At 48.0% G+C, this 68,932-nt stretch overlaps 1 protein-coding gene across 1 annotated transcript; it reads left to right on the top strand.

Annotated features, from left to right (window-relative positions):
- The first annotated feature begins 9,059 nt into the window (after positions 1-9,059).
- Positions 9,060-51,074, top strand: LRRC74A (leucine rich repeat containing 74A). The gene is given in 14 exon segments (XM_023184605.1): positions 9,060-9,156; positions 11,018-11,164; positions 14,249-14,421; positions 19,258-19,365; positions 20,927-21,023; positions 27,397-27,446; positions 27,787-27,868; positions 34,825-34,910; positions 35,684-35,878; positions 39,970-40,065; positions 42,207-42,353; positions 47,291-47,398; positions 48,368-48,450; positions 51,050-51,074. Coding segments are annotated over 14 exon segments (1,494 nt in total).
- The last annotated feature ends 17,858 nt before the right edge of the window (positions 51,075-68,932 follow it).

The following is a 68,932-nucleotide window of genomic DNA, read 5'->3' as shown; positions in this document are numbered from 1 at the left end:
AGCTTTCTCTCAGTCATCATTTCTTTCTCTGTCCAACATGGAATTTCCATGACCCCTCTTTTAAATCACTCTCCCCAATATCATCAACTCTCCTGCCCATTGTTCTTGGATTATATCTGCGTAGGTCAGTAAAACTATTCTTCTTGTCTCTTCCATCTGGGCTGCTGAGCACCGATGAATAAAATTACCACCTCCATAGATTGAGGCCATTAGTGTACTAGTCTCCAACCTCTCTTCTGCCCTCAACCCTCCCCAGCAATTCTATGCTCTTTAATTAGCTTTCTCTCCCATTCTCACAATGATCATTCTTTTCAAACTTGCTGCCTTATTGCCTTCCTTCTTGCTCTCAGGAGATTATCTCCCCATCAACTTTAGAGAAAAAATAGAGCCACCAAGTGTAAATTCTCTAATCCCTGTTGCTACAACAATGCATTGACCAGCATCTCTAACCACCTTTTCCTCTTCTCCCAACACAGCAGTTGGAACTTCCACCATGCTCCGGACCCCCTCCTGCCTGCCTCCTCTAAGATGATGCTCCTTCTACTACCCCTCTCCTTTCCTTCACTGACCGCTTCTCATCAACATTTAAGACATGCTCAAATCACTCCTGTCAAGAAGCCCTTCTTCAGTGCCAGGTCCCCTCCAGCTAGCCCCTGCGTTCCCACCTCTCACAGCCAATCTTCTTGCAAGCGTTGTCTGCAGCTGCTGTCTACAATTCCTCACTCTTATTCATGCTCATTCCACTATGATATAGCTTCCACCACCATCATGCCACCAAAACTCCCTCCTCACTGTTCCTGATGCTTTCCTTGTTGAGGATAGTAGGGTCCTGCAGAAAGAACACGCCCTAAGCATTATTATTTCCTGAATATTCTGTAATTTTGCATAACTTCCCCCTTCTTGTAAGATTCTCTTCCCTTGGTTTCCGTGACATTCTTGTTTTCTGCTTGTCTTGGTGGATGTCCTATCCTTGTGTCCTTCACTTCTGTTCCTCTCACCACCATCCTTTCCCTGATGATGTTCCTAGGATTTCTCCTTTGGCCTCTTCCGTCCTCTTACTCCACCGTCCCTTCTTGAGAAAGTCTCACCACTCCAATGGCTTCAAATACCATCCATATGCTGAAAACTCACACATCTACATTTTTAACCCAAATCCTTTTCCTGGGCCACAGACCCATAAATGTTTTTGCCTGTGGACCTCTCCCAACGGACACCCCAGCAGCAACTCAAAGACAACCCAGGCAAAGCTGTACCCATCACCTCCCCACCACCATCCTCCAAAAGACTTCTGCCCCAGCTCCTTTGTTCTCTCCTTTAGGAGTGGCACAACCATGTACTGAGCTATCCTGGCCCCCGCTTTTTTCTTCTCTTCTTTCTCTTTTATATCTGATTGATTCCCAAATCCCAGTGGTTTGGCCTTCTTTGTATTTATTCAGTGGATCCACTTCCTCCAGCCACTCCTGACTAGTGTTGATTCTCCTTTGCCTGGATCCATTTTCCACACTGCAGCCAGAGCAATCTTTCACTGTGTGAATCATATCAGGTCACTGCTGCCTAAAACCTTTTACTGCAAACTCCCACTGTCCTCAAAAATGTAAGCCAAGCTCCTTGGATTAACTGTACAGTCAATTCACCTCCCACCCCTAAGTGCTTTCAGACCCACCTCTCAGTACCATGAAGGCTTACCTCACAAACCGGTAGTTCAAAAGCACAACAGTTTAATCAGAGGGTACAGCACATGCTAGTTATGTGGTTTCTGAAATACTAGCCCCACAACAAAATGGAAAAGATACAAATTCAGCTGATATTCAACAATGGTGAAAAGACAATTAAATGACAAAAGAATAGTCTTTCAATAAATGGCGATGGAACAATTGAACGTCCACATGTGAAACAAATGAATCTCAACCTATAACTTCACACCTTATACAAAAACTAACTCAAAATGGGTCACAGGAAAAGTTCTGGAAATAGATGGTGGTGATGGTTGCACAACATTGTACGTATACGTAATCTCACTGAATTGTACACTTTAAAATGTTAAATTTAATGGTTAAATGACAAATTTTATCATGCATATTTCACTGCAATAAAAAAAAATTAAATGGGTCATAAACCTAAATGCAAAAGCCAAAACTATAAAACTTCTAGAACAAAACAGGAGAAAATCCGCATGACCTTGGGTTAGGCAAATAATTTTTAGATATGACACCAAAAATGTGATCCATAATAGAAAAAAAACTATTTGTATAATTTTGACAAAATTTGGCTTTGTTAAAATTAAAACTTTTACTCTATGAAAGACATTGTTAAGAGAATGAGAAGACAATCCACAAACTGAGAGAAAATATTTGCAAATCACATTTCTGACAAAAGACTTATTTCCAGAATATATCAAGAATTTGCCAAACTCAGCAATAAGAAAATAAATAACCCTTAGACCCGGCGCGGTGGCTCAAGCCTGTAATCCCAGCACTTTGGGAGGCCGAGATGGGCGGATCATGAGGTCAGGAGATCGAGACCGTCCTGGCTGGCACGGTGAAACTCCGTCTTTACTAAAAACACAAAAAATTAGCCAGGCGTGGTGGCAGACGCCTGTAGTCCCAGCTACTCGGGTGGCTGAGGCAGAAGAATGGCGTGAACCCGGGAGGCAGAGCTTGCAGTGAGCTGAGATCCGGCCACTGCACTCCAGCCTGGGCGACAGAGGGAGACTCCGTCTCAAAAAATAAATAAATAAGTAAATAAATAAATAAATAAATAAATAAATAAATAAATAAATAACCCAACTTAAAATGAACAAAAGGGCTGGGCGCAGTGGCTCACGCCAGTAATCCCAGAACTTTAGGAGGCCGAGGCGGGCAGATCACCTGAGGTCGGGAGTTTGAGATCAGCCTGACCAACATGCAGAAACCCCATCTCTACTAAAAATACAAAATTAGCCAGGCGTGGTGGTGCATGCCTGTAATCCCAGCTACTGGGGAGGCTGAGGCAGGAGAATCACTTGAACCCAGGAGGTGGAGGTTGTGGTGAGCCAAGATCATGCCATTGCACTCCAGCCTGGGCAACAAGAGCGAAACTCCATCTCAAAATAAATAAATTAATTAATTAAAATTAAAATTAAATAAGCAAAAGATCTGAACAAAGGAGAAATATAAATGGCAAATAAGCATACAAAAGGATGCTCAACATCATTAATCATTGAGGAAATGCAAATTAAAACAACCATGAAATACCACTACACATTTACTAGAATGGAAGAACAAAACCAAAAACTGGAAATGGTAAACATTGGCAAGGATGTGGAGCAACTGATGCTGTCATACATTCTTGGTGGGAATTCAAAATGGGCATACACATTCGGGCGCGGTGGTTCACTCCTGCAATCCCAGCACTTTGGGAGGTTGAGGCGGGTGGATCACCTGAGGTCAGGGGTTCAAGACCAGCCTGGCCAAAATGGTGAAACCCTGTGTCTAATAAAAATACAAAAATTAGCCAGGCATGGTGGCACACTCCTGTAATCCCAGCTACTCAGGAGGCTGAGGCAGGAGAACTCAAGAGAGAAAAAAGCTCATTTTCACACAAAAACTTGCACATGAATGTTTATAGCCATTTTATTCATAATCACCAAAAAAGAGGAAAATAAGAAGGTGTCTTTCAGCAGGTGAATGCATAAGCAAAGTGTGGTACATCTCTGTAACAGACTATTACTCTACCATAAAAAGGAACTCTGCAGCAATGTGGATGACTCTTAAATGCATTTTGTTAAATGAAAGAAGCTAGTTCAAAAAACGACACATTGTGCCGGGCGCGGTGGCTCACGCCTGTAATCCCAGCACTTTGGGAGGCCGAGGCAGGTGGATCATGAGGTCAGGAGATCAAGACCATCCTGGCTAACATGGTGAAACCCTGTCTCTACTAAAAATACAAAAAATTAGCCGGGCGTGGTGGCGGGCGCCTGTAGTCCCAGCTACTCGGGAGGCTGAGGCAGGAGAATGGCGTGCACCCGGGAGGCAGAGCTTGCAGTGAGCTGAGATCCGGCCACTGCACTCCAGCCTGGGCGACAGAGCGAGACTCCGTCTCAAAAAAAAACCGACACATTGTATGGTTTCATTAATGTAACTTAGAAAAGGCAAAACTATTAGGATAGAAAAGAGAAGAGTGGCTGCCAGGAGATAGGGAGGGAGGAGGGGTAAAAGAGGCGGCATGAGGGGCTGTTGAGGGTAATGGAACTCTTTTGAATGGGACTGTGGTGGTGGATATATTATTTCATGAATTTGTCAAAACATATAGAAATCTACACCACAAAGAATGAATTCTGCCATATATCAGCCATAATAAAATCAACCAGGATGTGTGAGGAAAGATGAAATGCAGACTCTGACAAATGAATCTAACTGTATTATACGTGAATTAAATAACCCACTGAAGGGGGTGAGAAGAAAGAGTTGACCTAAGTAACTGGGGAAAAATGTATTTTGATTGGATACCATAAGGGTAAACAACCACAACCTTATATACTAACAGACACCATGCTCTAGTTAGTAAATTTGTTTCTAGGACTATGGCTTAGCAATTCTGAAACTAATTATGTATATATATTAGAGATGAACACATAAGCAGATATATGGTAGAAAACAAGAGCCAGGTTTATGGCCAGGAGAAAGAAATGACAAATACGAAAAAGGAGATGGCATGAATGAGTCACGTAGTGCTGGACTGGGGATCGAGGCATAAGTATAGACTCGTGGTTTTTGTTCAGTGTACATATATAGATGGACTGGTATGGAAATAAATATAAATGTATGTTATGGGTGGGTTAGTTTACATGCACACACATATATTTCCTAGCTCTGTTCACCAAAAAGTCCAGAAGTAGTGATACCCACATAGTGATGAGTGCACAACCTCCCAGATCTAGGTTTCCAAATACAATTCTCCTTGGAAAAATAATTTCTTCTGTTTTTTTTTTTTTTTAGACAGAGTCTCACTCTCGCCTAGGCTGGAGTGCAGTGGAGAGATCTCTGCTCATTGCAACCTTCGCCTCCCAGGTTCAAGTGATTCTTGTGCCTCAGCCTCCTGAGTAGCTGGGACTACAAGCATGTGCCACCACACCTAGCTAAGATAGGGTTTCACCATGTTGGCCAGGCTGGTCTCGAACTCCTGACTTCAGGTGATCCTCCTGCCTCAGCCTCCCAAAGTGCAGGGATTACAGGCATGCACCACTGCGCTCGCCCAGAAAAGTAATTTCTGTGACTCCAGAGAGTAAGGAAGTGCTCAGAAAAAGGGGGAGAAGGATGTCAAAAGGGCACAGGAACCCACCTGAATGAACTCCCAGTGGCCAAAGTTGGAAATTGAACAGTAAAATAAATGATAGTATTGTATTGTAACCCAAGGAATAAAATAAACCTGAGTCCCTATAGATACAAAAAACTGAATAAACAAGTGGTAGAGAGGGGCAACTCCTATAGAAAAACTCCAGTTGATAAATGTAGGATTGCGAATACAGAAAATCACCAGGAGAACACCATAGTAATTGTTGAGGCATGATCCATTGATAGATGCTAATATTAGTGGGCAAAAATTTGAGCAGAAAGAGGATGTTTGCAGAGTCTTAAAGTATCTAAGTCTGTATTCTGTATAAAAGGAAAAACAGCAACTTTACTGTAGCAAAAGCTGGCAGATACCTCCTTGACCAAGTGATCAATATAATACATCTTGACATAATGTACTGCTGACACACACCAAGAAAGGTACATCAACTATGTGGCACCCTTCCCAATAACCATGACAAAAACATCAGCCAGACCAAAACGGGGGACATTCTAAATATCTGACCAGTACTCCTTGAAAGTGTCAAGGTCATAAAAGACAAAAGAAACACTAAGGAAATGTCACAGTTTGGAGGAGATCAACAGAGCCACAATAACGAATGTAATATGGCATCCTGGCACCAAAAGAGGACATTAATGGGAAAACTAGTAAAATACAAATATAGTCTGTAGTTTAATTAATAGCATTGTACTGATATTAACTTAGTTTTGATCTTTTTTTATGGTTATATAGATGTTAACATAAAGTGAAGCTGAGTAAAGAATAAATGGGACCTCTCTGTTATATCTGTAATTCTGTTATCTAAAATTATTTCAAAATAAAAAGATTAATTTTAAAAATGTGACTGGAGCCGGGCATGGTGGCTCACACCTATAACCCCAGCACTTTGGGAGGCTGAGGCGAGCATATCACCTGAGGTCGGGAGTTCGAGACCAGCCTGACCAACATGGAGAAACCCCAACTCTGCTAAAAATACAAAATTAGCCGGATATGGTGGCACATGCCTGTAATCCCAGCTACTCAGGAGGCTGAGGCAGGAGAATCGCTTGAACCCGGGAGGCAGAGGTTGCAGTGAGCCAAGATGATGCCATTGCACTCCTGCATGGGCAACAAAGCAAAAGTCCGTCTCAAAAAAAAAAAAAATTTTTTTTTTTTTAATGTGGCTGGGCATGGTGGCTCACGCCTGTAATCCTAGCACTTTGGAAGATCGAGGCTGGCAGATCATTTGAGGTCAAGAGTTTGAGACCAGCCTGGCCAATATGGTGAAACCCTGTCTTTACTAAAAATATGAAAAATTAGCCAGGCATGGTGGTGCGCACCTGTAATTCCAGCTACTTGGGAGGCTGAGGCAGAAGAATTGCTTGAACCCAGGAGGCGGAGGTTGCAGTGAGCTGAGATTGTGCCACTGCACTCCAGCATGGGCAATAGACAGAGCACGACTCCATCTCAAAAAAAAAAAAAAAAAGATGCCCTTGGTCGGCACAGTGGCTCATGCCTATAATCCCAACATTTTGGGTGGCCGGGGTGGGTGGATCATTTGTGGTCAGGAGTTTGAGACCAGCCTGGCCAACATGGTGAAACTCCCATCTCTACTAAAAATACAAAATTAGCTGGATGTGGTGTCTCATGCCTGTAGTCCCAGCTACTCGGGAGGCTGAGGCAGGAGAATCACTTGAACCAGGGAGTGGAGGTTGCAGTGAGCTGAGATCGCTCCACTGCACTCCAGCCTGGGCGACAGAGCAAGACACGATCTAAAAAAAAAAAAAGAAACCCCTTTAATAATACAGAAATTTTGAAAAAAAAAATCACACAGAAATTTTGAAAAATAGTAAGTTATAAAAATAAGTTACAGGTATTACATTTCAGAGTTTTTAAAAGGTACACATTTTTTAAAATTATGGTCCTTAGACATTTTTATTTTTTCCAGAAATAACTATTATGCAAAGAATATTGCTGTCTACCATTCTAAAGAAAATCTCTGATGATGTCACTCTCCTGTTCAAAACTCTTCATTCGGATCTCTCCCTGAAGCTGGTCTGGCCCTGGTGGCCTCCCGTTCCGCTACTCTTCTTCACAGCCTGCACTCCTACCTGGAGATCTGCTGCCTTCCTTCATCCTGACCTCCTGGAAATGCCTTTTCCCCAGACTCTACTTGTCCAGAGCCCAAGAAAGTTCCCCAATGTGAAGAAGCCTCACCCTCCCTGAACTCCCAGCACATTTCCCCAAAGACCCTTCTCAGTTTCCCTGCTGCTGTGAGACCCAGGCTGATGGTGCCTCTGTCCAGTGGCTTAGTTGGAGCACCTACCTCTAGCTTTTCTCACTCACCCTTCAGTACCTAAGACCAGATGGTGCCCTCCAAGTAGAGCACCCAGAGCCCTAGACCAGGACACACATGCCCTCTGATCCCTCTTTCTCCCAGTTAATGCTTCCTTATCCTCTGCAATAGTGTGGGTCAGCCAGATGCCCTGAGGATCACCGGTGGACTCATGTCTACCTGATCATCCTAGGAACTGATCATCCCCCTGGCCTATTTGGTATTTCTTTAGAAGGACCACATGAGATTAAGCCACCAAAATGGCGCTGACATGCTGACTTAAGGTGACTCAAATTGTTTATATGAGCAAGAACTCTGCCAAAAGTATTTGCCTAGTACCCTCACCCTAGTGTGGCCTTGTCAATTTCTATCATGCATTACACATTCCTTAAAAGGGTCCTGTCTTCATCATGTCTGCATCCCTTCCCCACAGTGGTGCCTATTTTAGCGCCCGTGCATAATAGAGACTCAATAAGCATTTCTCAGCGTGAATGCTCGAAGGAATAAGTAACATCTCAGGCATACATATTTATTTTGATCCACAGTTCTAATCATGTTTTCCTTGCACAAGTTTCTAGATCTTCCTCATTCTGAGTAGCAAAAAAAAAAAAAAAAAAAGGAAAGAGAAAGGAATTTTCACATCCTCAAGCCCTCCAGCCACTGACCTGACCGTTGATGTCCTGAAAACTTATCAAGAACAAATGCGCCTCCAGATTCTCCTGACACCAAACTGCAACTGGACTTCAACTCCAACACACGTGAGAATGGCCGAGTGTGGGAATGCTGGTTGAACGGTCTCAAGGTAGGCAGCCCCGTAGTTTGGATTTAACAATGCTTTGGCTGCAACAAACTATAGTGATAGGACATATGTTCATTGCGCTTTGCTTTTGATCTTCAGCTCCGAGGTTGAGATGCTCTCCCACGGGAAAAAGAAAAAAGGAAGAAGAGCTGGGCAGAAGAAAACCGACTTCACCCACCACTGAAATACTTCCTACCTGAAGCACAGCTCTCTTGCGAGAAGAACATGATGGCGGCTCTTCACAGTCCCCTAATTAAGGGGCTTAGGTTGGGTCCTGACTCAGAGGGAAATACAACACCACTGAGAGGCCCCCCACACAGCACCTGAGCACTCACAGCCAAGCCTGGGCTTGGCCCCAGTGGACATATGAGAACAGGTGCCTGCCAGAACCACCCAGAGGGCGGGAGGCCTGCTGTTGCCAGGTCCACCATGTGAATCACAATGACTGCATGAGGTCACGGAATGTTGAAGATGAAATGAAAGTGGCTCCTGAGTCACAAAGTCACAGAGGGGTGGGCATCCTTTTGACAGGGCTCCCAGCAATAGAGCAGTCCCACTCTCCCGAATGAGCTGGAGAAGTAGCTACCTCTCCCAGACAGAGTTGGGGTCAAATTCATGCACATCCAATTCCCATGAAAGCCCACTCTTCCCAGGGCTTGCTGGGAGGGAAGGATAACTGCAGGCTCCCCTGGGATGCCCCATCATGAGAGAAGTTCACAAAGTTTGAGACAGAGGCGAATGGACTGGTGTGCTCCTTAGGGAAGCAGTCAAGAGGTGGCAAGAAGTTGGCAGCTGCCCTCAAGAGGGTCCTGGCACCATGGACAATGACAAGCCTCTTCAGCCTGAGACAGAAGGTGAAAGGGCATCCCATCTCTCACCACTCAGGCCCATCCCCGCTGCCTCAGTACAACACCTAGTGATCACAGGACCCTGAAGCCCACTTCTTTCCTCACCTGGGACCCTCTAGAAGTGGGATGATGTGTTATACTGACTTGGGTTCAGGGCTTGGCAAACAGGAAGAGTTGGCTACAGTGCTATGCTAGAACTATATCATACTGGCTCCAGCCAGCTTTAATTTGTATTGTGTGGGCTGGTTGATACCATATTTATAGTTTGAAATCAACCACATTGGGAAAATTTACACCACATGAATTGGCTAACACTATAAATCAGGATGTTTTTGGTGTTTTTTTTTTTTTTTTTTTTTCCTGGAGAATCAATTGTTAAATATTTACCAGCATCCTACTGGTTGTATGGAATTCTAAATTGTTTGACAAGGAAATTAAGACTTAGAAATTCATCACTTTTCTAAGGCACTCAGCAGTCTGGCAGCCAAGCTGCTGTCTGTCTTCTAACTACCAGGCTACTGCTACCTGCACTGTGTATCCCAGACAGGCTGGGAGATAAATGTTGGAACCTGGGTCTATGGACAAGGATTAAGAAAGAACATGGACTCATTAGGAACCCCACCATCCTAGAATCTGGGTGGTCAAAAGTTGCGACCCCTGCCACAAACGCTCAGCCCACCCAGTGAGTAGGTTGGCTAAATTCTGACAGGTCATTCAGAGGCATAGTGTGGCTTCTTGAAACTACTGAGTCCTGCTGATGCCCAAGGATTGAGCTCTGGATTTTATGTGTGGCTTCCACAAGCCTATGGCTTATCCCAGGTCAATGGCCCAGAGGTGGTAAAACCACATCTAGCAAGCGCAGAGGACTGGTATGAGGGAAGCTTTGTTCCCAGTAATGAATACGATTAATTCATCACTATGAATTAATCATAGTAATTCATTTCAGCCCAAGGGAGATTTTCAAGCCCCTCCTTCTTCCTGATCACAAATCAATGTTAGATTGGAAGGAAGAGAAGGTAAGTCAAATTCTTACCCATGCCTGGGTATCGGGACTGGCTGAGTTGAAACAAAGACTCTGTTAATACAAACAACACCTTCACCCTCTCCCTCCTCCCAGTTTCCCCAAGAAGGGAAGCATCAAAAGAGAACACTTGTGAAGCAAGGGGAGAATGACACTGGTTCCATCTGACAGGGCCAGCCTCAAACTTCCCAGGCCAAGGCTAGTCCAGTCACCCTTCCTTCTCTTGCTCTCTGGAACTGCTCCTGGTCCATTTTATTTTCTATTTGACCTAAGTTGCCATCTGCCCTGCCCTGCCCTGCCCCTTATACTCCCTGGCACCATTTGTGCCTGACAATAAGGAAGCCTGTGTATCGGGACCCAACCTTTCACCTGAAAGAGTACCAGCACACCTCAAAACCCACCCAAACACATAAGAAGGGGAAAGTGTGAGCAAGGAGCTGATCTCCAAGGCAGGCCTCAGACAGGGAAGGGGGCAGGAGCAGCCAGTCTCCAGGGAGCAGAAGGGAGTTGGTTTCACAAGCCCCCATGGACCCAGCAGTCAGAGGCAGTGCTATTGGGGAAGGCAGGTTTGTAGAGTGGACTTGCCCTGGCAGGGTTTGGCACCTTGACGACCTGGGACTCAGAGGAAGGGAGCAGAGACAGAGGGGCGGTAGCGGCAGGCTTTACCGGAGAGGCCAGCAGGTTTTATTCCTGGCATCAAGGAGATGAGTTTTTTCTTCCAGATGAGACTGAAACTGAGCTAGTACCACAGAGCAGCGATAAAACGCTCTACTGTGAGGCCGAACCCCCGCCAACTGTAGAAAAAGTGAAACCAGCCCGGGAGAATTCGGAAACAGACCTGGAGATTGAAGGTGAGCATGGGGATTTGGGGGCGGTCAGGGCAGCTTCTCCTCAGAAGCTGGAGAAATCTGGTTTCCAGGAGCTGTCATCTCACTCCTTTCCAGAGTCTGCCCCGCGGACAGCCTGTGGAGGAAATGTGGCAGAAAGGCCTGTGCTCGATTTTCCCTGGAGTCCCACTCCAGGCTGGCCGGGGACAGCAGCTTCAGCTTCCCACGCTTGTCACCTGCATCAGGAGCAGTACCCTCACGTCAGCTTGTTAAAAGCTGAATCAATACACAAACAGGTTTCTGATCTAAATATTTCCACGTGGGGCATCCTATGCAATCTTTGCAATAGTCCTAGAAGGTAGATATCATTGCCCATTTTTAACAGAAGAAGAACTGGGCCTTAAAGAGATCATAGGCATTGCCCAGGGACAATGGGAGTTTGCCCAGCATATTGGCTGATCCCATGTTTGACTCACTCTGATGGTCCTGCCTTCCGTATTCCATATTCCAGGCCCCTGGAGTGTTTCTGTGGCCTATCTTGCATCCCAGTGACTTTCCCACACTCACCTTAGAGCTCTGGTTTCCCCTACTTTTCTTGATAAATCTAAGCATGCCTGAGCATCGGGACTGGCTGAGTTGAAACAAAGACTCTGTTAATGCAAACAACACCTCCACCCTCTCTCTCCTCCCAGTTTCCCCAAGAAGGGAAACATCAAAAGAGAACACTTGGCCGGGCGCGGTGGCTCAAGCCTGTAATCCCAGCACTTTGGGAGGCCGAGACGGGCGGATCACGAGGTCAGGAGATCGAGACCATCCTGGCTAACACGGTGAAACCCCGTCTCCACTAAAAATACAAAAACTAGCCGGGCAAGGTGGCGGGCGCCTGTAGTCCCAGCTACTCCGGAGGCTGAGACAGGAGAATGGCGTAAACCTGGGAGGCGGAGCTTGCAGTGAGCTGAGATCCGGCCACTGCACTCCAGCTCGGGCGACAGAGCAAGACTCTGTCTCAAAAAAAAGAAAGAGAACACTTGTGAAGCAAGGGGAGAATGGCACTGGTTCCATCTGACAGGACCAGCCTCAAACTTCCCAGGCCAAGGCTAGTCCAGTCACCCTGCCTCTCCTGTGGCCTTGCAGCTGGCTGGTGGGCAGTGATTCACAGGCAGCAGAGATGGAGGAAGGCCAATTCTGCCAAATTAAACTGTGAAGTTCATCTGCATCGAGTCAGTTTATAAACCTCTCCACCATGGTCAACATACAACATACATCTTCACCCTTCCATGCAGACCTCCTCCCCACTGTCCCCCAGGCAGCTTGTTGCTCTTTTTCTGGCTTCTTGTCCACTTCAAGTCTGTCGCTAATGTTGCTTCCAACACCCAGCTTCATTCACCTGGTTGGAGAAGGTAGCAAAGGACAACACTGGATGTTTGGCCAAAGGGTCCTGTTTCTATCTCATTCCCCCTGCCTCTTCCCCTGACTGCAGCAAGTGCTAACACTATCTCTAGCTGCCCATAAAACATAACAATAGGGAACACAGCTAGAAAGGGTCAGCATCAAACCCAGCAGAATTAGTCCCAGGGACAAAACTGGGGGTTACCTTCCCTGCTTTGGCCAACAGGAACCTCTAATGGCTGAACTTGGCACCAAAAACTCTGTCCTGAAGGGAAACTCGGGGCTCAGCAGCCCTGGCTCCTGGTGTCCCTGCTGTGGTTGCTGAGACACTGGGAATGAGCAGGGAGGGCGTGGGAAATGGGCCAGCTGGGAGCAGTGCTGGCTGTGAGTCTAGAGAAGAGGGGGAGACGAGCCTGGTTTGCTCACATGCCATGAGCTGTTTTTCTCCACAACAGTGGTTCCCACCTGGAAGCAATTTTGCACCAAAGGAACATTGGGCAAACTAAGGGGTGGGGGGTTGCTACTGGCATCTTGTAGTTCCATGCCAGGGATCCTAGTAAACACCCTACTATGTACAGGACAGCCCTCAAAACAGAATTATCCAACCCAAAATACCTGCAGTGCTGAGGTTGAGAAGCGCTGCTGTACAACCATCCCAAAGAGAAGTCTACTTTGTAGTTGTGCTTGCAAAGTCAGCTTCCCTGTAAAGCACTTGTCCTTTTACCAACAAAGTTCCCATTGTCAGCCTTAGATTGTTTGGGCGGGGAGGAGGTTGGCCAAAGGCCCTGGGATCCGAAGGAAAAACAGATGTAGACGTAGAGGCCAGCTGGCTCCAGGAAGCCCCGCCATAGGCTGGACTTGCCTAATGAGGACACAGCTGTGGGGCACCCAGAATCCAGGGAGGCCTGATGCCCAGTGACCATGGGCCAGGCTGGCCTAAAGCCTAAGGAATAAAGGCCCCCAGGGGTTAGAATGGAAAGGTGCAGTCCCTACTTCTGCTAGCTGGTTTTAGCACTGACCAACTGTGTGTTATTTGAGGCTAGGTTTGTCGTCGATAAAGCAAGGACGACAGTCCTTTTTATAAGGAAAATGACATGCAAGCTTTCGAAAGAAGAAAGACCATTCACATGCAAGCATGCTTGTTTCTCGCTGATGTGGAGGTCTTTCCATATTCACTGGTTTGCCATTTTGAGAGGTCCACCCTGTCCTAGTTGGGCTTTTTAAATGTCAGTGCCTCTATTAGTCTTCGGTGAAGCTTTTTTCATGACTCACAACCTTGTGATAGTGGTGGTGAAATTAAAAGTGAAATGGAGACTCCATCAACCATCAAAAGTCATCTGCTTTTGGCCTTTCAGAATTGTCCAAAGGTGGGCAAGAGGGCTTGGGCCTTCTATGTCCTTGACCAGTCACTGGATGTGGCTAACCTGGGCAGGTGGGGTGAAGCACACTGCTCATTTCTAGGAAAACTTCTGGCCTAAAACCATGGGCCTCATCTCCTACCCAAAGGAAAACATTCATCTGGGACTTTCTGGAGTTAGGGTCTCCCTCTCCCACCATGGACTGATGTCCCAGACAGGAGCTGGCTTCTTAGCACATACCCACAGGGAGAGATCCTCTGGCAGAGGACAGTCTAGACATGAGTGAATGTGACCTGGGGCTAGAGGGGAGAGAAGGCAAAGGTGGAAGAGAAATCCTACTTCAGCCCATCTTTCTCTGCAGATAATGAGAAATTTTTCACCACTGGACAAAAGGAGCTGTACCTGGAGGCCTGCAAACTGGTGGGTGTAGTGCCTGTCTCCTACTTCATTCGGAACATGGAGGAGTCCTACGTGAACCTCAACCACCACGGCCTGGGCCCCAGGGGTACCAAGGCTATTGCTATAGCCCTGGTGGTGAGCATGCTAGCGGGGGCTCATGAAACCTCGTGGAGGTGGAGGGTTGGCAGAGCGGTAGGCCCAAGATTCAGAGGGCCCCTCCTATGGAGCCTAAATTGTGACCTTTATGCTCATACTGCCCTGGGCTCTGCTTGGCTGCCAGATGATTTATTTAGCTCCTGGTAGGAGGCTGCTAGCAACCTGGGCCTTAGAAGTCTATGCTCCTTGCAGAGACTTTGGGGAGAAAAAAATAGAAGTCTATATACTCTTTACTGTTCAGGAAGCAAAGGCACCAGCCCCTGGGGCCAGAAAAGTGACCAGGCCCAGTGATCAATGTAAGAGTACCAACAAAATGCCAGCCTGGGTCTCCATTCCAAAGCTCACCTTTGCTATAAATGGGTTTACTACTGACCCATTCCATTCAACGTCTACCTTGTGCAAGATTATAATTCATAAAGACCGTGCTGTAGAATCGATCAAGTTTTCCCACAGAAACAGTGTTCTCTCTCAGCTTGGTATGACCAAACAAGGACTTGACCTTGAGTTCATCATGACTTTATATAATCATAACTGACTTACACACAAAACTGACTCCCATCACAGAAAAACAGAAAACCTAACAACTGCATGTCAGCACAACACTGTTTGTTTACTTAGAAAAGTAAACAGAAAATTCCATTATACAATAGCTCAGTAAGGTAGAGAGGTAGATGTGTCTTTAGAGGTGACATTTAAAATTGATAATAGTTAAATTATCCATGGAAAGAATTAACAGAGAAAAATAAAGAGTACTTACAGTACCACCAGGTTCATATGCTCACTGTGCAATAAGGACCAATGCACTGAAACAGCAGAGTTTGCAACAAAGAAAGAGCTTAATGATCACAGGGTGGCCAAGCAAGGAAATGAAAGGAACGCTTCCATCCATTTCCCTAAGGAGTTCTGGTCTAGAGTTGTTTGTTTGAGACAAGTTTTCTCTATTGCCCAGTCTGGAATGCAGTGGCATTGTCATGGCTCACTGCAGCTTTGACCTCCTGAGCTTAAGTGATCCTCCTGCCTCAGCCTCTTGATTATCTAGGACCACAGGTGTTCACTACTGCACCCAGCTAATTTTTGTATTTTTAGTAGAGAAGGAGGCTTGCTGTGTTGCCCAGGCTAGTCTCAAACTCCTGGGTTCAGGCGATCCACCCACCTCAGCATCCTAAACTGCTGGGATTACAGGCATGAGCCACTGGACCTGGCCTGGCCAAGAGTTTCTAAGGGGATCTTGGAGGACAAGGAACTGAAAAATTAGGGTCATTGATTGGTTGGGACAAGGGGGATGAAATCATCAGGAGGTAGCAGCTGCATGATTTGGTGAGTCAGCTTCTCTTGGGGTCCTTCAGACCAGCTGATGTCAGTATGGTTTCACCAGCATCTCAGATGGAAAACTTAACATTTCCCAATGCTTGCGATGTTATCTGTAGAGCAGTGAAAAGGAACTATGATCCTGTGACAGAGTCTATGTGATTCGAGGGCAACAGGCAGCAAACAACTCTGAGGAAGGGGTCAGAGAGCAGCTGACCTCATGACCAATGCTGTGTGTGCTGCAAGCTGGGCTGATTTCCGTTTCTCCCCTCCCTTCTTCCCTGATCAATTTTATAAAGTTTATAGGGACAGTTTCAGGACTGAGAAAGAATTCTTCAAAAATATTATTTATAAAGGATCTGAAAGAAGAAAAGGAGTCAGTAAATTCAATAGAGAATGAGTGACTGAGGGACAGGAGAAGCTACAGAATGGTAGAGACAGCCAAAGACAAGCTACAGAAGACTGAGTAGGCCAAGTTCAATGATGCAGACATCGGAGAGAGTGATGAATGAGGAAGGCAATTCTGTGCGTCCATATCTATTCAGTTATGAAATACATGGTGAGCTCCAAAAAGCCTGGAAATACACTATCATTGTTGGTTGCTAGAAGGTACAGTAGTCCACCCTTATCCACAGTTTCACTGTCTACAGTTTCAGTTGTTCTTATAGTACAATAAGGTATTTTGAGGGAGAACAAGAGAGAGAGATGCCACATCCACATCACTTTTATTTATTTATTTTTTTTTGAGAGACAGTCTTGCTCTGTCTCCCAGGCTGGAGTGCAGGGTCATGATCTGAGCTCACTGCAACTTCTACCTCCCAGGTTCAAGTGATTCTCTTGCCTCAGCCTCCCGAGTAGGTGGGATTACAGGTGTGCGCCACCACGCCTGGCTAATTTTTTGTATTTTTAGTAGAGACAGGGTTTCACTATGTTGGCCAGGCTGGTCTTGAAATTTTGGCCTCAAGTGATCCTTCCCACTTGGCCTCCCAAAGTGCTGGGATTACAGGCATGAGCCATGGTGCCCTGGCAATATTACTTTTATGATAGTATATTATAATAATTGTTCTATTTTATTATTAGTTATTGTTAACATCTTATTGTGCCTAATTTGTGAATTAAACTTTATCATGGGTAAGTATGTATAGGAAAAAAGCATAGTATATTTAGGGTTTGGTACTATCTTTGGTTTCAGGCATTTACCAGCAGTCTTGATGTTTTCCCCCAAGGACAGGGGTGGGCTACTGTAATCATTGTTAGAATGTAGGCTCCTTGTACGATAAGAGGGATAAGCTTGTGTGCTGCTGTTCATTTTGAGTGCCTAGCCCCCAGTTGGCATTGAACGGTGTATTCCTAGAATACATGGTCTTATTTTTCTTCACTTTCCCCAGCACACTCATTCTTTCTGAAAAATATAACAGCATTTGCATTTAGCATATGCACTTTAAGAAGTGACAGGAAATGTGAGATTGCACTGTTTTCCGGGGATGGGAAGAAAGGGGCGGAGAAAGAACAAAGCCGTCTTGAGATTTGTCAAGGGTGGAAAGGCTGATTAATGAAGCGTTAGGAATGCACCATTACCTCAGGAGCTTTGGGGGGAAACATGGACAATAATGACATCCTCTCGGGACTCGGACCACTTGTTTCTTAGTAACGGCAGTTTCTGTTTGGGAGGAGTTTCTTCTTCCCCCGTTCTCTGTATCATTCATTTGACAAGTAATCATCGTGACATTCTGGTGGACTGAACTTCTATTTGCTCTTTGTACTGATTAACTTTTCACGTATTTGTGTTTCCCTGGCTTAGATTAGGAGCAGCCTAATAGCAGGGATAGTATTTCATCCTTGTGTGTATCCCTTGACGACCAATTATCGTGCCCTTGTGGGGGCAGCAGGTGGGGTGAGAGTGGGAATGTTCTCTGTTAATTCTTGTTTCACCAGCAGTGAACACAGAGAGTGACAAATAGACACTGGCCTGTGTGGAATAAACATGGATGGATTTGGGGACTGGGCCTCCTGCTTCCCCCTAGAATGTGCTGGTCGCCAGTATGAATCTGGCAGTGGTGATTCAACTGATGTTTCTAGACACTGCTAAATAGCACCTAGACTGGGAGGCCCACTGAGCCATCTCCCTCGCCTTTGAGCACAACTCAAGGCAATTGAATTTTGCCCAGCCCAGAGAGCTGAGACCAGAAGACATTTCAGGAAGTCCCAGGGTGAACCATCCTGCATTGCAATAGCTTGTACTATCACATTTTCCTTTTCCAGGGGACAGGGTCAGGGAGGACCAGCATTAACACGCCTTCCACTTGCTACTTCTCTTGCTCCTTAGTGGGACTTGAAAATACTCAAATCCAAACCTGTGTCTGTTCTCTGTACCTGTGTGTATTGGGAACAAGGTGGGGAAGGGAAGATCAAATTTCTGATTAGAACTAACCCCAGTCCTTCATGCTGCAATGCGAGTCCTTTCCTCTCTCTCCTCTTGCCCCTCACAGAAATGCAGACTAGTGGCCGGGCGCAGTGGCTCATGCCTGTAATCCCACCTCTTTGGGAGGCCAAGGTGGGTGGATCACCTGAGGTCAGGAGTTCAAGACGAGCCTAGCGAACATGGTGAAACCTCGTCTCTACTAAAAAAATACAAAAATTAGCCCAGTGTGGTGGTGGGCACCTGTAATCCCAGCTACTCAGGAGGCTGAGGCAGGGAGGATTGCTTGAACCCGGGAAGCAGAGGTTGCAGTGAGCCGAGATCTTGCCACTGCACTCCATCCTGGGCGACAGAGAAATTACTCCGTTTCAAAAAAAAAAAGAAATGTGACTAGCTTGGATCTAGATATTCACCAAAGATTTATATGTCCAATTCCTTCCAAACAGACTTGAGGTCACCTCCTATTAAAAAGAGTACCAGAGCCAGGTGTGGTGGCTCACGCCTGTAATTCCAGCTACTTGGGAGGCTAAGGCAGGAGGCTCACTTGAGCCCATGGGTTTGAGATCAGCCTGGGCAACATAGACCCCATCTCAAAAAATAACAATTAATAAATAAATAAATACGAATTTAAAAGAGTGTACCAGATAAGACTTAAGCCTAAATTAGAAGAAAGGCCTCTGAAGAAAGCAAAATCAATGCTTTAAAGGACCTCCTTGCAAGAATCTTTATGTTTAAATATCCTTATTCAATGTATCAAGTTTTCCTTAATCTTGGAGTAGGTCACAGTTCTTTCTCCTTAGGGCTCAATAGTTAAAATCTGTTTAGCTCATCCTTGTGCCTCCGACTTGTCAGGGTTTTAAATGCTTTCAGGATCCTTTTCTAAATTCTTCCAGAATCAGCATATTGTCCTAGCAAAACTCTACGGGTTGGTTTGGCCGCTGTTCTGGTCTCCTCGCCCTTGCCAGGCCTTCAGAATTCCTAGCCTGCATCTCCATGCCCACTCACATGGCTGGCCCAGGGCGAGCAGAGAACTGACTGGGTCACCAACCGCTTCTGTCTCTCTCTCCCTCCCCTTGTGCTGGCTGAAGTCCAACACGGCTGTTACCAAACTGGAGCTGGAAGACAATTGCATCATGGAGGAGGGCGTCTTGAGCCTGGTGGAGATGCTACAAGAGAACTACTACCTCCAGGAGATGGTACTGTGCCCCGCTGTGCTGGCTCCTACCATCATCCCTGGGGATTCACAACCCACTGGAGACAAGCCAGAGGCCCTGCCGGCCCCTGCCCTTCCCATGTGACTTCTCGGAGGAGGGTCACACGTGAGAGGCTGTGTTTCCTATGGCTGTAGAAAATCCTAAGAAACAATTTATGGCTGGGCATGGTGGCTCACACCTGCAATCCCAGCACTTTGGGAGGCCGAGGCGGGTGGATCACCTGAGGTCAGGAGTTCGAGCCCAGCCTGGCCAGTATAGTGAAACCCCGTCTCTACCAAAAGTACAAAAATTAGCCGGGCATGTTGGTGGGCACCTGTAATCCCGCTACTCAGGAGGCTGAATCAGGAGAATGGCTTGAACCCAGCAGGTGGAGGTTGCAGTGAGCCGAGATCGTGCCACTGCACTCCAGCCTGGGCGACAAAATGAGACTCCATCTCAAAAAAAAAAAAAAAAGAAAAAAGAAAGAAAAAAAGGACCCATTTCTGTCTGGAACTTAGAAGCCCTTAAAAATGATAAATGTGGCCAGGCATGGTGGCTCACGCCTGTAATGCCAACACTTTGGGAAGGCAAGGCGGGCAGATCACCTGAGGTCAGGAGTTTGAGACCAGCCTGGCCAACATGGTGGAACCCCGCCTCTACTAAAAATATAAAAAGTTAGCTGTGCATGGTGGTGTGCACCTGTAATCCCAGCTACTCGGGAGGCTGAGGCAGGAGAATTGCTTGAACCCCAGAGGCAGAGGTTGCAGTTAGCTGAGATGACGCCACTGCACTCCAGCCTAGGTGACAGAGTGAGACTCTGTTTCAAAAAAAAAAAAAAAAATTGATAAATGTAGCTCTGCATAGTTGCCTTAAAGTGAACTTTCTTAAAGAAAGTAAAGACATGAAATAATGTCATGAAAGACAATGTGCCTAGAGATGGCTGGTGGTGATGGTTACACAATGGGAATATGCTTAGTACTACAGCACTGGACACTGAAAAACGGCAAAGATGGTAAATCATGTTATGCTTATTTTACCATCTTAAAAAGAAATTCAAAGAAAAGGGGGAGACAACCAATTAAGACCATAATGGCCACTTTATATAAAGTCCTTCCCACTAGCTTAAAAGGACAATTCATACTTCCCGAATCAATGAGTGGAATTTACAATAATTCTGCACTCTGAACTCAATTTTCACTGTTTCACTGCCAAGCTCTCCACATGAAGCTGTTCTGGGTTTTAACACAAAGAAACAAAATAGCATGCTTATCTGAAGCACCAAGGCTAAATTGGGAAAATAGGGAGTCCTTGAAGCCAACTTCAAAACACTGAGACCAGCCAGCCCACGGGTCCCACAGGGAGGCCCTGGAAAAGCCGGCTGTAGAGCCTGGTTTCCTATTGCCCTTCTCTTCGTCCTTGGCACCACCCTATTCCTCCTAATCCTTCCCCATCCCAACCCGACGCCCTCAGCACAGGACTCAAGTAAACCACAAAAGACGTCATTTGTTCATAAGGGCCCTTTGGTGAGCTTTTTTACATACCAAAGTATTTTCTTGCCTTTTAGAATATTTCCAACAATCACCTTGGTTTGGAGGGGGCCAGAATCATCGCAGATTTCTTCGAGAGAAATAGTTCTTCCATCTGGAACCTTGAGCTTTCAGGTGAGCACATGGAAAGGGAGGGAGAAGACGCTGGGAATCAGAGGGAGGGAAGAGGGGAAAAACAGATAATTCAATGTCTCTTTGAACCAGACCATGTTCTTCTAGTCTTGGAGACCAGAATACTGCATCTATGCCTGTTAAACCCTCCCAGTCACACTCCCCTAGCCCCCGCCGTTTATCATCCATATCTGACATTACAGATGATATATAAACAATAATTTATCATATACTTTACCACCCAAACTGAATAGGGCACTATTAATTAACTGGAACCACAAGCAAACTGAGATATCTTGCACCCAATCGTAAACTATGTTTAATATGATTAAGAACATAAAATAAAATCATAAAAGAACAAATCACTTAAAAAAAATACCTCTCCTCCTCTCCACACCAAGAGTTTCTTACAATGAAAAATTTATAATCACTGATATTAAAGGCTCAACAAATAAATTCAATGGCACATTAGTTACGAGTGAGTGGAATTAGTGGAAAACATTTTATCTTTGCAGCATAGAAAGACAAAGACATAGAGAATATAAAAGATAAAAGAATTAAAAGAATGAGTAGTTTCCAGGTGGAGAAGAAATGAATGAGCAGCAATATTTGAACAAATAACAGCTAACATGTTCCCTAAATTGATAAATTTGCAGATACATGAATTCAAGTAACTCCTAAGAAAGATATATAAAAAGGAATCTACACTGGAGTATATCTCTGAAAACCCCTTAAGATACAGAGGAGATCTGAAGAGTGTCTAGGGAAAAAATACAGAAATAAAGTTTGTGTATTTTTCTTTATAAAGATGGAGTCTCGCTATGTTGTCCAGGCTAGTCTTAAACTCCTGGGCTCCAGCAATCCTCCCGCCTCAGCCTCCCAAAGTGGTGGGATTACAGGCAAAAGCCACCTTGCCCAGACTTAGTTCGTGTATTTTTAACATAAATGTTATTACAGGTCAGTTATTATTCTCCAATTTCTCTTGTTTTCCACTAAATATATCCTGGATTTCTTTCTATACAAAACAAATAGATTTATCTAATTCTTTTGAACTGCTGACTAGTATTCTGAATTATGGACATAGTACAGTTTATTTAACACTCCCCTATCTGGGAGAAAAGAGATTAAAGTCATTTCTAATTTTGCCTTCAAGTAATGTTTTAAAGGACTTTCTTGTTCATGCATCTTTTAGGCACATGTTCTTGTATTTCTAGATAGACACCCAGGAGCACGATTACTGAATATGAAGATGTATCCATTTTTGTGAACTTAACAATTGATTTCCAAATTTCCCTTTAAAAAGACTGCGAGGTTATAATTCTACCAATGAACTGTTGCCTATACCATCCCCAGAAGGGAAATAGCAAGCTATCTGTGAATCAAAATGGTTAAGCGTGTGGGTGTAGAAGTCACAGTGCTTGGGTTCAAATCCCAGCTTTGACACTGGGCAAGTTTTTTAGCCATTTTGTGCCTCATTTTCTCATTCATAAACTAAAGATAATTATATTACCTCAGATGGTTATTGTGAAGATTAAGTGAATTAAAATATAAAACTCCCAGAACTATACCTAGTACATAAGTATTCAATGTGCTCCTCGCTATTATTTTCTTTGTTACTGTTACACATTCTATTACTATTGAAATAGAACACCTTTTGAGATGCTTACTTCCACTTCTATTTTCTCTTCTATGAAATGTCAGTTGTTGCATTCGGTTGATAGTATGACTGAGTTTTAGCCATTCTTCATAAACTATAGGTGTTCATACTTGAATGTTAGAATGTTAGATAAGGCTATATTTATGGTACTTTCTTTTTTTTTCCTTTTTTTTTTTTTTTTGTTTTTTGAGACAGAGTCTTGCTCTGTCACCAGGCTGGAGTGCAGTGGCTCGATCTCGACTCACTGCAACCCTCGCCTCCTGGGTTCAAGCAATTCTCCTGCCTCAGCCTCCTGAGTAGCTGGGACTAGCATGCCACCATGCCCGGCTAATTATTGTATTTTTAATAGAGACGGGGTTTCACCATGTTGGACAGGATGGTCTCGATCGCTTGACCTCATGATCTGCCCGCCTCAGCCTCCCAAAGTGCTGGAATTACAGGCATGAGACACCGTGCTCAGCCTGTTTATGGTACTTTCTTGTAGCAAAGTTTATGTCTTTTATTGATGTCAAGTTTTATAGTCTTTTTCCTTTATGGATTTAATTTTTGTAGTCTTGCTTTAAAACTCTTTCCCAAAGTTTATAAAAATATTTTCCTGAACCAGCAGTGGTGGCATGCACTGATAGTCCCATTTACTCAGGAGGCTGAGGTGGGAGAATTGCTTGAGCCCAGGACTGGCTCCCCTGGGCAACATAGCAAGACCCATCTGTAAAAAAGAAAAAGAAAACAAAATTAGGTAACAATATTTTCCTTTATTTTTTTCAATTTTTGTTGTTGTTGTTGTTGTTTCTACTCTTAGCTTTCTAATATATCTAATACTTGTTTGTGCATGGCATGAGGTAGAAATCAGATGTTTTATTTCCAAAACTGATAGCCAGGTACTCCAGCATCTCAATGTCATAATTCATCCTTTTATGATTAATTTAAAATATCATCTTTATCATGTATTAAACTCCCATTATAAATATAGGTTTCCTTCTAGATTCTCTATTTCATTTCATTAATCTATTTATGTATTTCCATATCAACACTGCATTGTCTTAATATTTGTTTAGAATATTAAAATTATAATGACCACATATTATAACATAAGACGTTGCGACTAATACAAAAAAAGATGATGTACTGTTTAATATGTTATAAAATCTTATAATAAATATTTTTTGTTTGTTTGTTTTTGAGACGGAGTCTCCCTCTGTCACCCGAGCTGGAGCGCAGTGGCGCCATCTCAGCTCGTTACAACCTCTGCCTCCTGGGTTCAAGTGATTCTCCTGTCTCAGCATTCCGGGCAGCTGGGATTACAGGTGGCTGCTGCCATGCCTGGCTAATTTTTGTATTTTTAGTAGAGACAGAGTTTTGCCATGTTGGCCAGGCTGGTCAAACTCCTGACCTCAAGTGATCCACCCACCTCGGCCTCCCAAAGTGCTGGGATTACAGGCATGAGCCACTGTGCTCAGCCAATAAATATGTTTTGTATATGAGTGGGCATTACTTTTTTTCAAAGTAATCTTGAATCTTTTTTTCAAAGTAATCTTGAATCTTTTTTTCAAAATAATTCTGCAATATTGGCTATTAGTATTATAAGTAATAATAATCTTGGCTATTCTTGTACAGTTTCTCCTCCAGGTGAATTTGAGAATCATTTTGTCAAGTTCTATTTAAGAAAAAAAAAAAAGAAGAAGAAGAAAAAAACACCTGTTGGGGTTTTGGTTGTGGTTCCATTTAATATTCTAGATTAATTTATGAAAGAACTGACATATTCTCAATATTGAGTCTCCTCATTTATGAACATGGTTTATCTCTACTCCTTCAGGTCTGTATATATATATATATATATTTTTTTTTTTTTTTTTTTGAGAAGGAGTTTCACTCTCGTTTCCCAGGCTGGAGTGCAATGGCGCAACCTTGGCTCACCACAATCTCTGCTTCCTGGTTTCAAGTGATTCTCCTGCCTCAGCCTCCCAAGTAACTGGGATTACAGGGGTGAGCCACCGTGGCCAGCCCAAGTCTTTTTATATTCTTGAGTAAAGTTTTAGTTTCTTCTATTATAAGCCTTGCATTATTTATATTAGGTTTATTTCTAGGTCTTCTATTATTTTATCTTATGCGAACAGAATGTTTTTTTCTATCACATTTTCTAATTGGTCATTACTGGTGTGTCTGAAAGCTATTGATTTTTATACATTGATTCTATATCCAGTCACTTTATTAAATTATCTTATGAGTTCTAACATTTTGTTAGTTAATTTTACAGAATTATTTAGATAGGTGACTATATCTGCAAATAATGATAGTTTTTTTCTTTTCCAATATTTATATCTCCTAATTATTTTTCTGGTTGCATTGGCTAAGACCCCTAACATAATGTGTTAACATAGTACAGAAAGCTCTTTGTAAAATACAAATCACCCAGTCCTATCCCAGTCTGGTGAAATCAGAATCTTTAGCAGGAGAAATCTTGGAATCTGTGTTTTTTCAAATTTCACAAATAATTCTCTTACAACCAGCTCTGTACTATCTGTAACCACTGATTTAAACACAAGAATTTGAATAACTAAATCGCCTAGTTTTATGCATTGACTAGCTTATTATCTCACTTTATTGGACTGCTAACAGACACAGCCAAACAAGTATTTGTGTTCCAGTGAATGCATTCATTCATTCATTCGTTCACTCACTTTGTTAAGGACCTGTTATGTGCCAAGCACTATGTAGGTGGTAGAGATACAAAGCTTATTGAGGGTTCAAAGGAGGAAATTTGGGAATAAGGCTCTATGTCATGTACTTCCCAGAAATCACCAGTGTCTTACATTGCTTAGCAGGGCCACAACTCGGGTAAGGTGAGTGAGCCACTTGCGTTGGTCACAAATGTAAGGAGTGCCAAAATATCATGAGGAGCAAAATATCAAGACATTAAATAAAAACAGCATCCAACAGGGATAGAATGGACTGAGGTGAATAAGGTCTAGTCATGTGTGTGCAGGGTCGGATCCTGTCTCTATTTAAAATTATAAACACACCGGGCATGAATCCCAGCACTTTAGGAGGCTGAGGTGGGCAGATCACGAGGTCAGGAGTTTGAGACCAGCCTGACCAACATGATGAAACCATGTCTCTACTAAAAATACAAAAATTAGGCCGGGCGCGGTGGCTCAAGCCTGTAATCCCAGCACTTTGGGAGGCCGAGACGGGCGGATCACGAGGTCAGGAGATCAAGACCATCCTGGCTATCACGGTGAAACCCCGTCTCTACTAAAAATACAAAAAACTAGCCGGGCGAGGTGGCGGGCGCCTGTAGTCCCAGCTACTTGGGAGGCTGAGGCAGGAGAATGGCGTGAACCCGGGAGGCGGAGCTTGCAGTGAGCTGAGATCCGGCCACTGCACTCCAGCCTGGGCGACAGAGCAAGACTCCGTCTCAACAAAAAAAAAAAAAAAAAAAATTAGCCGGGCGTGGTGGCGCACACCTGTAATCCCAGCTACTCAGGAGGCTGAGGCAGGAGAATTGCTTGAACCCAGGAGACGGAGGTTGCAGTGAGTCGAGATCACGCCACTGCACTCCAGCCTGGGCGACAGAGCAAGATTCCATAAAAAAAAATAATAAAAATTTTTAAATTAAAATTAAAGAAACACTTGTTACATATAGATGATTTTGGACTAATTTTGATTTTTTTAGTGTATTAGGATATTCTTCTTCTTGATTACTGAGTTTTTAGGCACCCCTTAAATTTTGCACCCATGGAAAGTGTCTCACTCACAAGTGTCCCAGTCCTGCTACTTGAACTTGGATGAGCATTTTTAGGATGTTACAGACTCTAGGCACTAGACTGGGGGTTGATGTTGCTAATGAATGCACAGGGTATGCTACCAACTCCTGGAATTTCATGGCAGAGAGAAAAGGCAATGTTAAAGGAGAGGGTAAACAGTTGCCTTGTTCTCTTTTGTCCACATAATACTTGCTTTAAGTCCCCTTCCCTCCTCTCCACTCCCCTCCCCTCCCCTCCCTTCCCTTCCCTTCCTTTCCTTTCCTTTCTTATTTGATTTTAGTATTTTATTTTATTTTTGAGATGAAGTCTTGCTCTGTCACCCAGGCTGGAGTGCAGTGGTGTGATCTCAGCTCACTGCAATCTCCACCTCCCAGGTTCAAGCATTTCTCATGCCTCAGCCTCCTGAGTAGCTAGGACCACAGGCGGGCACCATCTTGCCTAATTTTTGTATTCTTAGTATACTGAGACAGGGTTTTGCCATGTTGGCCAGACTGGTCTCGAACTCCTGACCTCAGGTGATCCACCCACCTTGGCCTGTAAATGTTCTGGGATTACAGGCATGAGCCACCATGCCCAGGCTCCTTTTCTTTTTTTTTTTTTTTTAAGACAGGATGTTGGTCTGTCACCCAGGCTGGAGTGCTATGGCACCAACATGGCTCACTGCAGCCTCGACCTCCTGGGTTCAAGTGATCCTCCCACCTCAGCCTCCAAAGTATCTGGGACCACAGGTTCATGCCACCATGCCTGGCTAATTTTTTAAAAAATTCTTTGTAGAGACAAGGACTATGTTGCTCAGGCTGGTCTCAAACTCCTGGGCTCAAGCGATCCTCCCACTTCCGCCTCCCAAAGTTTCTCTGTCTGATTGTTCTAAAGGGAAATGGACTGGGAGGGGCAGGGGGTGGGAGAGGCCATGGTGAACTAGCAGTGCATCGCTGACTCATCACCCTCACTACAGGAAATGACTTCAAGGAAGAATCCGCAGCACCACTCTGCCAAGCCCTGTCGGTAAGAGGCAGGGAGTGCAGCCAAGCCACGTGGGTGATGTCCCTGGGAGATCTGGGCAACCTGGGGCTGCTATGGGCACAGTGACCTGAGGCTACTTTCACATGTTAGGGACTGGGGAGTGTTTAGACCCTGCCAACCCCAGCAAAAGCCGCAGCAAATGGTAGAGCTGTTTATATGGCACTAAGTTCTCCCAGCACAGTCCAACAAAAAATGCCTAAGATAACGTCTTCACCTAATTTTTGGTACATCAGAGCCCTGCCATCATACTGCCCTGAGATAAGTAAGATATTTGCAATCAGAAGACAAAAAATCCTTCTCTTTCCCCTGTTTGTTTCTGTAGACCAATTACCGAATTAAGAAGCTGGATCTCAGTCACAACCAATTCTCTGATATAGGAGGGGAGCAACTGGGCCAGATGCTGGGTGAGTCTCCCTGGAGGAAGGGACAGCAAAGGGGAGGGATAGGGGAGGATTACTTGGCAGAGCTGAATCTCCCTTTTTAACATTATTTTTAAATGTTGTGATTATAAAAGTGATGTAAACCATGCCCAAAATATATTCAGAATTGGCTGGGTGCAGTGGCTTATGCCTGTAATCCCAGAACTTTGGGAGCCTGAGGCAGAAGGATTGCTTGAGCCCAGGAGTTCAAGACCAGCCTGGGCAATGTAGGGAGACCCCTGTCTCTCTAAAATATCAAAAAATTAGCCAGGTATGGTGGTACACACCTGTAGTCCCAGCTACCTGGAAGGCTGAGGTGGGAGGATCCTTTGAACCCAGAAAGTCGAGGCTGCAGTGAGCTATAATCATGCCACTCCACTCCAGCCTGGGCAACAGAGATTCTGCCTCAAAAGAAGGAGAGGGAGAGGGAGTCGGAGTAGGAGAGGGAGAGGAAGTGGGAGAGGGAGAGGGAAGGGACAGGGAGAGGAAGTGGGAGAGGGAGAGGGAGAGGGAGGGGGAGGGGGAGAGGGAGGGGAGGGGGAGGGGGAGGGGAGAGGGGGAGGGGGAGGGGAAGAAGCAGCAGCAGCAAACACCTGAACATGGGAAGCAAAACTTTACAACGATTAGAAGAACATAGAAACAACTAACAATTGGCTGATCTCAGGAAGGCTAATGACTGTTAAGTATGGCCCAGTAAGCATAAACGGTCCAAAAGCAATTGAAAAGTACCTTTTGGGTACTATGCTTATTACCTGGGTGATGAAATGATCAGTACACCAAACCCCTGAGACATGCAATTTACCTATATAACAAACCAGCACATGTACACCTGAACCTAAAAGTTTTAAAAATTCCCATATTTGACAACAATACATTTGAAACATGCATATCATAAAAAGACACATAACCATGAACAACCTTAAAAGACAAGCAACAGGCCAGACGTGGTGGCTCATGCCTGTAATCCCAGCACTTTGGGAGGCCGAGGTGGGTGGATCACAAGGTCAAGATATCAAGACCATCCTGGCCAACATGGTGAAACCCCATCTCTACTAAAAACACAAAATTAGCCGAACGTGGTGGTGTGCGCCTGTAGTCCCAGCTACTCGGGAGGCGAGGTAGGAGAATTGCCTGAACCCAACAGGTGGAGGCTGCAGTGAGCCGAGATTGCGCCACTGTACTCCAGCCTGGGCAACAGAAGGAGACTCCGTCTCAAAAACAAAAACAAAAGACAAGCAACAGACAGGGGATAGACATTTGCAGCATTTGTAGAGTACAAAAATTAGTATTCAGAATGTTGATAAAAGATCCTTAGCTCAATTAGACAATGATAAATAGCCTCAATAGAGCAATGGCCAAGGCATATGCCTTGAAGAAAGTCGAGTGCCCAAATCTCTTTACTAATTAGATAAATGAAAGGTTCTCCTTGTCATCTATTAAAGCTGTGAAAGTTTAAAGCCAGTGAATGTCAAAGGCTGCGGACAACCGAGCAAAATAAGAATGCTTCTAAGCTGCCAGGCACTTTTGAGAACAACTTGACAATCCTTGGTAAACTTGAAAATGTGTCTATCCTCTGATGCAGAAATTCCCTCCCATCAAGGGGAATTGTCTCAGAGAAGCTGTCACACATACACAGAGAAATGTGTGAGGAGGTTATTAGAGCATTGTCATAAAAGAGAAAAAAAAAATAGTAACAACCTAAATAGTCATCCCCAGGCAAATGAGTAGAAAAAAGGAAGTTGTCACAGGAGTCTAAGCAAGACAGGAAAATAGCTTGAGCTCAGGGAGGAGGTGGGGATAGAGAAGAGTGAATGAATTCAGAATATATTTTGGGGGTAAAGCCAAAAGGACCTGCTGATGTGAAGAATGGGGGAAAGAGAGAGATAGACTCATGGTCATTTTGCTTCAGCTATTGGTTGGATGACGGTGTTGTTTACGTGGATGGAGACAACTCAGGGAGTAACAGAGACAGGAGGGACAGGAGATAGGAGCCCCGTTTTCCATTTTGGCTACGTGATGTTTGCAATGGCCATTTGACACCTGCATAGAGAAGTCAGGTAGATGGTTTGCTGTATGAGTTTAGAGCTTGGTGAAGAGATCAGGGCTGAAGATACACATTTGTGGGTCATAGGTATATAGATGTATTTAAAACCATGAGGTAAGATGAGGTCATCTAGGCAGGGAGTGTAGACAGAGAGTTGAGTAGGTGGCCATCGAACTGACCTTTGGGTCACTCCAACGTTTTTAGGTTTCACAGAGGAGGAAGAGGAACCTGAGGAGTGGTCAGTCAAATAGGAGGGATACCAGAAAAGTGAGGTGGCAGGAGCCAAGGAAGGGAGCAGTTCAGGAAGAAGGTTGGCAGTTGCGTCAAATGCTGTTGAGAGGTCAAATAAGACAAGGATAAAATAGTGACCATGGCACTTGGCAGCATGGAGAGTTAGTGACTTTGAAAGTACTATTTTAACTATTCACAGTAACAAAGACATGGAATCAACCTAAATGCCCATCAATGGTAGACTGGATAAAAAAAAAAAAAAAATGTGGCGCATATACACCATGGAATACAATGCAGTCACAAAAAAAAACAGTGAAATCATGTTCTTGGCAGGAACAGGGATGGAGCTGGAGGCCATCATCCTTAGCAAACTAATGTAGGAACAGAAAACCAAACACCACCTGTTCTCAATTATAAATGGGAGCTAAATGATGAGAACACACGAACAGAGAGGGGAACAGACACTGGGGACTAGCTGAGGGTGGAGGGAGGGAGGAGGGAGAGGAACGGGAAAAATAATGAGTACTAGGCTTAATACTTGGGTGATGAAATAATCTGTGCAACAAACCCTGTGACACAAGTTTACCTATATAACAAACCTGCACATGTACCCCTGAACTTAAAATTTAAAAAAAAAGAGGAAGTGCTGTTTTAGTGGAGTGGGTGAGTATGGAAACCCAACTGGAGGAGGTTGAGTTGAAAATGGAGGCCTGGCACAGTGGCTCATGCGTGTAATCCCAGTGCTTTGGGAGGCTAAGATGGGAAGCCAGGAGCTCAACACCAGCTTGGGCAACATAGTGAGACCCTCTCTCTACAAAAAATTCAAAAATTAGGCCGGGCACAGTGTCTCATACCTGTAATCCCAGCAGTTTGGGAGGCTGAGGCAGGTGGATCACCTGAGGTCAGGAGTTCAAGACCAGCCTGGCCTTGAGGCAGAGGTTGCAGTGAGATGAGATCCTGCTAAAGCCTGGGTGACAGAGTGAGACTTCATCTCAAAAAACAAAAAATAAAAATAAAAAATTAGCTGGGCATGGTGGCACATGCCTATAGTCCCAGCTACTTGGGAGGCTGAGGTGGGAGAATTGCTTGAGCCCAGGAGTTAGAGGTTATAGTAAGCTGTGATCATGCCACTGCACTCCAGCCTGAGCAACAGAGTGAGACCCTGTCCTCTAAAAAGAAAAAGAAAATCGGATGCAAAGCAAAAAGAACACTATAGGCAACTGCAAAAGTTCTGCTGGGAAAGTTGGAACAGAAAGAGGGGGCAGGAGCCAAGGGAGACATAGAGTCCAAGGAGGGTTCTTAAGGATGGAAAATGCTGAGAGGAAGAAAGAAGAAACTGATGCTGCAGAAGAAGAAGGAGGTAATTACAGGAGCAAAGTCCATGAGAAGGCTGCAGGCAATGGAGTCCAGAACAGAAGTGCAGAGCTCACTGGCCTGAGAGAGCAGGAGGGACAGTTCATTCATGGAAAAACAGACGTGGAAAGGGTGGTGCAGGTGCAGGTGCAGGTAAGTGGAGAGATTTCATGGTGGCATTTAAAGCCTGTCATTGCTGCTATTTTCTCAGTGAAGTAGAAGGCAAGATCTTCAGCTGAAGTTCAGTTCATGCCACTAGAGTTGATGGGAGGGCAGGAGGTATAAAATACCATGTAGGAGGGAGGAGCAACATGTAATGGAAGCACCTTTCCATGTGGGGCAGTTTGAGTCTCTGTCTGAAAGCTGAGGTCATAAATTTAACGTGAGACAGACTGTGCTCTCTTTTTTGCTTTGTTTTTGACACGGAGTCTCACTCTGTCGCCCAGGCTGGGTGGAATGCAGTGGCACGATCTTGGCTCACTGCAGCCTCTGCCTCCTGGGTTCAAGCAATTCTCATGCCTCAACCTCCTGAGTAGCTGGGATTATACACCCAAGCCATCACGCCCAGCTAATTTTTTTGTATTTTTGGTAGAGATAGGTTTTCACCATGTTGGCCAGGCTGGTCTCCAACTCCTGGCCTCAAGTGATCCACCCTCCTCAGCCTCCCAAAGTGCTGGGATTACAGACGTGAGCCACAGTGCCCGGCCTGTGCCCTCTTTTAAAATTGTTATAATCGTACTGGAAATGCAGCTTTTAAAAACACTTACTATTGCTGGGTGCGGTAGCTCACGCCTGTAATCCCAACACTTTCAGAGACTGAGGTGGGTGGACCACCTGAGGTCAGGAGTTCAAGACCAGCCTTGGCCAATATGGTGAAATCCTGTCTCTACTAAAAATACAAAAAAATTAGCTGGACGTCGTGACTTGGGTGTATAATCCCAGCTACTTGAGAGGGTGAGGAAGGAGAATCACTTGAACCTGGGAGGCAGAGGTTGCGGTGAGCAGAGATCGTGCCATTGCACTCCAGCCTGGGCAACAACAGCGAAATCCGTCTCAAAAATTAAAAAAATTTAAAAAAAAATTAAAAAAAAAAACACATTATTTGAAGTGATTGCTATGTGACAGGCATCATGTTGGGCATTTTACATCGATCGTCATAAAAACTCTATATAGGTTGATTTCTCCATTGTACAGATAAGGAAACAAATGTAAAGGAAGGTTAAGTAACCTGCCTGAAATCACACGTGTAGTAAGTGGTGAGGTCAGAATTACAATCTAACTTGTGTGGCTATTTGAGTGATGCAGGTGTGTAAGGTGTGGCTTAAATGAGGGAACTGGCAGAGAAGAGGAAATAAGGGTAAGAAGAGAGTGAGGGAGAAAGGGGAGGTGGTAATGAAGACAGGAGAAAGTTTGTTCCCAAAATTATATAAGGTGTTGTGCACTTTTTACTAAAAACTCACACTGAGGGTTGACACAAAGAGAAGCATGATCAGAACATAGTGCACTGTTCATAAAAAATAAGAAATAGGCCAGCTGCAGTGGCTCATGCCTATAATCTCAGCACTTTCGGAGGCCGAGGCGGGTGGATCACCTGGGGTGAGGAGTTCCAGACCAGCCTGGCCAACATGATGAAACCCTGTCTCTACTAAAAATACGAAAAATTAGCTGGGCGTGGTGGCAGGCACCTATAATCCCAGCTACCCGGGAGGCTGAAGCGGGAGAATCACTTGAACCCAGGAGGTGGAGGTTGCAGTGAGCCGAGATTGTGCCATTGCACTCCAGCCTGGCGACAAGAGCAAAACTCTGTCTCAAAAAAAATAAAAAGAAAGAGAAAAAGAAAAGAAATAAGACATTATTCCTGGGCCAGAGGCCTAAAGGCAGTTCCTCCCGTTCAGTAATGGTTCAAGAGGACTTTAGCCTTTCCGTCAATGGCCTCCTTGGCATAACTGTCCCACCCAAATAAAAACAACAATAATAGTGTGTTTAAATAGGATGTTCCAACCCTGTGGAACATGTAAGCAAAATCATCTTCAGGTCAAAACAAAAGTATGATTTCTATGCAAACCCAGCTTCTCACCAAGCCTGATGCCTCCCCACTTCCAACTCATTGTGCCCCTGAGCCTCTCCTGGAGAGAAATTCTGGAGTCACCACTGCAGCCATGGCCTGCCATGATAAAGACATCACGTGACATAATATGCCAGGTCCATCACAGCCTTCCTGTGTAAATACAGCCCCTGAAGATGTTTTCCAGCTGCTTCTATTTTAATTCATAATATTCCACCAGATAAATAATTCTTGCTTTTATTTATTTACTTATTTTTGAGATGCAGTCTTGCTCTGTCACCCAGGCTGGAGTGCAATGGCGCCATCTTGGCTCACTGCAACCTCCGCCTCCCAGGTTCAATCAATTCTTCTGCCTCAGCCTCCTGAGTAGCTGGGACTACATGTGTGAGCCACCACGCCCAGTGAATTTTTGTATTTTTAGTAGAGACAGAGACAGGGTTTCACCATGTTGGCCAGGCTGGTCTCAAACTCCTGACCTCTGGTGATCCACCTGCCTTGGCCTCCCAAAGTGCTGAGATTACAGGTGAGCCACCATGCCCGGCCAAATAATTCTTACTTTTTTTTTGAGACAGAGTCTCACTCCTTTGCCAGGCTGGAATACAGTGGCGCCATCTCGGCTCACTGCAACCTCTGCCTCCCAGGTTCAAGCGATTCTCCTGCCTCGGCCTCTCAAGTAGCTGGGACTAAAGGCACATGCCACCACACCCAGCTAATTTTAGTATTTTTAGTAAAGACGCAATTTCGCCATGTTGGCCAGGATGGTCTCGATCTCTTGACCTCGTGATCTGCTCACCTTGGCCTCCTAAAGTGCTGGGATTACAGGCGTAAGCCACTGTGCCCGGCTAATTCTTACTTTTATAAATGATGCCATGGTAAACATCTACAAGCACCTTGCTCTTCCCATATTCTGTGCTGTCGTCTTAGGTAGAGTCTCAGAGGTGAGTGATAGAGTATGCATATTTTAATGGGAAAATATCTGTGATCAGATAATATCTGCCAAATAGACTATACCAATTTCCTTCCCACCTAAACTGTGTAAGGAGGATTATTTCACCACATCTTTGCCAGCTTTGGGGATCATCTTACAATTTTGTGTTTAAATGAATAACTAAAAAATTATTATCTGAGAATTTTACTTTGCATGACCACTGAGTGGTCTTTATCCCCAATGTCATGGGCATCTGTTAACTCTGAGAATGGGTTTTCTGGGCTGTGGGAGATGCTAAGCCAGTTCCCTCCCTGTTTCAGCCATCAATGTGGGACTCACGTCACTGGATCTGAGCTGGAATAACTTCCACACAAGGGGAGGTGTGGCCTTGTGCAACGGTCTCCGGGTAAGGCACTCTCTAGGAGTGGTGGGTGGAGTCCAGTTGAAGATAGCCAGGGCCTCCCATTCTGCCATCCTAAGCCTCTTCCTCATGGTCACCATCAATGAGGGTGTACTGAGCTCTCATCAAATACTTTTCAAGTTATTGGTCTCCCTCCCGCAATTCCTGGATGCACGTTATTCTTTTTTTTTTTTTTTTTTTTTTTGAGATGGAGTCTCACTGTGTGGCCCAGCCTGGAGTGCAGTGGTGCATTCCCCGCTCACTGCAACCACCACCTCCCGGGTTCAAGCGATTCTCCTGCCTCAGCCCCCTGAGTAGCTGAGACTACAGTTGTCCGCCACCATGCCCAGCTAATTTTTGTATTTTTAGTAGAAACATGGTTTCACCATATTGGCCAGGCCGGTCTCAAACTCCTGACCTTGTGATCCACCAGCCTCCCAAAGTGCTGGGATTACAGGTGTGAGCCACCGCGCCTGGCCTGCACATTATTCTTTAGTATAAATCGTATCTGCTGAGGCCAGAGTGGCATCTTTGGATACACTTCAAGAGGGCAGTTTAATTAGTGGGTAGGGAATGACCAGAAGCCAAAGGGAGGGAGTCTCATGAGCACTTGAGGCTGAGCCCAGCTGGGAGCTCTGAATGATCTGGCAAATCCATCGGTCCTGGGGACCACTGAGCGCCCAGTCTGGATGCCAACAGGGAGTAGAAGTCAGGGCCCTTGTAGTTGGATAGGTCACGCACAACCTTGATGCTGGTGCTGTTCTCCCCTCTTCCTGGAGGGTAATGTGACCCTGACAAAGCTGGATCTCTCCATGAATGGCCTTGGGAATGAGGGGGCTGTGGCCCTAGGGGAGGTCCTCCGACTCAACAGCTGCCTGGTCTACCTGGATGTCGGCGGCAATGACATTGGCAATGAAGGGGCCTCCAAAATCAGCAAAGGACTGGAATCCAATGAAAGCCTCAAAGTTCTGAAGGTAGTCTTCAGCTGGAAAGGTGCTATTGTGTGTATGTGTGTGTGTGTGTGTGTGTGTTGGGGTGAGTTGGGGGCTGCATAATACTCGAGAGAATAATTGGAAACATCTGTACTTCATATATGCATGTATTTATTTTTTACCACCTCTTGGCTGTAAATGCAGTGACCATTCTCTACTATAAAGCCAGTGTCACCCTCAGTGCTCCCTGGTGCACTACAGATCTTCCTAACAGGGCTTCCTTCCTCCCATCTGGGTCTCCTTCAGGATCTTCTCCACATTGCCACCAGAGTGTGATTTTTTCCTTCTTTTTAGACAGGGTCTGGCTCTGTCCCCCAGGTGAGAGTGCAGTGGTGCAAACTCGGCTCACCACAACCTCCGCCTCCCAGGTTCAAACCGTCCTCCCACCTCAGTCTCCTAAAGTGCTGGGATTACAGGCATGAGCCACTGTGCCTAGCCCTCAGAATGTGCTTTTTGAACACAAATCTGACGTCCATTCCCCTTCCTCCAGCCCCTCAGTCTCCTGTCTTTCAGCTTAGACCCCCACATGGCTTCCTGTTGCTCAGATCCCGTTCGCTGAGCCCCAAGTGCCCCTCCAGCCTCAGTCCACCCAGTGCTCTCCCTTGCTCTGCACCCAAGACCCCCTGGTCTTCTCTCCGCTCCTTTCCTCCTACCACAGAGGCTTGGCCGCTCCCCCTCCACTTGCTTGTTACTGGGATCCTCCGTCTAGGGGACCTGCTCCCAGAGCCCTGCTCCCTACTTCCCATAGAACTTGCCGCCCTTTCTAATTCCATGTACATAAGGGCTCTTTGCTCACCTGTCATCCCCTCGAATGTGAAAGCTTCATCAGAACGAAGACTGTGTTTGGGCCAGGTACGGTGGCTCACACCTGTAATCCCAGCCCTTTGGGAGGCCGAAGTGGGTGGATCACTTGAGGTCAGGAGTTCAAGACCAGTGTGGCCAACATGGTGAAACCTTGTCTCTAATAAAAATACAAGGCCAGGTGTGGTGGCTGAAGCCTGTAATCCCAGCACTTTGGGAGGCCAAGACGGGCAGATCACGAGGTCAGGAGATCGAGACCATCCTGGCTAACACGGTGAAACCCCGTCTCTACTAAAAAATACAAAAAACTAGCCGGGCGAGATGGCGGGCGCCTGTAGTCCTAGCTATTCGGGAGGCTGAGGCAGGAGAATGGCGTGAACCCGGGAGGCAGAGCTTGCAGTGAGTTGAGATCCAGCCACTGCATTCCAGCCTGGGCGACAGAGCGAGACCCTGTCTCAAAAAAAAAAAAAAAAAAAAATACAAAATTAGCCAGGCGTGGTTGTGCATGCTTGTAATCCCAGCTACTTGGGAGGCTGAGGCAGGAGAATCACTGAACCCAGGAGACGGAGGTTGCTGTGAGCCAAGACCATGCCACTGCACTCCAGCCTGGGTGACTCGAAGATTGGTTTTCCTATCATTAAACTCCTTATGCCTAGTCCCTCATACCTAGCATAGTGTTGGGCACATAGTAGAAGCCCAGTGAATATTCATCAAATGAATGAATTAATGAATACATATTTCATTTTAAATTAATTTACTTGTAGATGCTAATTTATAATATAGATGCTATTGAGTGGTTGGAAAATAAATGGAAGGTGAGGACTTCTATTAATCATCTCCCTTTCTGGGGCTCCTGCCAAGAGCCAGCTCTCACTACTCATAGCCTCACCTGGTAATGTGGGCTCTGTTAGCTCCACTTGTCAGATGAGAAAACTGAGGTTGTGTGACTTGCTTATGCCACACAAGTAGCAGGAGGCAGAGAGAAGCCTGCTCTACCTGGTTTTCCGTGGCAACCAACTCCCTCAATATGTGAGGGTGACTGGGGAGACCACAGATGTCAGGGTCCTGAAGCAAAAAAAACAGTAAGGAAACAGGGAGGAAGGGGATGCCATCTGAGAGGACAACCATGAGGAGCTGCTAAGAGGACAGGAGGAAGCCAGATTCTGACAGGCAGGAGCACAGTGACTACAGACCAAACAGATTGGCCATCTAGTGACCAGTAGATCTGGGAGTCCCAGCTGGGGTGGAGCGGGGCCAGGCATAACTCAGACAGAGACTGACCCAGGCTGTGGGTGGCTCAGCCCCATTGGCTGAGGAAGCCAGGGACAGTCTGAGAAACTGAATTTTAAAAGACTAAGCAGTTGCCTCAGCAAAATGGCAATAGGGGGCTTTGCTGTTTTGTGGGTATACATGGTTTAAACCATTTTTGCTGCTTTTCTCATTTTTCCACAGTGACCATATGTAATGAATATATTTCAATTTTCTAAAATGTTTTAGAAGTAAAAGAGAAAAGTTTAAGACAAAACTCTTAGTTTGGCCACCATGGAAACCACATCAACTTTGCCACAGGAATTATCTATGGGTCTCCACATCCAGCCCTGGTGCCCATTTCCCCTAAACTTGGAGAAATAAGGAATTCCCATTAGGAAGTGAGTCCAGCAAAGGATTCTAGATGCTGAGCTCCATGAGGCCTGGGCCCCAGGCCTGCATTTTCTTATAGGAGTATATCAGAGCCTGGGACACAGCTGACATATACTAGGTGCTCAGTAGGAGTTTTGGCTGCCTCATGATGAAGCCACTTAGCTGAAAGCCTTCAATAATAAGAACTACTGTTCATTGACAGCATACTGCTTACCAGGCACTCATTTTAATGCTTTGCCTGAATTGGTATGGTAAGTCCTCAGAGCAGCCATAGGTGACAAGTACAAAGCGATCAGGGAATTAATGAAACACCAGGCAGCTGGTAAGCAAAGCCACCAGGCTCCAGAGTCCCATCCGTTAACTTCTATCCATGCTTCAGCAGCTCCTAGCGCCACTGAGATAATGTCCTTGTTCCTTCTCCAAGCCTATATGGTTCTCCATGATGTGGTCCATCCCAGCTCTGTGGCCTCATTCTCTCTGCTTCTGCTCACAAACATCTCGTGCTGTTTCACACCCCTATGCCTTTGCGCTTGCCTACTCTTTACTTCTTTGGTGAATCTTGTTTCCTCCTCTGGTTTTGCCCCCATTCCTCAGACCTCACCAATCCTCATTCGTCCTGCAAGGCTTAGCTCCATGGTCCCCTCCTCTATGCTGCATGCTCCTTTCCTTGCTCCTGCAGTACCCAGGTGTACCTCTGTCACTGCTGTCATAACACTTCTGATGCTATTGGCTTGTTTGCCTTTCTCCCCCAGTTACAGTGTTAAGCTACCCAAGGGCAGAAACCTTGCCATGTCTGCCTATGTGTCCCTCAGTGCTTAGTCCAGTAGCTGGCATATGGCAAGCCTCTAATTAATATGTGCTGGGTGGATGGATGGATGGGTGGATGGATGGATGGATGGATGAGCAGTGAGATGAACAGATGGCTGGCTGGCTGGATGGATGGATGGCTAGATGGATGGATGAATGACAGGTGGATGGATGAGTAGATGCACAGGTAGATGAATGGATGGATGGATCGATAGATGGTTGGATAGATAGATGGTTGGATAAATGAGCAGTTGGATGGACAGATCTGTGGGTGGATGGATGGATGGATGAGCAGTGAGTTGGATAAGTGAGTGGATGGATGGAGGGATGGATGGATGGATGGATGGATGGATGGATGAGAGATGGATGAATGAGGAGATGGACAGGTGAATGAATAGATAGATAGATGGTTGGGTGGATAAGCAGTGAGATGGACAGATGAGTGGGTGGGTGGATGGATGCACAGAGGGGAGAGCAGTGAGATGGATAAGTTGGTGGTTGGATGAATGGATGGATGGATGGATGGGCAGATGGATGAGCAGTAAGATGGATGAGTAGATAAGTGGATGAATGGATAGATAGATGGTTGGATGGATGAGCAGTAAGATGGACAGATGGTGGGTGGGTGGATGGATGGATGGATGGATGAGCAGTGAGATAGGCAGACAGATGGATAAACAAACAGACGGACAAGGAGATAATTACTTACAGAGAAGTCTGGGTATGAGACAGAGGTTGTGATTTGATGAGATGTAGCAACTGTGCTCTGGGCCAGCCTCATCCTCCCATCTCAGCCTCCTCTTGTCTTGATTCTCCCTCTGTAGCTTTTCCTGAATCCCATAAGTATGGATGGGGCTATTTTACTTATCCTGGCTATCAAGAGGAACCCCAAATCCAGGATGGAAGAGCTTGATATTTCTGTAAGTGATCAAATGGTAGTTGCTTGTGTCTGGGCACAAGCCAGTGACCCTGTCCACTCTATACTCTGTGTTGGCCGGAGCCAACAGCTCTATCCCTCACAGGCCCTCACACAAGTGCTCCATGAAAGGGTCACTTCTTTTGTTACAACTCTACCCTCTCCAGGGATCCTTTTAGGAAGCGTAGCTATTTAGTCAGTAACATCATAGTGAGAAATAATTTACCAGATGCTAGAAACTAGGGCTATGAAAACCTGAGAGTAGAGATAAGGAAATGCCAAAAAAAAAAAAAAAAAAGGCAGGAGGACTCCAAAACATAATTCTTTAACATCAGCTTTTCTGATGGAGTGGCCCTGGGTCCCAGAATGTTTCCAGAATCACAAAATTTGTAGAACCTGGGTATTAAAACACATACTTTAGTTTCATTTCATGAGTTGGCCTGTTAGACTCAGAGCAGTATTTTTGGGTGAATATCTCTTGATAAAGGAGGAAAGCTCCAGGAGGTGACTTCAGATCCTGCTGGGAACTCTTGCCTGAATCAGCGTATGGGTGGCATATGATAATAGCCTATACTTGTCTACCATTTTATACTCTTTTTTTCCCGAAGTGATTTTGTATATGCCACTCATTTTTATCCTACTTTAGAAGGTAGATCGAATACTGTATTAATTTCCTAAGGCTGCTGTGAAGTACCACACACTGGGTGGCTTAAACAACAGACATGTATTGTCTCACAGTTCTAGAGGCTGGAAGTCCAAGAGTAAGGTGTCAGCAGGCCTGATTCCTTCTTAGGGCTGTGAGGGAGAATCTGTTCCCGACCTCTCCCCTGGCTTCTGGTGGTTCCTGTCATGCTTTGGTGTTCCTCAGCTTGTAGAAGCATCACTCCCATCTCTACCTTCTGCTTCACATGGCATTCTCCCTGTCTCTGAATCCAAATGTCCCCTTTATATAAGGACAGAGTCATATTAGATTAGCACCCACTCTAATTGCCTCATTTTAACTTGACCATCTGCAAAGACCCTATTTCCAAACAAATTCACATCCATGGGTCCTGGGGGCTAGAACTCCAACATCTTTTACTGGGAGGGGGCAAAAGTCAACCCACAACAAGTACTTTTCCTCATTTTCCTGTTCTACATATAAGGAAATTGAAACAGAGAGTCTCACTCTGTTGCCCAGGCTGGAGTGCAATGACACGATCTTGGCTCACCTCTGCCTCCTGGGTTCAAGCAATTCTGTGCCTCAGCCTCCGGAGTATCTGGGACTACAGGGGTATGCCAACATGCCAGGCTAACTTTTTGTATTTTTAGTAGAGATGGGGTTTCACCATGTTGGCCAGGCTGGTCTCAAACTCCCGACCTCAAGTGATCCACCCACCGCAGCCTCCCAAAGTGCTGGGATTACAGACTTGAGACATCATGCCCAGCCTGAATTAGCCTTCTCCTTCCCCTTTGTCAACAATGCCGCCATAACTTTGAACAGTATGGAAATTCCTCTTTTGTAGATGCTCCTAGAACTTTCTCTAGAATCTCTACAAAGCCTTCTGCCCTTAAGCAGGGGTTTAATTCTTTGGAAGGGGGAAATGTACTCCAAGCCACATCTGAGGAATGAAGCAGGTTGACCAAACTGGTGGAGCCCAGGTTTGATCAAACACTATTTCACAGGACGCATTTTCTCCTGTGTCCTACAAACCAGCTCCAAGGGCACTTCCAGAAGGGGAAGTTTCCAGTTCGTCCCTGGTCACTTATTGGAATCAGGGATCCTCTTCCAGGGCACTTTCTCTGACGAACAACACTCAGGCAGACATGGACATTTCAGGGCTTTAAGAACCGTCTTGCCACTCCATAGCCGTATCTCATCTGTCAGATGCAGATGCCATCTGAGAGCAGAACTGAGCTGGCAGCAGGTGACAAGCCACCAGCACTCAACAAAAACATCCCATCAAAATTACACAGGAAACTTACAAGTCAATTTACAAGCTCCAAAATACCCGAACTATCCCAGTCCGGGAGCAGCACTGAGAACAAACTGAAAGAGACAAAACTTCCTGACTTTGGCTCGGGTGGAAGGGGTAGGGTGCACTGGTTGAGCAGTCACGATGGCAGTGCCCTCATCATCATGGGTCCCCTCTCTCCCTGCCACAGAACGTGCTGGTGTCCGAGCAGTTCATGAAAACGTTGGATGGAGTGTATGCCGTTCACCCGCAGCTGGATGTGGTGTTCAAGGCAGTACAAGGCCTCTCTGCCAAGAAAACCATCTTTTTGTTGACAAACCCCATGAAACTGATCCAGGTGAGCTCCTGCCTTCCTCTCAGGGCCTCCAGGGAGCCCTGGGGAAAGGTGGCTAATGGCTCCACATCAGTTTCCAGACTTTCCCTCCCCCACAGTGTCTGTACAGCCCTCTCTGATAAGGAATATCTCAGTCCCTTGGACTGCATATATGGAATGAATATTCTCTATGGTTACTGGATCCCTCAGCAGTGCTTCCTCATCCCCAGAGGAAAGGAAGAGCTGAGATCTAGCTGAAGGGGACAGGTGGACAGGATGGATTCTCCCACCCGGGCTCCTCCACCTGCTAGCGTATGACCAAGGGCAAGTTACTAAAGCTCTCTGGGTCACAGTCTCTTCACCTGTAGAATGGGCACAACAGTAGCCACCCAGTAGGATTGCTTGGAAAATCAAATTATGTAAAATGCATGAAGTGCTTAGAAGGTTGCCTGCTATAGAACAAGCACCCGCTTATTATAGACACAGTTTCTTTCCAACTGCTGGTAAGGAGGTCAAGACATCCCTGTGGTCCGGATGGCTATCTGGCAGCTTCAGCCAAAGAGAGACGCTTCAGTCCTTTGTTTCTAATGGTAACTTGCCTCCGACTCATCTTTTCTTAGATTAGCTCTGGCAATCACAGGAGGCAGATGTAACAGTGGAAATACAAAACCAGAGAATATTAGCACCTAAAGGGATGTTATTGCTCCTCCAGTCCCATCGTCTCACAGACCACTGCCCAGCCCCTGCTCTGGTGTTTCCATGGCAGGCCTCTTACCCTGCGGTGGGGGCGAGGAGCCTGCTGCTGGCCGCAGAGCGGTTACTATCAGGGGAGCAGGCATGGGCATGGCGCTCTGCCAATGCACGTTCTGCAGGGTGTGTCCCTGGGCTGCTTCCTGCCCCTGATGGGTCTGCTCTGTGCCTCAGTTTCCAGAACTAAATAAAAGAGCTCCCACATGAAAATTGCTATGTGAAAAATTCTAGAAGGCAAAGTGGTGTCAAGTATTTGTACGAGTAAGATGACTTCAGAGAGAACCAAGGGCAAACCTGTTTTGCAAGGGGAGCAGGGTGCTCCAGTGAACAGGAATGGAGCTGTCTGATGCAAAGTGGAGGCCCCGCCTCCTGTTTTAAAGATGCACACAAAAAGAATCTTGGAGACCAAGCAAGACATGCAGAGTCAAACATAGCCCTTCCCCTCAGGGGACCGACAATCTGGTTGGAAAGATGGGATGGATACAGTGATGACCCACAGATCATAGAAACTTTCATATGGCCAGGCGCAGTGGCTCCTGCCTGTCATCCCTGCACTTTGGGAAGCAGAAGCAGGTGGATCACTTGAGGTCAGGAGTTTGAGACCAGCCTGGCCAACATGGCGAAACCCCGTCTCTACTAAAAATACAAAAATTAGCCAGGCGTGGTGGCAGGTGCCTATAATCCCAACTACTTGGGAAGCTGAGGCACAAGAATCGCTTGAACCTGGGAGGTGGAGGCTGCAGTGAGCTGAGATTATGCCACTGCACTCCAGCCTGGGCGGCAGAGCGAGACTCTGTCTCAGAAAAAAAAAAAAAAAAAGGGGGGGTCATATGATACACAATTAAAAAGTGACAGAAGCAGAAAATGTAGTCGAAATCCAAATAAGAGATCAATGTAGGATTGGGCAACCAGAAAAGGATGATTTCCTGGAAGAGATGGGATCGGGTAAGGGCCCTGAAGAATGTCAAAGACTGAGGTGAGCCACAGAGGGTGGGAGTGTTCCGGCAAGAGGCTCCCGCCAGCAAAGGTGCCGAGGTGGAAATGCATGCAGCATGTTCAAGGGACACTAACACATGACTGCAGGTTCATAGAGGAGCCCAAGAGGCAAAGTTGGCAAGGGAGGCTGGGCTGCAAGTGGCAGCCCTCAGATTTTAGGCTCCGAGTTTGGCTTTGATTCCATCGGGAACAGGGAGCCAGTGAGAGCTGTTGGGCAGTGGATGTGATGCAAATCCAGCAGGATTGAGGGGTTCTGGCAATGGGGAGTGAATTGAAGAGGGTTAAAAAAAAAAAGTAGGAAACCATATGACCACACTATTGTAGCACTCTGGATGTAGCATGACAGCGTGGCTGAGAATAACAATGGAATTGAAGGGCAGATGTAGGAGCTATCATTATGGAAACATCTCCAGGACTTGGCGAGTGGTTGGGTATGTGGGGTTGTGTATTGCATGCATGTGAGTGTGTGTGTGTGTGTGTGTGTGTGTGTGTGTTGGGATAGGAAGGCCTGTGATGATAAGAGAAACCCAAAGATAACCCAAGATTTCAAGCCCAAGGGACTGAAGGAAAGATTGCCAGAGGCAGGGAAGTGCAGATGGGGAAAGTGCCTGCCACCTGGCCCTTCCTGTCTCTCCACAGACCAGCCCCACTGGGGCGCTTCCGGATCCTCTTTGCATCAGCCCTCCCTTCACTGCAGGCCTGTGTACGGGCTGGGCAGGTCCTTCTACCTGGAACACTCTTCTTCTTGCCCTCTGTGTCTCGCTCATTCCTACCCATTCTCAGGTCTCTACACAATGTCACTTCCTAGGGAAACACTCCTTGGATTCCCTGGTCAAGGGCGAACACCATTTGTGTTCCTGAAGCCCTCGGCTTCACCCTTTCATTGCAATCCTGTGAACTCCTCCAGGGCAGGGCTGTGTGGGGTCTTAGTAGTAGCACCTACCAAAGTAGCTGGGCAAGGTTCTTAGTTGCTGGCCACAGAATTTACTCCAACTAGGTTAAGAGTAAACAGGAGAGAGACCATAGATATGTCAGGAGGGCTGAACAAACAGACCCTTGTTAGATTCCAGAAATGGCTCTCAAAGCACCCCAACTGGGTTGCCAAGAGGTTGCTCCTTCTGCTATCATCAAGAAGCTGCATGACTGCAGAATGCCCTGCCCAGTCAGGAAGCAACCACAGCCGCTGCCCACCACCTGCCTCTCTCAAATCAGACACAAGCCTCACACTTACATCTCAGGCAGGTGCTTGGCAAAGGCCATCCATTCTGACCCCCAGCTGCAAGGGGGCTTGGGGAATGTCGCTTTCCGCTTTCCAGCCTCTGCATGGATGAGAAGCCTGCTGTGAAGACACAGCAGTGGGTGCTGCGGGCTCACCCACGGCATCTGCCACAGCGCTCAGCAGCAGTGCGCAGGATTCAGGGGATGAGGGGCACTTCGGATGTGTTGACTGAAGTGCCGGTGGGGTGTCAGCAGCCGTGGAGGATGGAAAACTGGAAATGTAGCTTCGGGAGGCACTCCGGAAGGGTGGGAGGCCGTGCACTTCGGAAGGGGAAGTGTGGGGAACAAAGAGCAAGGGCCCCAGGGCTGAGCCCTGAGGAAATGCTTCGTGAGCAGGACGTTGCCAGAAATAGCTATGGATACAGCAGGACCCTGTCTGAGTTTCTGAGAGTGAGGGGAAGGGGAGAGTGGCCGGGGGGACGCGGGGGTCACAGTGGGGAAGAGAAAAAAAATGCTTAAAAAGGACCTAAAAGAATATTGTAATATTGTAAGACTGGGTGCGGTAGCTCATGCCTGTAATCCCAGCACTTTGGGAGGCCAGGGTGGGAGGATCACTTGAGGTCAGAAGTTCAAGACCAGCCTGACCAACATGGTGAAACCCCCATCTCTACTAAAAATATAAAAATAGGCTGTGCATGGTGGCGCATGCCTGTAATTCCAGCTACTCGGGAGGCTGAGGCAGGAGAATTGCTTGAACCTGGGAGGCTGGGAGGCGGAGGCTGCAGTGAGCCAAGATTGTGCCACTGCACTCCAGCCTGTGCGACAGAGTGAGACTCTGTTTCAAAAAAAAAAGAAAAGAATATTATAATGTCATTGAAAAGGTGTTCACATGTGAACAGTGGGTTCTGTAAAACAGTAGGTTTAGTAGAAAGATGAGACATTAGATAGAGATAGATAGATAGATAGATAGATAGATAGATAGATAGATAGATAGATAGATGATAATGTTATACAGATAGATAGAAGTTAGACAGATTGATGTCAGATAGATAGCTAAAAAGATAAAAGGGTCCACACCAAGATATGACCTCCGTGTGGTGGTGTTAGATTTATGGGTGATATTTAAAATTTTCTTCTGCTAATCTAAAATTGCCTTGCAACGTGAGTAATAATACACTTGACCCTTGAACAACACGGGTTTGAACTGTGCCATTTCATCCACTTTTACATATTTGGATTTTTTTTCAATAAATACAGTCAGTCCTTCGTACCCATGGGTTCTGCATATGCAAATATGGATCCAAAATACAGGATTTGAGGAATGAGAAACCCACGGATATGGAGGACTGCCTTTTCATATTGGTGGATTTTGGTATCTGAGGTGGTCCTGGAACCTATCCCTTGCAGATATCAAGGGATGACTATATTTTTTAAATGAAAAAAATGAAATATCCTTTTAAAAATACTCTAACAAAGTATGTTTCCATGTGAGCATTGACGTGAAACTGTGAGAATCCTAGGAATTCATAGAGCCAAACCATCACATCATACAGTTGTGGTTTAACCTTTTGATCTCTGAACATCCACCCACCATCCACAGCACACCGTCCATACCAGTGTTAACAGATCACATGTGTAGATAATGATCATGCCCCATCTCGTTGGCACTGCGACGGCTGAACAGCCTTGACTCCAGTCCTTCCATCTTTGGAATGGAGGGAGCGTCTGTGCCGTGCCAAGGGGTTCCTGGAAGCCTGGCAAGCACACAGGAGCCATCCCGGCATGCACCCTTGCCAGGCCTGGTGGGTCTGCACTCGGGTCTTGGTCTTAGGGAACGGCCAACATGTGGAAGACTCAGGCTCCTCACTTTGGCCTTCTGCCCCTCTCAGCCGTGCTAGGCCTGGAAGCATGGGCCACCCTTTTGTGGGAGGTGAGGGGACCTGCAATCACTGTTAGAAGGCCAAGTGTTTGCTCCTGGTCTCTTCTGCTTCTCTCAGAACTATGCAGACCAGCACAAAATCACGGTCATGGACTTCTTCAAGAGCTTGAACCCTACCGGGACAATGAAGATGTCTGTGGACGAGTTCCAGAAAGTGATGATAGAGGTGTGCTGGGTCCTAGTGGCCACAGGCTGAGTGTGAGTGAGTTTGTTGTGTATGTTTGTGTGTCAGAGAGAGGGGAGAGGAGGAGAAGGAGCAAAAGAGCTTGTGAGCACTTCCTAGAGCTTCCTGGGATGGGCTATGGGACACTCCCCTCATTTATCTCAACCCAGAGGGAACCGAAGACCTCCCTCAACCCCTGCTGAAGTCATTCCTGTGCTATGGCTTGATGCCACTGGGGACCCGAGATGCCACCCAGAGACACATCTTCTATCTTGAGGTTTTTCCCCCCATTGCATTTCACTACTGGGCAGATAACAAAGGGAGTGAGAGAGGAGACCACATCCCAAAGTCCCAGCATTTCCACCTTGGGCCATATCATTTTTCTGAAATCCCACATTCCTCTCACTCCCCATGTAACAAAGGTGCTGAAAGCCCCCTGTAATGCATACTTGAAGGGGTCTATCATCAGAGCATCCCAGGAGAGACCTGGGCCCTGCAGGAAAAGGACTCCAGAGGAGAAGTTCCCGGGGCCCAGGCAGGGACAGATAAGGCAGTCGGTGTCCGGTGCCCAGTGCTCAGGCCGGGGGCGAAGAGGCTGGTCGGGACTCAGCGGCAGGAAGTAAGAATGAACTTCACAGGATGCAAAGGAGAGTCCTGTCCCCTTCCCTAGCCACTCGCTCCACCTGACTCTGATCTCCTCCTCCCTTATTGCCCCCAGAAAGGGGAGGCCCTTTGGAGTCTAGACAATGACCCGTGGGCAGGGAGCTTTTTCCAGCCCCTCCATGCTGTGGAATAAGTTTTCCCCTGAGCTCTCAATCAGTTGCCCTCCACAGTCCCAGGAGGAGTGAGGCATTGTGTGTGGGGTGTGTGTGTGTGGAAGGTGTGTGTGTGTAGTAGTGTGGGGAGGGGGGCATTCGTAGGGAGGGGTGAATAGAGTTCTATTAACTGCACATGTTCCATCCACCTCCTCAGCAAACCAAGGTCCCTCTGAACCAGTACCAGGTCAGGGAGGTGATAAAGAAGCTCGATGAGAAGACAGGCATGGTGAACTTCAGGTCAGCCCAGGCCCCACGACGCTCCCCGTTCTCTGCAAAGGGCCCTGGCTAGGCTGATGTGAGCTCCCCCCGGCTGCCCTGTCTACACTTTGTTACTTGGGTCTTCACCCACCCGCCTATTCCCTGCATGCCAAGGCCAGGCCCCGCTGTCTACCCTCCTTCTCATCCCCAATTCACTTGTTTAACGAAACTTGAGCCCAATCAGTCGCTGCTGGCTGCTGGGCCAGATGCTAGGGACGCCAGCGGGAGGAGCCGGAGCCCACATTCACAGCCCAGGAAGACAACAGGCAAGGGAGCAGATTTTTAGGCCCTGATGAGGTGAGAGGAGACATAGGGGTGTGTACCAGGCACCCCTGCAGCCCAAAGAGGAAGTGTTGCTCAGGCGGGAGGCGGCAATGTTTCGGGCGAGACAGAGCCCTAGACAGAGGGCGGAGGCACACAAGCACCAAACGCTAACGGTGTGTTAGGGACTACAGTCCCTGCACTCTGCCGTGGCTTGGCAAGTGAGGGATGTTGTATCTTAGGCCAAAGTCCTTGAAGAGAGAGGACAGGTCCATGGTGCTGGTGACGCCTGTAAGCAACCCACAATGAGTCCCTACCACATGCCTGGCCTCTCCACTTGCCTAACAGGCACGCTCTCAGCCTCATGGTGCCCCATGGCAATGCTGCCATCACCCCACTTAGCAAGTGATGAAACAGAGCTCTAGAGACGTGCAGCAATGAAGCCAAGTTCACCGGGTGCAGTAGCCCATGCCTATAATCCCAGCACTTTGGGAGGCTGAAACAGGAGGATCACTTGAGCCCAGGAGGTCGAGATAAGCCTGGGCAAGAGAGCGAGACCCCTATCTCCACTAAAAACCAAAAAAGCACATTAGCTGAACATGGCAGTGCATGCCTGAAGTCCCAGCTACTTGGGAGGCTGAAGTGGGGGGATGACTTGAGCTCAGGAGGCAGAGGGTACAGTGAGCTGAGACTGCATCACTGCACTCCAGTCTGGACAACAAAGTGAGCCCCTGTCTCAAAAAAGAAAAGAAAAGCAGCCAAGTTCTCACAGCTGGGAAGGACAACTCTGGCCGAGACTCCAGGCCTGAGGGGACCACACCTGTTCTGCCTCTCGCTGTGCTAGACCGCCCAGCCCAGGCGCAGGACACAGTTGTCCCTGCCAAGCCTGGGTCTGCAGCTGGGCTCCCATCTGTCTCGGTGGCCCTGTGGCTGGACTGTGTTCTTAAGAGCTTCTGTGGGACAAGGCCTCCCATCCAGCCCTGCCCCACGCGCCTTCTCCCAGTACCTCTTTCCTTTGCTCCACTCAGAGTCGTCGTGTGGAGAAACCACAATGCAGACAAGAAAGGCAGCCTGACCCAGCTGCAAGCCCTGCTCTGCGGAACAAGGCTGCAGCTGTGTGCGGATCTCCTCTCCCTTTAAAACGGGGAGATAACTGTGGCACCTGGGAGGGGCCTGTAAGGAGTGAGTGGGAGAAATGCACACAGCGACCAGCACAGGGGACGTCACTCAGTAGTGACACTGGCATCCAGCAAGAGGGCCCCAAAGGTGGCTCAGGCCCGCCCTGCTACCACTGGGCCTCTCACTCCTGTGCTGCTCAGCAGCCTGCCCTGTGCCCCCTCACCTGCCCCCTACCTAAAGTGGCACCTCTTGTTCCTGGGGAAGCTGATGGCAAGTGCCCATTTCAGAGGCTCCAGACCAGGTTTCACGTCCAGCAAAGTCTCCAGGTTTGCAGGCAAGGTCACATGGCCTTCGAGAGACAGAACTGGGGTCTGGGTCCCTGAGTCTCAGCACCCGAGCAGGGAGCCCTTGGGGTCGCTTCAAATTGCCCTTCAGATCACACACTGCCACTTTATCGGCTGTGATTGAGGAGCAGAGTTTTAATTTTTATGGTTGCATGATCCTTTTCATTGTTGTTTTACGTTACAAATAATATCTCATTGTAAAAATTCTAAACCCGGCTGGGCGCGGTGGCTCACGCCTATAATCCCAGCACTTTGGGAGGCCGAGGCAGGCTGATCACCTGAGGTCAGGAGTTCAAGACCAGCCTGGCCAAGATGGTGAAACCCCACCTCTACTAAACATACAAAAATTAGCTGGGTGTGGTGGTGAACACCTGTAATCCCAGCTACTGAGGAGGCTGAGGCAGGAGAATTGCTTGAACCTGGAAGGCAGAGGTTGCAGTAAGCTGTTGCGCCATTGCACTACAGCCTGGGTAACAGAGTGAGACTCCATCTCAAAAAAAAAAAAAAAAAAAAACTAAACCCCCAGAAGAATAGCAAGGGAAAAAAATGAAGGTCCATTTTTATCTCCCTCCATAGTTCACTCTGCCTCCCCAAAGGGCTCTTGCAAATGGTCTTAAGTGCACATTTGCATGCCTTTCCCATGTACTTATCATAAGTGTGTGTGTGTGTGTGTGCACACACACACATGCACACATGTATAGTGGGGGAGATATAATGGTTAACAGCATGACCTCTAAGGACAGAGATGGGTTTACAAATGGTCTCCTTTGGATTTGAGCCTATCTTAACATTCTTGCCCATCAGCCATGAGGCTGTATGGGTGCTCAGCATGTTTCCCTTACCTTTCGTACCAGTTTGTTGAACACAATGAAGCCATAGCAATAAGTCTGGTCTGGAAAGAAGTCTCGGCGAGAGGAGTCCTGGCAAGTCGGATGGTGGCAGGAAGGAGAGCAAGAGGTGGCAGAAATCTCGATGGACAGATGCTGTGGCCAGGGCTGGGCACAAGCAAATAAAGTCTGGCTTGGTTCTGAGCGTCCTAGGCTGCTGGTGGTGTGCCCATCACCACGGGGGCCACCTTCTGCTTTTAGTGACCACCAGGGGACATGTCAATGCAGCCTCGTTAAGAGCTGCACAGACAAATTGGGAAGTGACGGGGTTGCTAGGCAGCAGGGAAAGAGCCTCAGAGAGCAGGTCAGAACGTGAAGGTAATCGTCATAGTGATTAGAAATGGAGTCCAGGGGAGACCTCCATGGTGGGAGGCAGTGGTAGGGCTAACAGATGCTGAGGGAAGGAGGGCAGGGGCCTTTAAGAAGCAAACAAATGCTGTGGGGTCACAAGGAGGGAGCCAGGACAGGAGACCAAGAGAGCGGGCATCCCATCCTGGCCACATGACCTTGGAGTCCCAGTGGCTCCCCTTGAAAACGGAGCAGCTGCAATAAAGCCTTCCCAGTCCATTCTAGGAATCTATCATTCTGCATTTCACCTTTAAATTCATTAAGAAACTGGGGAGACAGGAAGATTTTAGTGAAGGAAGAAAAGGAATAGCCAAGAACAGCATTCACTGGTTAAGTGGGTGGAACAGGCACCTTTGGGAGTTTTGATTGATCTTACCAGACACCATTGTAGATTAGCAAGGCAGGAACTTTCTTGTGCCCCTCTGCAGCCCCATGTAGTGCTTGGCACATAGTAGATACTCAATAAACATCTGTGAAATGAACAAGTACATTCACCTGGTGATTGTTTGGGGTAAGTGATGAAATGTAGGGAAAGTGTAGGGGGCAAGGGAAGGCTGATATTTGGTAACCCATGCTTTGGCGCACCAGCGAAGGGTCTAGGAACCAAGTCACTATCTCTTGTGTTTCACTTGGCTTCACCAAGGGTGGAGGTAAACACCAAGACCCCTCTGCACATGCAGCGGAATCATTATTGGAAATAATATGTCCCACTCATGTGCTGTATTCCTGCCCTTTCTCTTCCTTATTAAAGTCTTAGCCTTTGTGAGGTTTAGGGCCAGGATAGAAGTTTCTAGCAAGACTCATCCCTTCCTAGTGCACATTTTCACCAGCCTAAGCTCACTGGGGAGAACAGAACTGAGGAGAAGAGTGAGAAGGGTGGGCCACGGCAGCCCTCAGAGGAGCTTCCCCAGCACTGCCGGGAGGAGAGGGAGGCCTTCAAGTCTGGCAGGACTTCAGAACAAGTAAGTAGCTGAGCTGTGCCCTGGAGGCTGACTCTTGGTCTGGGCTCTCAACCTGGTAGAGCTCCCCTGCCCCAAACATAGCATGAGGGCAGCAGAGCCGCAGCTCTGCAGGGACCCCATGAGCTGGGACCAAAGACCCCCAGCAATAATCAGTGTGGACTGGTGACCAATAGGTAGAGGGCCTCTCCTGACAAGTGAGCACCATGGAGGCTCAGTGGCACCACCTTGAGCATGTTCCTGAAATGGAATTTCCATCAACTGGTTGGATTAGGAGCTCAGAGTCCAAATGAGGACAATGAAGGGAATATAAAGAAATGTAAAGGCGGGGTGCAGTGACTCACACCTGTAATCCAGCACTTTGGGAGGCCAAGGCAGGCTGATCACCTGAGGTCAGGAGTTCGAGACCAGCCTGGCCAACATGGTGAAACCCCATCTCTACTAAAAATACAAAAATTTGCTGGGCATGGTGGTGGACGCCTGTAATCTCATCTACTCAAGAGGCTGAGGCAGGAGAAGCGCTTGAACCCGGGAGGCAGAGGTTGCAGTGAGCTGAGATCATGCCATTGCACTCCAGCCTGGGTGACAAGAGCAAAGCTCCCATCTCAAAAAAAAAAAAAAAAAAGAAAGAAAAGAAAAGAAAAAGAAATGCAATAAGGAGTCTATGGACTGAAACATCTACCATAACATTGGGTGCTCTGTAGACATCTGCTCTATCTCCCCAAATAAAGTGAAGTCCTTGACGTCTGGAATCAAGTCTTTTTTTTGTTTTGAGAAAGAGTCTCGCTTTGTCACCCAGGCTGGAGTGCAGTGGCATGAACACAGCTAACTGCAACCTGTGCCTTCCAGATTCAAGCGAGTCTCATGCCTCATCCTCCCGAGTAACTGGGATTACAGGTTTGCACGACCGTGAGCAGCTATTTTTTTTGTATTTTTACTGGAGACAGGGTTTCCCCATATTGGCCAGGTTGGTCTTGAACTCCTGGCCTCAAGTGATCTGCCTGCCTTGGCCTCCCAAAGTATTGGGATTACAGGCATGAGCTACTATGCCCAGATGGGATCATGTCTTTTAAATCTGTTACAATCCATAAAATTCTCCAGGTTCCCTGCCTATAACTGAGTGTCCAATCAATGTTGGTGCCCAGGTGGAACCCTGAGAGTTATGTGTGGGCAAGAAGGAGAGGCTATGAAGTATCAAAATGTGTAATGGACAAGTTTATACATTTGTAATGGTTATGGATCAATGAAAACATTTTTTCAAGATAATTTTGTTGCATAAAATGGAAAAGATGTTCTTATCAAATCTTATTTTTGTTTGGGTGGCTTTGGCGAAATGATGGAGATTACAGGGAAGTTAAAATCTCCCCCATCCCCCACCTCAACCCTCCAGGCCACCCCTTGACGCTCAAGTAAGCAAGGGATGGGTAGCCAATCCCAGCCGCCTCAGCGGCCCAGGGAGCCTCCAAAGGTGGAGTAATTCCCATTTGTGGCCGCTAGGTGTCAGGTCAGCTCCAAAAGTCATCGGAGAATTGGGCTTTGCCTTCTCCTAAATTGGGGTCTTTGTAAGTTTCTCTGATCTCCCTAACTTCTGCCCCTGAGGAACGCCGACTTAGAATCTGAGCCTCGAAAGGCCCAGCAGCCCAACCCCTGGGCAGACCTCTCCAAGGCTCTGTGTCCTCATTGTGACCACCTTGCACCCTTGTTGTGAGGAAGAAAATCAGGCACCTGGGAAGAGCTCCATAAATATTCATTTCCTTCCTCCAGTCAGCCCCCCCTGGAGCTGGGCAGACCGCAGAGAGGAGTCCTGCTCCTTGAGGGCAGGACTGCACAAGCGCGTCGTCAGCTTGGCAGGTCAGGAGGCTGGCAGGCAGGGGGACCCCAGTAGCGGCTGCAGCGCTCAAATAGAGGACGAGGCGGAGGTAGAGGGGCCTTGCAGGAGCAGGAGGTGCGTCAAGGTCCAAGGTGGCTCAGAGGCGCTGGCCCAGCCTCCGAAGGCGGTCAGGCTGCAGTCCAGGGAGATGGCACCCTGGGCTTGCTGTTCTTCCATACCCAACTCAATGCGGCTTCACGCACTCACTCCTCGCATCTTCACAGTGATTCTGCATGGTGAGCACTGTAGAATCCCCATTTTGCAGCCGGGGAAACGGGGGGCGTGGAGAAGTTAAGCATCTTGCCCAAGGTCCCCCAGCCAGTAAGTAGCAACGCCAAGATCCAGGCCCTGGCAATACAGCTGTGGCTCCCTGAGGTCTTAGCCACCATGCCTCCCCGCCCCTCTGCCAGGCTGCACTGGCTAATGGAAGGGGGCAAAGGCTGAGATGGTGCTCTGTTGTGGCCAAATTCTCAAGGGCAGGTTGATGCACTCTCCTCGCCAGCGGCATGGCTCAGAAATTGTGCTGGGGGCGGCCGGGTGGGAGAAGAGGATTATGGATATCTGTGTGCTAGAACTGGGAAGGGGTTAAAAATTAAGCCTGTGAATTCTGGCATTTGACACTCCTGGGTTTGAATTCTGTTTGGCTTCACCAATTACCATCACTGTGACTCTAAGCAATTCATTTATCCTCTCTGAATCTCAGTTTGCTCATCTGTAAACAGAAATGATAGTGGTACCACCTCCTCTATAGGCTGTATCCTCTGTGGCTGGAGCAGATGGAGAGAAGGAGAGCGTGTGGGAGTGAGTTCAAAGGGAATGTGGCCAGGTCAGGTGGGGCCTTGAAGGCCATCAGAGAACGTGGCTGTGAAGATTTAATGAAATCACACACATGAAACACGAAGCCCAAGGCCTGGCATACAGTAAGTGCCTAATATAAGGATGTGCCTAATATATGTTACAGTGGTGTTCCACTGCTAAGAGGGAGAGCTATGGGGAGTTGTGGGACCAGCAGAGCACAAGAGGGGCCAACCTGAGCAGCTATCTTTGAAACACCCAACTAATGGGTGTTGGAAATACCATGGGGGGGTGTTCCAATCTCGGGCCATAAAAACAGAAGAATTTGTCCAGGGTCTTGGAGAGTGGGGTGGGAAGACCAGGGCCAGCAGCACTGGGGGGTGTGGTGTGGGCAGTGCAGGATCATAGGCCTGAAAGAACAGGAGACACAGAGACATCTGGCATTTTTGGGGGCGGGGGGAGCTGCCCTCCCAGCTGGGACATAGGATCATGCCTACCCAGATAGCCACTCCAAATACAGGAGCAGGCACCGAAGAACCAAGGGCCACAGAGAATTCCCAGGGCAGCAGTGGTAATGGTGCAGGGTGTCACTCATGGTCCCGGGCCTGCAGGTTCACGATACAAACTGCGCCCTCTGGTGTCTGACTGTAGTGGCAGCTGTGGTGTCCTCGGGACCAGGCCTGCTTTGCCAAGTGGGGGCTTGGGATTTGTTTTGTTTTGTTTTAAACAAAATAGCACAATGATTGGCAAGGCCAGCCTGTGCCCTAAACACGAGCTCCTGCCCAGTGGCCTTGAACTGTTCTTCAGGAAGCAGGCATCCTGGAGGGGAGGGAACCCAAGGGCAGCTGGGGCGAGGCTGCCCCAGGCCCGGGGGCTCGTTTTATGGAAGGTCATCCAGGGAACCCTCAGAGGGCTTTGGCTTGTTTTGCCACCACCCTAGGGAGTCTGTGAATGAAACAGAGTGGCTGGCTAAATGCTGTGGGGTCCAGGCTGCCTGCGACATGACTCTTGTGCTTGTGTGGATGTGTTATTTGATGATAAAGAATATAATTGGTCTTCTTCCCGGTTCTAGGCACAGAACTTCAAAAACCCTTAGAATTTCCTGAGAGATGGAAATCTTTGTTATGCTAAAGAGGTGGCTCAGGGTGGACCCCTAGATCACTTTAGGCAGGGGCTGGTCACCCGAAAGACCACAGGATTAGAGGTTGGGACTTTCGGCCAACAGACTTCCAGGAAGGAGAGAGGGGGCTGGAGATTGAGTTTAGTCATGTGGTCAGTGTTCACTCAATCAAGCCTAGGCAATGAAACCCCAATAAACACTCTGCACACTGAGGCTCTGTGGAACTCCCTGGTTGGTGAACACATTGAGATGCCAGAGGCTGGCGATCCCTGATTCCTTGGGAAGCAAACATGGAAGCACTGTGCTCCCTCCCAGACCTTGCCCTCTGTCACACTTCCTGTGCCTGTTCCTAAGCTGTATCTTTATAATAAAGCTGTGATTTTGTAAGCACAGTATCGTGCTTTCAGTGAGCTTTGAGTCATTCCAGCAAATTATCAAAACTGGGGAAGCAATGGGGATGCTCACATTTGTACCTGGCTGGTCAGAAGTGCAGGTGGTCTAGGTACCCAACTTGCAGCTGGTACTGAAACAGAGGCAGTTTTGTGGAGGACTCAGCCCTAAAACTAAAGTCTGCTGTCAACCCTAGGGGGATTAGTGTTAGAACTGATTTGCAGTTACTCCTGTTGGTGTTCCTCCAGGTGGGATGGAAATGGAGCACATGCGCACAGCAGCACACTCGCATTTGAATTTCAGAGATGGGGTGTGTGTGCTCCAATGTGCCCATGCACCAAAAGAGAGGCTTGTCAGTGAGCTAAGTCCAAGCCCCTCCTGCTTTCTGACCTGCGTCTAATAACCCTGGTTCAGTGCAGCCACTCCCGGCTATACCTCTGCTTTCCCAGCAGAGGGTGCTCTAACCTCACAAGTACCCCATCTCCGTAGCCTTTCCCAGCTCCCTAAGGCTCAGTGGAGATGCATGGAAGAAAATAGGACCCCACACTGGCTCAGGAAAATCAAATTCTCATTAGGTGCCCTCAGAAAAGCAGCAATGCAGCCGACTTCAGTGACACAGATTGCACCTGGGGGAGCCTGGGCCATAGCCTTCAACCTCCCTGCGACATCCAGGTTCTGTGGGAGCTGAGCTTATAAAACTTACGGGCCCTTCTTTTAAAAAAAAACATGGCCAGGTGCAGTGGCTCACTCCTGTAATCCCAGCACTTTGGGAGGCAGAGGTGGGTGGATCACCTGAGGTCAGTAGTTTGAGACCAGCCTGGCCAATATGGTGAATCCCTGTCTCTACTAAAAATACAAAAATTAGCCGGGCATGGTGGCGGGCGCCTGTAATCCCAGCTATTCGGGGTTGGGGGGCTGAGGCAGGAGAATCGCTTGAACCCAGGAGGTGGAGGTTGCAGTGAGCTGAGATTACGCCATCGCACTCCAGCCTGGGGTACAAGAGTGAGACTTTGTCTCAAAAAAAAAAAAAAAAAAAAAATACAAACTCACAAATACAATGTTAGGGATAAAAAGTGGATGTTTAGAATAACGGGGAAGAATCACTACAAATAACACATTTTCTTAAAGCTGACAAGACCATAAGCATCAAATCCCCCCAGGGCCTCGGAAGGGGCCTCATTGCAGTGTGGGTCCCTGCAGCTTGAGTTTTCTTAGCTTCTCAGCAACTCTGGCCCACCTGCCATATATAGAAGCGGCAGGAAGGGAAATCCGGGCAGCAACCAGACACCTTGTGAATACAACTACAACCCTGTGAGTAGCTTGTCTGTTTCTCCATGCCTCTCTCTTCTTCCCTGTCCTTGGAGCAGCCAGCTGTGGTCACATAATAAACACGGGTGAGATGCTATCCCTTCCTTCCCTCTCTGTCAAACCCAGGACGCTGCCTCCCACTCCCTCTGATTTTGAGGAGCATGAGGCAGTTCTTTGGGCTTCTCTCCCCTTGAGTCCTTGCACCCCAGTGGGTCTTCAGTCTACTAAGTGTTATTTCAAGACTGTAAAACCCACAGCCCCAAAATGCTTTTCCCAAGTGCACTGTGATGTGAGAAACAACCCCTTCTAGAAATTATAGGGAAAAAACAGAAGGCAAATTATCTGGGGTACAGGGATAGAATGCATGTTTATTTATACTAAAGTGTAAATGAATTCACTGACATTCAGTAAATACTTATTAAGGGCTCGCTATGTGTCCTGTGCTGTGTGGGTGTTTGGGATACATCAGTGAATAAAAAAAGACAAAACCTGTTTCTCGTGTGAAGTTTGCATTCTAGCAAGAGAAGTCTGGCAAATAAGGTAAGAAATAAGTAAATCATACAGTATGTTAGAAGTACTATGGGGAAAAATAGAATCAGGAGGCTAGCAGGCTTGCAGGCCACGTGGGAAGCCACCTGATGTCTGGGGGAAGCGCTTTCCAGGTAGAGGGCACAGCTTAAGCAAAGGCCCAATGCAGGAGCCCTCTGGTGTGTCCCTTGTGGCCGGAGCAGATGAAGGGAAGGAGAGCAAGCATGGTACAAGCAAGTTCAGAGGGAACACGGCCAGGTCAGGTGGGGTCTGGAGCCATCAGGGAATGTGGGTGTCTAAAGGAGACAGTTCTGCAGGGTGAGGGTACAGACCTTTTAAAATGATAGTGTGGGTCAGGCACAGTGGCTCCCACCTGTAATCCTGGCACTTTGGGAGGCCAAGGCGGGGGAATCATTTGAGGTCAGGAGTTCAAGACCAGCCTGGCCAACATGGCGAAAACCCGTCTCTACAAAAATACAAAAATTAGCTGGGTGTGGTGGCGGGCAGCTGAATCCCAGCTACTCGGGAGGCTGAGGCAGGAGAATTGTTTGAACCCGGGAGGTGGAGGTTGCAGTGAGCTGAGATCATGCCACTGCACTCCAGCCTGGGTGACAGAGCAAAACTCTTTAAAAAAAAAAAAAAAAAAGCTACTGTGGGCCAGACACAGTGGTCCATGCCTGTAATTCTAGCACTTTGGGAGGCCAAGGTGAGAAGATGACTTGGGCCAAGACCAACCGAGCCAACATAGCAAGACCCCATCTCTACTTTTTTTTTTAAGAGAATACTGTGGCTGGTGTGTTGACAACCGATTTCAGGGATCCCAGGGAGAATCAGGAAAATCAACTGAGAGGCCATTGCAGTAATGCAGGCAAGAGAAGAAGGTGGAGGCAGTGGAGGTGATGAAATGTGGGCAGAGCCTGGATACATTTTAAAGGTGAAGACAAGATTCCCTCACACATGGGATAGGGACTGTTGGAGAAAGATGAGTGAAGAACGCCCCCAAGGCTTGGGGCCTGAGCAATGGGAAGGATGAAGTCTTCATCACCTGAGGTGGAGAAGACACTGGTGGAATAGATTTGGGTGTTGGGAGGTGGAGAGAAAGAAAATCAGAAATTACTTTGGGGAAGTCTACTAGGTAATATAGAGAGGAGTCAAGTGGGCATTAGAAATACAAAAATGGGCCAGGTGTGGTGGCCTGTAATCCCAGCACTTTGGGAGACTGAGCCAGGATGATGGCTTGAGCCCAGGAGTTCAAAACCAGCCTGGGCAGCAAAGTAAGACCCCGTATCTACAAAGAAAAAATCAAAGAATTAGCCGGGCATGGTAGTGTGTTCCTGTGTTCCCAGCTACTCAGGAGGCTGAGGTGGAAGGATCGCTTAAGCCCAGGAGATCAAGGCTGCAGTAAGCTGAGATCAGACCACTGTACTCCAGCCTGGGTGACAGAACAAGATCCTGTCTCAAAATTAAAAAAAAAAAAAAAAATCCATAAGTGGGCTTTGGCTGGGGGCCATGAACTGGGGCACATTTTTGGGAGTGCTGTGTGTATAGATGGTATTTAATGCCATGAGGCCAAATGAGGTCCCGAAGTGTCTGAGTGCGGACGGAGAAGAAAAGGGACCAAGGCCCGAGGAACATCAGCGTGATGAAGACTGCCAGGAGGGAAAGACCCAGCAAAGGGGACTCAGAGGAGAGCCCAGTGAGTGCACAGCCCAGAGCGTGGGGTTCTGGAAAGTGACCAAGCAAAAAAGTGGCCCCCCAAAGCCTTTCCCAAAAACAGTGGGGTGGGTGGGCAGCGCGAGGACAGCACAGGAGGGCCCCAAGTGTCTGATTGACAACAAAGGAGGGGGGCAGGCACTAAACTCCGACTCTCCCAATAGGACCCCACTCTAGTCTTTGGTTGTCACTGTCACACCAGACCTCAAGGACTCTGTCTAGCTGGGAGGAAATCAGAGGTAGGAGACACTGATTTATGACACTGAAGTCATAAATCTCATGGTCTCCATGACTAGGGCAGTTTCTCCTACAACCCCTCCTGCCAACTGGTGTGCCCGTGTCGCCAGGAAAATGGCTCCAGCCGTAGCAGTGGTCATTAGTCACATAACAATTCCATTATCAGTGCTGCCTCGTAAGCATCAGGTATGGTGGATGAAACACGGGGCTTAAAGACCTGGTTCTAGCCCATGTTCCACTTTCCCCAGCTCTACAACTCCACATCCTTCAAATCTGAGCTCAGTCAGTACCTCTTCCAGGGAAACCTTCCCTAACTCCTCAGTATGGCTTAGGGAAGACTCTTAGATCAGTGCTTCCCAGTGGAGGATGGACTGAGCATGGTGACTCACACCTGTAATCCTAGCACTTTGCGAGGCCAAGGTGGGAGGATCACTTGAGGCCAGGAGTTCAAGACCAACCTGATGAGGGTGATTTCACTTCCCTCCCCAGAAGGACATTTGGCAATGCCTGGAAGTGTTTTGGGCTGTCATAGCCTGGAGGAGAGGTGTAGGGGTGCATCCAGGGGCTAGAGGCCAAGGAAGCTGCAAAGCTTCCTGCCCTCACAGTAATTTTTTAGGCCAGAATATTGATCATTCTTTGGTTGAGAGCACCTGTTCTAGATAAAGCAGGAGCAGATAACCTCTTTCCAGCTCTATGCCATTTCCCCTGTCCTGTTTTCTACTGAGACAGAACTGAGAATGCAGGCTACTCCATTTCCCAGCCTCCCTTGCAGCTAGCCATGCCCATGTGACCTAGCAGAGCCAATTAGATATAACAGGATGTCTGGTGGCGGCTTCTGGGAAAGATTTTCCTTCTTGATAAAAGGAACAGGTACAGGAGAGCCTGCCTTTCCACTCTGATTTTCAATAAGAGGATATAATGCTTGGCATTGTGGTATCACCAAAAGCATTGAGGATGGCTGAGCAGAAAGACGGGATGAGGCAGTCTCGCTAGGCAACACTGTCCCAATCCCCTCCCTGTCAAGTGAACTAATAAGCATCCTATGTCACCAAGCAAGGTGGCTCATGCCTGTAATCCCAGCATTTTGGGAGGCTGAAGCAGGAGGATTGCTTGAGCCCAGGAGTTTGAGACCAGCCTGGGCAACATGACAAAACTCCATCTCTACACGAAGTACAAAAATTGGCTGGGCATGGTGGTGAGCACCTGTAGTCCCAGCTACTCAGGAGGCTGAAGTGGGAGGATTGCTTGAGCCCACAAGATCAAGGCTGCAGTGAGCCAAGATCACACCACTGCACTCCAGCCTGGGCCACGGGGTAAGACCCTGTCTCAGTCAAACAAACAAACAAACAAACCCACAATCATATCCTATGTCTAGGATGAGTTAATTTCTCTGTTACTTGTAGCCAAAAGCACCCTAGGACATTCGGGCCCCTCCATGTGTTCCTGCACACTAGCATCCCTCTGTGATTGTTGTCTGCTGGCATGTTTTCCTCCCCTACGGGACTGGTAACCCCTAGAGTCCACGGCTGTGCTTCCCCTGGTGGATCTGCCTACTTAGCCTGGGACAGAGGAGAGGCTCAGAGGGGATTATAATGAATACATTTAAAGGACAGTGAGTCCGCTCTCAGCAGCCCAGCTGTGGGGTTTCCTGAGCGCCTCTCTGGCACATACACACCACCCCAGTAGGCTGGCAGTGCCTGGTGTAAAAATGTCTGGGGTGAATGCCCTCAGACGCTTGAGACAACAGAAGTGTTGGCCCGGAGGCTGAGGTTCCAGCAAAACTGTGAGAGCAGACGATCCAACTGCACCGTGAGAGCCGAGGACTGAATTGCTCCTTGGGGTAAGATTGGAAGCACACTACAAATGTAGATATTTCTTCCAGGAAAGGCCTCCCTGTGGAAGCCCTCCCTGCTACCCAGCCCATGTAGGGCCAGACTCCTCCAGCTGCCCATGACCCCTGCCTTACGGGGCCGGGGAAGTAAGAAGCCACCCAGGAACCAGCTGGCCCTGTGAGGTCTCCCATGGAGGAGGGACCCTCCCAAAGCCTCAGGAGTGGGGACTCTTGATAGGGGGATGGAGAGGGGGAGACAGGGCCTCCTTCCCCCTTTCCCTAAGCTCCTTCCATGAAGTCAAGGCCAGTGCTGTCTGCTTTCCAGCCTAGACTGGGTGCAGGGCTCCATCTGGGTCTGTTCCCAGGACCTTCACCAGCCTCCTGGAAGTTTGTCAACAGAGCCCTCGGGTGACAGTGAGGTAGTGTGCATAGCGGTTAAGCGCATGGGCTCAGGATCGAGCTGACCTATGTTGGGATCCTGACCCAATGGTCTCCTTTTTCCCATATTACCTATGGAGGTCCTATTATGTGCCAGGCACTGTGTATGGCACCAGGATTACAATGTTGAACATCGCCTCGGCCAGACATGAGTGCACGTGGCAGCTCTGCTCAGTGACATAGAGCTTAGAGCCTTAATCAGGGAGGTGCACGTTTTACAAGTAGCCCCCAAACATTCCCACTGCGATGACCTCCACATGTGGGCCGACACAGCAGCTCTGTGGGCTGGAAGCAGTTGCTCAATTAATCTGAATCTCGTTATTGTAATAACACGACCCACCTCCTTGGCTTTTGTGAGAATAGGTGCAGGAGGTGCCCCAAGACCACTTCGCCACTCACCAGGCCCTGACTAAGTGCTCCCTGGTGGGACGGGTTTTGGGTCTTATGGTCCCTGAAGCTGGTGGCAGGCCTGGAAGCCTGGGCCATTGGCTGCATCCTGCGGGGCCTGCCAGGGTCATTCCACCTTCCCCAGGGCCTGGCCTTTCTCTGCTATTGGAGAGATCATTTCCAGACCCCGTGGGCAGCCTGCCTGCTTTCTCTGACTTCAGCCCAGCTGGGGCTGCCAGAGTCAAGCAAATCAGGACACCCCTGGACCCCGATCCAAACCCCTGGCCTCTTCCTGGTTCAGGGGACTGAACAGCCCAAGGGTGGCCATCCTGCCTGGTTGCCAACAGAGCCAGCTGCTATGCGTCGGCTGCAAAGAACAAAGTGCCCCAGCTTTGGCTGCGTGGAGGCCTGGCCTGGAACTGGCAAAGTGCCCCCAAAATCCGCTGGCTCCCTCCCCTCAGGAACGCTGGTGCTAATGGGCAACAGAAGGCCAAGGCAGGGACTTCTCCCTGGCCCCCCACCGAGAACACTGAGACCGACACACCGTGGGCAACGCAAGGGAACCCCTGGACTCAGCCACCACCACCAGCCCTCCCTTGGCCAACTGGGATGGGTGGGACTGCATGGGATCTGGAGGCCCCAGTCCTGCCCGCTGCCGCAGTTTCCCTGGGAAGAAGGTTGAGATAGAGCATTAGACACTTCCACTGAGGACACTGTGAGAAGCGAAGGAGGGAGTAGGATGGAGGTCCACCCAGACTTGCCTTCCAGCTAAGGTCTCCGCCGCACCTCTGGTCCAGGAGAGAGATGGCGAGGCCGAGGAGGGCCTAGGGCTTTCCGGGGGCAGGGCCGGTTTTGTGGGTGTTCCACCTGTGTGGTCACACGAGCCTCCACACAAGGGAGGATTGGCCACTTGGCTTCATGCTCTGTTGTCTCTGTCTTGAAATTCTTAAAATTTTTTAACAAAATGGCCCACACATTATCTAGCAGACCCCATCTAGGGTGAGGACATTTATACACAAAGGGCCTTCTTGTCTGGGAAACAGAATCGGAGGGGGTTGGAACAGACAACCCATCCTTCTCCCGCGCCCCAACCCCACACCTCTCCACAGCTGGAAGGAGAAAGACGAAGAACCCAGCAGGGCCTCCTTTCGAGGTTGGCCAGGTGGCATGTGGGTTCCCAGAAGAGAGGAGAGAGAGGAAAACAGCCCTGACCTCCACAGGCTGCAGGTCGGGTCAGGAAAAAAGAAGGGCAGGGGCCAGGGGAAGACAGGCCCCTCTCTGCCAAGGCCCTCCGTGGGTGGTGGGCAAGCGGGTGAGCCCGTTCGGCTAGAACTCGCCACGGGAGGAGACTGCAGGTCTGAGGTGGGCACAGGGGAGTGTGGGACAGAGGGTGGTGGTGATGAGGCCTGGAGCCGGGAGAAAGCTCTTCAGGGCCTCCACCAGCAGGGCCAGCCCAGGCCCGCTCTGGCCTCTGGTCTTATTCCAGAAAAGGGATCCCGATTCAGACCCCCCAAGAGAGGGTTCTTGGATCACACGCAAGAAAGAATTCAGGGCGAGCCTGCTGTGCAAAGTGAAAGCAAGTTTATTAAGAAAATAAAGGAATAAAGAATGGCCACTTCATAGACAGAGCAGCCCTGAGGGCTGCTGCTTGTCCATTTTTATGGTTATTTCTTGATGATACATTAAACAGAAAGTGGATTATTCATGCTTCCCCTTTTTAGACCATATAGGGTGATGTTCTGACGTTGCCATGGCATTTGTAACTGTCATGGAGCGGGTGGGAGTGTAGCAGTGAGGACAACCAGAGGTCACTCTTGTCGCCGTTTTGGTTTTGGTGGGTTTTGCTTTACTGCAAACTGTTTTATCAGCAAGGTGTTTATGACCTGTATCTTGTGCCGACCTCCTATCTCATCCTGTGACTTAGAATTCCTAACCATCTGGGAATGCAGCCCAGTAGGCTTCAGCCTCAGTTTACCCAGCTCCTATTCAACATGGAGTTGCTCTGGTTCACACCCCTTTGACAGTCTCAGCCAGTAGGCAATTCAGAAACTCCCCCAGCAGGCAGCCAGCCAGGTGCCTTGCTCCCCCAGCATGGGCCAGGCTTCCTGGTTTCCACCTCCCGGATGCGGCTGGCTGCTCCTGCGGCTCCCCTGTCCCTCACAGTTGGGCCAGGGTCAGGCCGTGCTGGGACACAAGCTGGCAGGAGGGGAGCGGGCCCCGGGTCCCAGACCAGGGCTGGAGAGGATACGGGCTCCACAGAAGAGGGTGGGAAGGGAACCCCACCCTGCGTAGGAGGCAGGGACAGTGGAGATGCAGCCCAGGGAATCTGCCTGAGGCCCAGCCCAGACACTGACCCGACTTTCAGAAGCCAGGCTACCCCATCTGCCCTCCCTGACACGGTCGGGCCAGGCTGGAGCCATAGTCCCCGGGGAAGGGTACACTCAACACCTGGTTCCCTGAGGCTGAGGGCTGGACCAGCGAGACTCCTTCCTTTGCACCTCCCAGGATCCAGGCTGCCATTCCCTTCCATTCAAAAGCACATGTTCCCGGGAGCCCGGGAGAGGGTGGGCTCAGGTCAGAATTTCATTCCTCACACTCGTTAGAGGTTTGTGAACAGCCAGCCCAGAGGAAAGCCCAGAGGGCAGGGGAGGGGAGGAGACTGAAGGGACCGGCTGTGGGAGACAGGAAGGGTAGATGAACCCAGCACTTCCACACTACGCCTGGGCAGGCCTCATTCCGAGCCCCACCTCTGCCCTCTCCTTCTCACTCCCAGCTCAGGTTCCTGGGCCCCTGGCACTTCCACAGCCCCTCCTGGTTTCCAGAGGTTTGCCGAGGCTGCTGCTCTGTCGTTGCCATCCTTCCATGTATCCTCCCATTTTCACAGACAGGAAAACTGAGACCTGAAATGTCAGTAGAGGCCAAGAGTTAAGTGACAGGGCAACAACCCAAATGCCCAAGGCTTCTGCTGCCAGCCTCCCAGAGCTCTCTGGGCTGGGTGGCAGCGGCACAGAACAGTGTGGAGCTCGCTCCCTAGCCTCAGGACCCCAGGCACCACAGGGCAGCTTTCTCACCTGTAAAGGAGGAACTCACAGCCTCCTCCCAGGGTGACTGAGAACACAGGCTTCCGTAAGGATGAGGAGGGGGTGGGCACCCCTGGTTCACAGGAACTGCTCAGCCAATGGATACCATCCCTTCCACGGCAGAGACTCTGCCCATGCCTAACACATTTTCACTGCCATTGGCAATCCCAGGCTCGTTTCTCAGACTCGGGTATTTTCAGGCTAGAAGGGACCTGGAAACGTGTCCTCAGAAGAGCGCTGGGCCCGTGTTTTTCCCTAAGCAGCTGGTCCAGCCACCGCAGACACAGATGACAGGTGCGCTGACTCAGTAGGGCCCCATTCCAATCGCCTTCCGTTGTTGAAAGAATCTAAAAGAACCTTGACTCCCCTCCAGGTCTACCCAATCTACAAACACTGCAGAGCACAAACCTTCATTCATTGTCTCCTTTAAGAACAAGAGAGGTCCCCCTTCCCGTGCAGCAGGAAAAGCTCACACAGAATGAAAGCTATTAGGTCGGCAAATGTCTCCTTCCTCCTGGGGGTAAATTCAATTTCAGACCTGCCTGGGGATGGGGGATGGTGTCTTTCTTGTTCACCCACTCCACCTCCGCACCCATCCTGGGGAGAGAGGACATGCCACTACTGAGCCCAGGCGTGATGTGTGGACTCTCCAGGATGACAGCGATTTTTTTTTTAAAGAGAAAATGCTCTTTTTGTCTTTCCATTGAGAAGGCACCTCCCATGCTGGTGTTTCCAGAGGGTAGAGACCATAACCCTTCAACAGAAACAAGAAACTTCAGTGAACATCATGTTTACATGTGTTTTATGCAAAGCACCACGGTTGGTGGTACCATGGGGAACAAAGAGATAGCTAAGATAAAGTCCCTGCCCTTAAAGGGGTTCTTAATATATTTTAGGTCACAACACTTTTGAGAATCTGATGAAAGCTATGAACTTACCCCAGAAAAATGCAACACACACACACACACACACACACACACCCTCAGTTCTGTATCTATTTCAGAAGGTTTGCTGGCCCTCTGCAGCCAATCCGCAGACCTTCATAGACCCAGGATTAGGAAACCTTCCTTAAAGACACGCACAGTTATCTGTGGAAGAACAACCAATAGGCAATTTCAACAGAACACGGAAAGGAAGCCAGGCTATGACAATGAGCCACCAAGTGCTCTGGGATTGCAGCGGACGACATCATGAATCGACATTGTGAATCTCCATCTCGATCAGGGAGCCACAATCAGCTGGCCCTGGAGGACTGGGACCATGAAGGGAAAGGACCCAGGGCCTGAAGGCAGCACTGTGGAACATCTGGGATCCACTCCAAGCCGAGAGAAGCAGGAAGTAACAGATCCTGAAGGCTCTAACAGAATTCTAAAGAATTCCAAATTATAGCTGCAAAGAAAGATACTTCTATCTGGATGTCCCTAGGAAGAAGATTGGAAAGCTCATTACAACGCAGGTTGACGTGTTGACTTTAACACAACCTCCTTTCCCTGAAATTCTTCTGCACACTAAAACTTAGGTGCATAAACTGAGACCCACAGAGGACAATGTATCCAAGTTGACACCACCTGTTGGTGATAGGACTCAAACCCAGAACCCCTAATTTTCCCCAAAATGGTCTTTCCTCAACACTGAGGCAGTGGGTCTCCTAGAGGTGATATTCACAAATTTATGCACACTAAAGTTTATGTGCATAAGAATTTCAGGGAAAGGAGGGCATGTTAAAAGTGCAGACATATGCCCTTCCCCTCTCATTCTAGGAGCACAGGAATCTGCCTTTTATAGCATCCCAGGTAACATGGCTAATCCACAGACCACATGTGTGTGGCCTTTGAGTGAGAGGAAGGAGCTCTCATGTTCAAGAAAATTCATCTTTGGGGGTTCCCTTTCTGGGTGCAAGTCACAGAGCTACTACCCCGTTAGAGCACACATATGATCATGCCACCTCTCCCTGGAAGACAGCACATCACCTCTAAGCCCGCAGGACTTGGGACTCCTGACGCGAAGATGAGGGCAGGAGGACTGAGCTTGCCCTGCACTCAGGGAACAGGGGAGGAGCCAGGAGTTTCCTCTCTGCCAGCACCCTAGAAGACCCTACCCATTCTCCAGTGCTGAGGGAGGAGCTGCCTCCTTCCCCTCAAGCCTCTTCCCCGCTAGCTGCGACAGATGCCAGCTCCACCATGTTGGCCATGCCCACTCCGGCCCCACCCTCATCTACACTTGGACTTTGGGAACATCTAGTACCTGTGCTCACTGGGAGTCTCCCAAGCTGAGGTCTGGCAGGGCTGAACCTGGGACTGGGGTTGGGAAGAGGAAGGTAGACAAGGAGGAGCGAGGAGCAGCTCAGAGTTAGAAGCAGTTCTGCACAGCTCTGCACAGCTCAGCGGGAAGAGCTGGCTCGAAAAGAGCTCTGGCAGGCCGGGCGCGGTGGCTCAAGCCTGTAATCCCAGCACTTTGGGAGGCCGAGACGGGCGGATCACGAGGTCAGGAGATAGAGACCATCCTGGCTAACATGGCGAAACCCCGTCTCTACTAAAAAATACGAAAAACTAGCCGGGCGATGTGGCGGGCGCCTGTAGTCCCAGCTACTCGGGAGGCTGAGGCAGGAGAATGACATAAACCCGGGAGGCGGAGCTTGCAGTGAGCTGAGATCCGGCCACTGCACTCCAGCCTGGGCGACAGAGCGAGACTCCGTCTCAAAAAAAAAAAAAAAAAAAAAAAAAGAAAGAAAAGGGCTCTGGCTAGGTAGACAGAGGGTCTGAGTCTATGCAGTTGTGAACAGTCCAGGGTTGAAGGGGAAAGGGACACAGAAGGGATGGGAGCACAGGCTCCAGGCCCCATGGCTC

Source organism: Piliocolobus tephrosceles, chromosome 6 (genome assembly GCF_002776525.5).
Source record: "Piliocolobus tephrosceles isolate RC106 chromosome 6, ASM277652v3, whole genome shotgun sequence".
Taxonomy (NCBI): domain Eukaryota; kingdom Metazoa; phylum Chordata; class Mammalia; order Primates; family Cercopithecidae; genus Piliocolobus; species Piliocolobus tephrosceles.
This window is presented reverse-complemented; position numbering and strand designations above follow the sequence as displayed.